At 38.1% G+C, this 55524-nt stretch overlaps 7 protein-coding genes across 8 annotated transcripts in view; 5 read left to right on the forward strand and 2 right to left on the reverse strand.

Annotated features, from left to right (window-relative positions):
* Window positions 1-1818: 1818 nt before the first annotated feature.
* racgap1 (Rac GTPase activating protein 1) lies at window positions 1819-10368 on the forward strand (the record flags this gene model as incomplete). Its single annotated transcript, XM_079239513.1, has 16 exons — window positions 1819-1903; window positions 2003-2205; window positions 2314-2456; window positions 3288-3357; window positions 3461-3514; window positions 3620-3697; window positions 4149-4266; window positions 6343-6485; window positions 6707-6871; window positions 6967-7062; window positions 7562-7760; window positions 7915-8020; window positions 8743-8875; window positions 9829-9955; window positions 10058-10157; window positions 10293-10368. 16 exons carry the CDS (start codon window positions 1819-1821, stop codon window positions 10366-10368), a joined length of 1896 nt encoding a protein of 631 aa, XP_079095639.1.
* Window positions 10369-12363: 1995 nt separating this feature from the next.
* LOC306755430 (uncharacterized protein) lies at window positions 12364-14967 on the reverse strand. The gene is made up of 5 exons (XM_079239809.1): window positions 14775-14967; window positions 13522-13627; window positions 13196-13302; window positions 12817-12989; window positions 12364-12715 (listed from the first exon to the last, which is right to left on the reverse strand). Exons 1-5 carry the CDS (start codon window positions 14929-14931, stop codon window positions 12437-12439), a joined length of 822 nt encoding a protein of 273 aa, XP_079095935.1. The 5' UTR covers window positions 14932-14967; the 3' UTR covers window positions 12364-12436.
* A 2687-nt stretch (window positions 14968-17654) lies between these two features.
* bin2a (bridging integrator 2a) lies at window positions 17655-20842 on the forward strand (the record flags this gene model as incomplete). The annotated part of the gene is made up of 11 exons (XM_079238580.1): window positions 17655-17738; window positions 17842-17922; window positions 18571-18625; window positions 18699-18793; window positions 18951-19046; window positions 19186-19293; window positions 19389-19474; window positions 19566-19641; window positions 19727-19809; window positions 20117-20690; window positions 20789-20842. The coding sequence occupies 11 exons, from the start codon at window positions 17655-17657 to the stop codon at window positions 20840-20842; spliced, it is 1392 nt and encodes a 463-aa protein (XP_079094706.1).
* Window positions 20843-23605: 2763 nt separating this feature from the next.
* On the forward strand, window positions 23606-27911 carry LOC306755261 (uncharacterized protein). Its single transcript, XM_079239585.1, has 5 exons — window positions 23606-23778; window positions 24097-24129; window positions 26859-26915; window positions 26988-27038; window positions 27119-27911. Exons 2-5 carry the CDS (start codon window positions 24123-24125, stop codon window positions 27289-27291), a joined length of 288 nt encoding a protein of 95 aa, XP_079095711.1. The 5' UTR covers window positions 23606-23778; window positions 24097-24122; the 3' UTR covers window positions 27292-27911.
* A 3690-nt stretch (window positions 27912-31601) lies between these two features.
* Window positions 31602-34858, reverse strand: dazap2 (DAZ associated protein 2). Its single transcript, XM_079239847.1, has 4 exons — window positions 34724-34858; window positions 32869-32987; window positions 32511-32759; window positions 31602-32399 (listed from the first exon to the last, which is right to left on the reverse strand). Exons 1-4 carry the CDS (start codon window positions 34734-34736, stop codon window positions 32271-32273), a joined length of 510 nt encoding a protein of 169 aa, XP_079095973.1. The 5' UTR covers window positions 34737-34858; the 3' UTR covers window positions 31602-32270.
* Window positions 34859-38256: 3398 nt separating this feature from the next.
* pou6f1 (POU class 6 homeobox 1) lies at window positions 38257-50311 on the forward strand. The gene is made up of 11 exons (XM_079239276.1): window positions 38257-38303; window positions 38774-38866; window positions 39795-39972; window positions 40080-40216; window positions 40304-40529; window positions 42625-42869; window positions 42989-43117; window positions 46869-47102; window positions 47335-47470; window positions 47555-47723; window positions 49913-50311. Exons 2-11 carry the CDS (start codon window positions 38813-38815, stop codon window positions 50253-50255), a joined length of 1851 nt encoding a protein of 616 aa, XP_079095402.1. The 5' UTR covers window positions 38257-38303; window positions 38774-38812; the 3' UTR covers window positions 50256-50311.
* Window positions 50312-55287: 4976 nt separating this feature from the next.
* Window positions 55288-55524, forward strand: part of tfcp2 (transcription factor CP2) — a gene marked incomplete at its 5' end in the record, with an annotated part of 15764 nt that continues 15527 nt past the window's right edge. For both annotated transcript variants that reach the window (XM_079239857.1, XM_079239858.1), the window contains one exon: window positions 55288-55409. In XM_079239857.1, the coding sequence (XP_079095983.1) occupies window positions 55288-55409 (122 nt within the window). The remainder of the gene's footprint in view (window positions 55410-55524) is intronic.

The following is a 55524-nucleotide window of genomic DNA, read 5'->3' on the forward strand; positions in this document are numbered from 1 at the left end:
GAAAAGCCCGGTTGTGTTATCAGCAGATTATGTCTAATGGTTTCACTGCACGTTTCTATAGAAACCCATTTCCATAGAAATGTGCAGAGATTTTGTCATGTAGAATGGGGAAGAAAGGGTGGCAAGGTTTGCTCCTGTCAGCTAGGAACAAGAAACTGAGGCTACAAGTAACACAGGCTCACCAAAAGACATTGCCTAATCTAATCGGTTCTCCTCCAGGGTCTGGATTTGATGTAAACAACATTAAATCATATATTCATTCTGCCTGGTGAAATGATGGAGGAATGTTTATTTGCAGACTTTTCTTAGTACCAGTTCAGTATGGTTTAAATCCCCCAGCTTCCTGAATATTGTTGCTGACCATGCCCCTTTTATATCACAGTGTACCCATTGTCTGATGACTAATTCCAACAAGATAATGCACCAATACACAAACTCAGACCATCTCCAACTGATTTGTTAAACATAACAACGATTTCACTGTATTCCAATGGCCTCCACAGTCACCGGATCTCTCTGTTTTCAGATGTGGTCAAGATTCATATCATGGATGTGCATTTTGAAAAGTCTGCAGGATCTATGTGAAGCTATCATGTTTATATGGAGCAAAATCTGGGAAGTTTTCAACACAGTTAAATATATGCTACACAGAATTAAGGCAATTCTCAATATCAAGTTGTAACACAAATCATCCATGGTGCACAACTTATTGTTGCCTTGCTGATACAAATGTTCACAAATGATATTAAATAAAATAGTTTTTACTTTACACTAACTCCTATCTGATCTTATTTGTGATACCGCCATTATGTTGGGAGAAATAATAATAATAATAATAATAATAATAATAATAATAATAATAATAATAATAATAATAAACAAATAAAAAGCATAAATACAGCCCTCTCCAGTAAAAAAAAATCTATACTTTTAAGCCTATAACTGAATGAATGATTAAATAAATAAATAAATAAATAAATAAATTCAAACCAATTCGTCTGACTCTTTATATACTTTATTATGAAAGACACCACCGGATGTCTATTTTTTCATTCATAATCTCCGTCTTTCCTTCTCTGTTTGATTAATCTTGACAAACAGTTACTATGTACACTTATATTTGTAAATTTCTGCTTATTTGTATTTATATTTCTTTCAAACAGTTTGTAAAATCACATACACGACGAGTGGTTATATTAACGAGATTTTATTTTGAAAAGAAACAGTCGGAAGTGGTTTCCATCGGTTGCCTTGACACCGGTGAAGTGTTCTTCACTCATTGGCTCGCGGCGAAATTTGAAATGCAACGCGCTCAGTAAAGTTGTGGCTGCCCGACGATGTGGGCGAAGTGGTTGACCGATACAAAAAGAAAAGGAAAACAATAGTCTGGATTTTGATCATCTACGGAAAATTTCGCTGTACTAAACTTCTCCAGGTACGTCGCAACCTTTCCGTAAACAATCTTTACTAATAGGAGAAATGTAGAAATGTTTACCTCACCGCCTTGTTCTGCTTGCAGTTAACGTTGAATGTGGTTAAGGTTACGTTTACGTTCTGGCGAGGACAAATGGTCGGGTTTTAGCAAACAAATTAGCTAGGAAATAATGTAAGGATAGAGATATGTGTATACTTTTAAGTACAACAGGTAATCTTGAAGTATAAGGTTGATGTAAAGTATTAAATGATGCGTTTAAGGCACACGCTCGCCTTCACAGATGTGAATTATATCCTACCACAAGCCTACTGAATTGCTTTACTTGTGAAATGAACTTGCTGTGTTTTTGTTCTCAGAGGGGTTGAATATTAGAAAAAAAAAACATGGAGACTGTGGTGCTGGACCTTCAGAGCTTATATGATAAGCTGAGGACACAAGTTGACCATCTCAACGAGAACATTGAACCCAGTAAGTAGCCTGGTCCTTGGTCTTATCTTTATTGCCTGTCATATGACACATGATTTAAGACCCTGTGTGTTGCAATAATGTGTGAATCCTTTCTCCCAGACTTTATACAGATGGCACAAAACTTTGATGACTGCCGTCGCAAATGGCTAAGGACTGAGCTGGAGCTGGGATCTTGCAAAGACACTCTGAAAAAAGCAGAGATGGAGAAGGGAGCCTTGGAGGTCCAACTCAAACATGCCCGCAACCAAGTAGATGTGGAGATCCGGCGTAGACAGAAGGCTGAAGCTGAATGTGAAACGCTGGTAGGTTTAATCTTTTGCCAACTGTTTGTTGTTGATTTTGGTAATGTTTTTCCCATCACTGTTTTTTTTTTTCTTCTACATTGCTGTTCTTTCATTTCTATAATCCAGGACCGTCAAATTCAGTTGATCCGGGACCTTTTGACAAGTGAGGGATCCACTAACAGCATCCAGCTGAGTGCAGAACAGCGTTCTGCTCTGGCCTTCCTCAATGCAAACAGTCAGCCAGCAGCCAACCTGAACGCCAGTCGAAGGTAAGAAACTCATGAATAATAGGGCTGTGACTATATGCTTTTGTCCCGATTCGATTCCGATTTTTTTGGGTGCCGATTCGGTTTAAATTGCGATTCTCACAATTCTTCGATATTGGTGATTTTTGTAGATTAAAAATATTTTTTTGGATTTCAATTAGGAAAAAACAACACAGTAGCTAGACCATCATTCTGCTGCTTTGATGTCCAAGAAGACAAATAAAAAGACCAATAAAAACAATAAATATGACAAAAAATTATGTTTTATTTTCATTTATTTGAAAAAAAAATTTTAAATTGTGAATCGTTTCCTCACATCAGCACCAAGTCAGAATTTTTATCATTTAATTAATGTTTTATTTGTTTTATTAACCGGTGTTCAGTTAAGGAGACAGTATTCAGGGAATGATGTATTTCAGGGTGTGGGGGTGTTTGCTCTATGTCCTTGTGTGTGTATGAGTGTGTGGAAAGAGCTTGTGTCTTTATTGTTTTTTAATGTTGTGTAATCTACTGTTTGTTTTAATCCTTATGACTGGATTTTATCTTGTAAAGCACTTTTGTGTTGCCCTGGCATGAAAAGTGCTCAAGAAATAAAGTTTGATTTGAAGCAAAAAAAAATCCCGATATTCAATTTCTGATTCTATTTTCCCCACCCCTAATAAAATATGTTTATTGCATACATTTTCTGTTTCTGACTTCAGCTCATGACCATTTTTCCTTTGTTTGCTATTACTTCCATGTGGGAATATGTTTCTCTACCAGTACTGGTGTTGTACCAACTAAACCTGCTGACTAAAATACATGTAACTTGCATGTCATTTCTGTTCCATACAGGCTGGTGACAATAGATGAGTCTGCATCGATATTGTCAGATATCAGCTATGACAAAACAGATGACTCTCTTGTAAGTACTTCCCCTTTTAGTAAAATCTATTTTTACAGCTGCATCGTTGTACTCTAAAATATCCTTTAGTTTAGAATCTGACTCTGGTGTGTTTGTTGGGCAGGACTGGGACTCCTCCGCTGTGCGGACAGTGCGACTCAAGAAACGAGAAAAAAGGGTACGGTAACCACTGGTCTCCCGTTTCTCTCTAAACATTTTGACATGAAAAATGTTTTTATGCTCAGTGGAAGTATTTGTCTTGTGACTTCTGTCTGCATTGCAGCGCTCTTCGAGAAATCATATTGATGGTCCTCCTGTTGCTTCTAAAAGGTCTCGATCAACAGGCAGAACCACGGACAAGGTTGGTACTGTTTCAGTCACGGTATTTTTTATCAGTTTTCCATAACTATTGTCTGTTAAGCAAATAAATATTACCACTAATTCAGTGTACTGTATGATAGATAAGAACCACAATTACAAGAGCCAGCTGTAGAGACAGAATACTGAAGTTATTTGTTGTTTTTTTGGCATAAATGTTCAGAGGAAGGGTTAGGTTATGTGGGTAACGTGCGTGTGTGAAACTATTGTTTATTTTTATGTTGTTAAGCACTTTGATATGCTTTTGTATGAAAAGGGCTGTACAAATAAAGTTTGATTTGAAATAAATGCTATTTAGATGTAAAAGCTATTTTGTTTGCAAAGTTAAGTTTAGCTTGTAACCAGGAATTAAAGCTCATCATATGGGTCTGGTGTAGTTTTGTAGTATTTCTGCTTTCTGACTTGATTTTATTGTTTTTATTGATATTTGACAGGGAAATGAGACCCTTGTGACGACAACAACAGTGACTGTTCCCTCAAATGGAGGCCCAGTTGAAGCGGTTTCTACCATTGAGACTGTTCCTTACTGGACTCGCAGTAGGAGAAAAACTGGTAAGTTGGTTTTTGTTTTTTTTTTGCTATATGTCACACATCCATGGTATCTCCCTCCTTCATAGTATTCATTTGATTTACTTTTGTCTACAAAAGTGCTTAGAAAAAACTGAAAGTACTTTGAACAAATGTCTGAAATATTATTTTGCTGTCACTATAATTAGGTTAGGTTCAGTTTTGTTCGTCAGACTCGTAAATGTGATATGTCTCAAGGGTGAAGTGGGTTTATACCAGATTATTAAGGGTTAAGATGTGACCTCATAAAATGTGTGTAATTTGGTAATGACTAAATGATTAATAATGATGAAATGATGATGATTTATGTCTAAGAGGTCAGCTTCCTTTAAAGTAAAGGTCATGTCTTCTATAATTAGACCTATAATATATTTAATGGCTCAGTGGATGTCTATTGTGGTGATAAGTCTGCGAGTTCCAGTCCTCAGAACCCACTGTCTTCATGTTTTGGAGGCAACCCTACTTTAACACACCTGATTCAGATTCATGAACGTCCTCATCAAGTTCTAATCAAGCCTGGTAACGGCTTTCATTTCAATTCATTTCTTTCAGGTGTGTGAAAGTAGAGATGGCTCTAAAACATGCAGGGAGGGGGGGGTCCTGAGGGTCAAAATTGAGAAGTATTGTTCAAAGGGACAATCAGTTTGACCACTTTTATTCTGTTTTCAGATGGTAAAAGTAGCGATGCTTTAAGAAACAGCAGTTTTTATGCTGCAGCAATCAAACCGACAACAGCAGATTAAGATTAAGAAGTATATCATGGCATCTCAGGGTACTTTTAACAAAAAATAAACAATTTTGAAAATAAATCGAATGAAATCTAATCATTGTCTCTTTAATTGTAATCCTGTTCGATCCAAATCAGTCCAGATTTTATGATGGGATTCATGTAATGCCGATTCAGACTCCCTGGTTCTGAGTACGACACTACAACCTGTCACTAATGCTGAGCCTAAAACTAATTAATAAATTGATTTTTATTTTAAGGCCCTGTTATGATTCAAAAGGTAAAACAGGACAGTTATCACCAATTTTTAATATTTATTCTATTAGGAGATAAAAACTTGTCTATTTTCTACTTACCAACATAAAAATGCTCAATCTTGGATTTCTGCTGGATCTACAGTCCTCAGGTGGGCACACATTGTCCCTTTGGTGACACACAATTCTTGAAATTGGACTAAAATGTCACCATGACACATACGCGGAAATAGTTATCATTTCTGTGACATATTGCCCACGCTCTGACTCAACAATGAGGGGTGCAGGCCGATCGTTGCTGGGATCAGTCAGTATAATGTGCCTCATATGTCTGAGCTGTTTCATTTTACTGACGCTTACCTCTGGCATGAAAAACACAGCGATCATGCTGTAATACGGTAAACCATGATGTAATATAGGAATCTTTCGATCAAAGTTTATTTATATAGCACTTTTCATACAAAAGTAGCACAAAGTGCTTCACAAAATAAAAAGCAAAAATAAAATAAGGTTGAAAACACGCTTTCGCATACAAAAACAGAATTTACCCAAAGTCTAAAACATACTCACTTTTCACACACACACACACATGAATAAAACACTCTCATCAAACCAATCTTAGGGATCCACATTGGGACACTAATCATGACTATAAAGGCCACTGCCTCAAAAAAAAAAAAAACCAAAACAAACCATAAAATTCAATAAGAAAGATTAATAACTTAGATGACAATCATAAAAGAAAAGTCTTAAAATAGAACTAATTAAAAGCCTGATTTAAAAAGATGGGTCTTGAGCTGACTTCTAAAAACCTCACCAGTATCCACCATCCTCAGGTGGATGATGGATGGTGGATGGATATAAATAAAAAGAAACCTAATGTGAATATGTTGCATGTAAACAGAGAGCCTTGCCAGATTTCAGGTAATCTCTTGTAATGAGAGCAAGTACCTAGACAGATGCCTAAAATAAAAGTTAGTATACTTTATCGGTGAATCAACAACACATTTTCCACATAACTACAGAAATATATGTGTTGTCTAAAGAGACAGGTGTTTATTTCCAACCTCTCCCGTTCAGCTGCCATGGAGTGGGACTCTGAATCTGTCAAATCTGAGGATGTTTTCAAGCCACCTGGCAATCCTGAGGGACCGATGAAGGCTGCGCCCAGCACTCCACAGAGCAACGGAGGTGTCCGTCTTCACGAGTTTGTTTCCAAAACCGTAAGTGTGCTGCAGCTACACTAGAAAAGCATTTCTTTTTTTAATCTGAGCTTGATCTGATCATTTTCTACTTGGGTTATTAATGTTTTTTTTTTTTTTTTTTTTATAATTAAGCAATTACTTTTGATAAATGCTTCTTGATCATTTTCAGCCCAAGTAAATGTTGTCATTTGGAAAAAGCATTTATCTCCATGTAGTCTATTAACATATGTCTTTTATAGGTCATTAAGCCAGAGTCCTGTGTGCCATGTGGGAAGAGGATCAAGTTTGGAAAGATTTCGCTGAAATGCCGCGACTGTAGGGTGGTGTCGCACCCAGAATGCCGTGAGAGGTGCCCCCTGCCGTGCATCCCCAACCTGGGAGGCACACCGGTCAAAATTGGGGAGGTAAATTGCTTTTGTACCAATTTATCTCCCAATATACAGACTCATGCATATATTCATATCCAATCAGGTGACATGATTTCTCACTTTGTTTTCAGGGTGTCCTTGCAGATTACGTCCCAGACACATCACCAATGATCCCCCCCCTCGTGGTCCACTGTGTGAGTGAGATTGAACAAAGAGGCATGCATGAGGTGAGTGGTGTTTTACTGTTCTAACACAATGCAGGAATATGAATACAGTAAAGCCTCACATCCCGGTAGTTATTAATAATATCTCCTTAAACTGAGAGAGAGCCGTGAGGAAGGTTTCACAATCTGTTCCTGCTTGGTTAGTCATAATGTAGTGATAGAAAAGCTCCAAATCTTTTGATTGCTGTGTTATTTCGCTGTTTGTTTTGCTCTTATCTCACTTTCCAACTCGACTTTTTATATGAAATATTAGCTTTTTCCAATTTTAAGCAAATTAGCAGCCTCATATTTTATCTATTTTAATAGATAACTATTCATTTAAGGTCCTTAGTTGTATTTAAACAGGTTGTAGAGTTTATTCTTACCATTCATGTGACAAAATTTGCCCTCATTTAGACATATTTGTGTCCTCTACTATTATTATTATTATTATTATTGTTATAAATTTCCAACATTATTGCAACTATATGGTTTCTAATTGTACTCTTCTGGTGTTCTTCAGGCCGGGCTGTACCGTCTGTCTGGTGCTGATCGTACAGTGAAGGAGCTGAAGGAGAAGTTTCTCCGTAGTAAGACCGTTCCTGTGCTCAGCAAGGTGGACGATATCAATGCCATCACTGGCCTTCTCAAGGACTTCCTGAGGAACCTGAAGGAGCCTCTGCTCACCTTCCGCCTCAACCGTCCCTTCATGGATGCAGCAGGTCTGTGTGTGTCTCTATATGTGACTGTTCTGATGTGGAGGGGCTCTAACTTTAACAACTGTAACAGTGAGACTTGTGGGTGGTCAGCACAAAGCGACTGCAGGCTTTTTAAGTGATCCTGCTTTGTTTAATGGTGGTGTCTGTTTTTCTGCAGAGGTTTCAGATGATGACAACAGCAAAGCTCTGATGTACCAAACTATTAGCAACCTGCCACAGGCCAACAGAGACACGCTGGCCTTCCTGATCCTACACCTTCAGAGGTGAGCAGCACCGACAGTTTTCTACACATAAGACTGAGGTTTGATGTCTGTAATATTACTGCTGCGTCCTGGTGCCATTTTTCCCTTCTATTTATTTCTTAAAATCTTAATCCCCCCCTACTACACGACACAATACTGCGTTTAACATGTTACCTATTAATGCATGTTAACTAGACATACAGCTGTGCTCATATTTATTCATACTCTTTCATTAAAGAAGGAAAAAAACAGCTGCCTGTAAAATAAGCTGAAATTAACTAAAGTAATAATAAATAAAAATTTCATGAAAATTATTACATTATTTTCTAATTCTGGTTCAATAGAAATATTTTATTTAAAAAGCAAACAAATAAGATAATTTATTACACATTACATCACTTATAAAGTAATATTTAGTTGAAGAATCCTTTAATGTTTCCGCTCCAGTCAGGTGTTTTCTGTTCCTCTCAGTCAGACTTCTGCACCTGTTGACAGGTATTTTGTCCCACTGTTCAACAGAAAAGTGCTCTAATTTGTCCAGGACCAATTTGTTTGTTTGTAACTTTTTTTTCTTTCTTCAACTCAATTAAATGACAAAATTATATATTTTTGCAAATTTCTAGTTATTGATCCTTTTTAAGTCTCCGGTTATTTGAGTGACTGTTGTAAATTCACTCTTCCTTAATGTAAGGGCATGAATACATGTGAGCACAACTGTAACTCAGTCTTGCTTCATCTTGCAGAGTTGCCGACAGCTTGGATACCAAGATGGACATCAGCAACCTGGCTCGTGTTTTTGGTCCAACCATTGTTGGCCATGCAGTCCCCAACCCAGATCCGATGACGATCCTCCAGGATACCAAACGACAGCCTAAGGTAGGTCTGGAGATTTATTTTCTTAGCTTGTACATGAATTCTGTTCATTGAACATTTGCTGAGCAGCTTCTCAAACATCTTCATGAATATTAAAGATCAGCAAGTGGTGCATATGTTTATGGATTCTGATTCATAACATGGTCAGTTCTCAGAAGCTTCCTTCTCATGTCAACTAGCGTGATGAAAGAAGCTGTTCTCATTTGGAGGTGTGCAGCTTGTCACTGGCACATCTTCATCTAAAAGCCTTTTTATGACTTATACTTTTGTAATACAAAGATCTGGCTCACAGACAGTCTTACACAAACACCCATGTCTCTGAAAAATAAAGTCGGCTCGTTTTTAATGTGTTTTTCTGCTGCAGGCATCAATAGAATACGTAATTTACCCAGAGGTGGCAGCCTTTTTGTAAGCATAACGTGCGATTCATTTATATGCAGTTTCATCACAGTGAAAGAACTCCTCTGTCTCAGTTTTGCCAAGCGAACACTTTAAATAAGCAGCTAATGAAAACACATTCAGTGTTAATGGGATAAAAACAGCTCTCCTGTGGATTCTTCCTGAGCAAGAAAACACTGTTTGAATTCAGCACAGGAATCCAAGACATGTGGATATACAATGGCCTTTTTAATTAGATTTCAACCAAAGCCCCAAGAATATAAATAAGGCTTTGATCCGACATTTGTTTAGGAAATTTTGATTTAGTATTCAAAAAGATAGTTCTTGTCATAATCCAAACCCTTGTTGTGATCAATCAGGATTGCTGTTTTGTAATACTGAGCTGATGTTACACACGAGGAGCTCATCGCAGTCCCATGCAGTGTTGTTCAGTAATTCCCTGCTGTCTCGCTCAAGGCGAGCCGAATCAGTCAAACAATGTTGAAACAGAGTGAGGCAACACTCTGAAATAATCTCATCGTTTGAATTTTGTTTTAATTAATCTGTTTTCTATTTAGGTAGTGGAGCGCCTGTTGGCTCTGCCGGCCGATTACTGGGGCCAGTTTGTGATGGCAGGGAGCGAGCAACCCAACTTGGACCATTTGATCATCGAGAATGCAAACTGCTACGCCACGCCGGAGAAAAGTACCCCTCCTCTTAGCGCTTTCGTTGCACGCACAGTTAGTCTCTTGACGTGTCGCGGGAACATGAGGTGATAACGTTGATTGTTTGTCTGACTTGTTGCAGTGAGCATCCTCGGACCTCTGACCACTCCGGAGTACCAACTAAACAAAACCCCCTCCTCCAGCTCATTATCTCAGCGCATGAAGTCCTCTCTGACACCAAGGTACACACACACACACACACACACACACAAACAGTCTGCTCCTGCCCAGCTTTAACACTTCTATAATTAGCTATCATCAGACTGTGGAGCAATGTCTGCTTTTACTCATCTTAAGATGTACACTTTTTGTTGCAGATTTGGAAGCAAGAGCAAATCGGCTGTCGGATTTTCTCACCAAGGGAAGTTCTTCTCATCGCCACTCCTCAAATAAAAAGCACAGCTATACCCATCCTGCAATACCAACACATTTTCATGTGCTGCACATACCAATTCATGCCTCCATAAATACACTTTTATGTCATAGCTGTTTTCCACATGTGTAAAAAGGTGAGTTTTGACTGTTCTACATGTCTAAAAGGGCTTTTTTCCCATAGTTTTCCCTATCTATGCACACCTGCGTGTCTTTAGAGTGGTTTTTATAAAATTAAAAACATGTCAGTCGCAGTTTGGTTTGTTAGATGTGGGGATGTGCTATGTTTGTAAGAGGTGTGCTCATAGGTTAAAACAGTACTGTATGCAAAGCTTTACTGCGACCCGCTTCTACATGTAATCATTTCTTCAGCAGGTTCTTCAGCTCATGTTTCACTCGGAAGCGGAAGAACTGATTGTTTGGCATTTCATTTTACAGTGTTAGTGATTGTGTGATGCTATTTGCTTGTTGTTTTTTTGTTTTTTTTTTGTTTTGATGTTTGTATTTAGCTTGTTATGGGTATGTGTTTGGGAATATCTTCATTAGCCAGTGATTTGTGATTTAAAAAAATGTTGAGAATCATAATATTCTTCATCTGTAGGTAGTTTTAAAATCCGAATGATGACCATCTTTATTGGCAGAATTATTTTAGCTATTTTTTTTATTATTTTTTAGACAATATCTTGAAGTGAAAGCTTCAAAGTTGCACTGCCAGAGATCCCCTACAAGCTCCAGTCTTTGCTTTATTTGGATATTCTGCTCCTCCATTGTTTTGTTGCTCTGTGCACTGTTGATACTATGGGACGCTGCATATGAGCAACCCCAGAAAAAAGGCAATTACTTTAATATTAGCCAGTTTATTAAGCCGTGGCATTACTCATTTATCTATTAACACGCTTTATACACAATATTTTTTCAGAAATTTGTGTAACTTATAAAATACATTTCTAACATTGACAGAAATGTCTCCTGTCCTTTTATTTCTTCTAGTATTGCTCCTGAAATGTGATGCATAGAAATGTGACCTAGAGAGGTCAGCGTCATTTATTCTTATAATTTGAAGTATTTTTCATGATGCTGGGTATCATTTAAATGTCCTCTTACAGAAATAAGGAGTTTTGTCCAACGAAACAGCCGATCTTTTGGTTTCTTTTGAATTTTCTCATGTGAAAGGCTCCTCAGGTGTGTATTTATAGTGTTCATGTCTGCAGTGGAGATGAGAATAATTTCCATGTCTTACATCATTAAGGTGATCATTTACAGACAAGTGTCTGTATTTACGTTTTCAGGTGATGTTAAATAAGTTCGAAAAACCTGTTCATGTGCTTGTCAGTGGGGTGCACAGCTCTGGCATGGCAGTGATGCTGGCCTGCAGTGGTTTTGCTTGGGGCAGGCTGGTCCCGACTGGGCTCTACCAGGGGATTACAGGCCGGTGAGGTGCCTGCTTGCCATCACCCCGTGCTACTCGGAGCCCCTAACTCGTGCCTTTGGCCTCCAGTGGCCTCCTCTGCTCTAGTTCGGGTGGGCCATTAGCTCTTTCTGCTTTACCTTTCCTGGGTTCAGTGCTCTGTGGGCCTGCTGGGCCCTTCTGATCTCAGGCTCCACCCTGGTGCTTCACGGTCCCCCTCGCAAGCACACGGTTCATCTTTATAGCATGGTTCACACATGCTTCCCTCCCGATCTCCTTCCTACTAAATGTTACTGATGTGTCGTTAAGTTTCTCCACAGGTATGTTTGATAACCATTGTGCTTATGCATATTATTATTCGACTTTGTTTAAAAAAAAAAAAAAAGTTGTAAAAACAAGAGATCCACATTTTATAAGCACATATCTTGAGCAATTTAGGTCACATGTGTGACTAGTAGATCTTCCTGGGTGGAAGTGGAAGTGGGTTTATGTATATTCACACACACTTATTTGTGACTAACATCTAAGAGGCTAAAAATATTGAGGCATAAATACACACCAGTAACTGTACGGTAAAAATTTGAAAAGTACAGAAAGCAAATTACAACTTTATACATAATTCACCCATTTACAGTTTTAATGTCTGTGATCGTTGATGACAGTAAATGTTTGATCATAATATCAAAATTTTGGCCATGGCCAGAGAAGAGGAGTGTTCTTGACATAGTCCTGGAAGGCTGGATCGGATCCCCACTTCTTCATGGCCTGCTTCTCCAGGATGGGGATACCGCTGACGTAGCGCAGCAGGAACCAGACGAACAGAGGCGAAACCACGCTCAGGTACTGAGGACCCTGCATCACCGATGAGGCTGAGAGCCAGAGGCCAGACCACTGCAAGATCTCTCCAAAATAGTTAGGATGTCTGCTGTAAGACCACAGTCCAGTCTGGATGAACTTCCCCTGGAGATCCAAACAGAAACTCAGCCGTCAGGTTATTACACTCACAGACTGCGGTGTCAACGGAGTTGGAGTGTACAGCATGAAAGCGGAGTCTAAATTACCACATTATCTGGGTCACGCTTGAAATTCCACTTCTGCTGGTCAGCAATCGCCTCAGTCGCGAAGCCAAGGCCCCAAATTGTCCAGCCGATGTAGTCCCTCGTCCCCAGAGGCACATTACGCCTCTCACTGTTCAGCATGAGGGTGGGCAGGAGAGTCATAAATACCCATGCGGCTGATAGAAATAGAAGGGGGAAAAAATCATTTTCAACCAACCTTGCTTTAATCCTCTGTGACATAAATGCACTTAAGCTAGTAACCAAAAGCTCCAACTCGCAATAAATGAATATAAAGAGCTCGAAACTAGACAGTGATTTATACGGGGCGTGTTTGGTACTGAGCTGGAAATGGAAAGAAGGGGTAAATATCACTTCCAAGTACCTTGAACAGTCCAGTATACAAAGAAAGTCCCTGGGCTGTCTCTAACATTGTTGAATCTGCGATCGTGACCGTCCTTCAAGATCCGCAGGAAGAGGAATGTCCCGAGCCTGCAGAGAGAACACAGTTAACATCTATTCATATTAACCAAGGCATTATTCATTAACTTTAGTGACCTATCTTTAAAGTTTAACATTTATTAGTTCCATGACCTCTCCAAGGACCCTCCATAGCTCAGCTTAACACACAACCCTGAGCATAAAAGATCTTCATTCCTCAGCTGGGCTTTAGTAAACCATTGCATTTAGGGTCAAAGCCTCCGAACTTACCTCAGTCCCCATGCTGTCACCAACCCAGTCTGCACCTTCTGACGGGTATGACTGGCTCCACCCCAGATATGACTCAGGTGCGCAAGTAGTATAAATGTGCCAGATCCTGCAAAAGGGAAAGATAGCGAGGGGCAAACTCAGGGCAGTTGGGACGTAGGCATGGCAAAAGACTCCACTTGCTGCACATTAAGGCGTGCCCAATAAATCTTTTACCCAGGATACTGCAGACAATTGGTTCCAAAGTTCAAGGGTAAAAATATACAGAAGCATAGAGCGGAGTGGACAACCAGAAGAGGACGAGCACAGAAGTGTCGAGCCGACACGTTACTAAAAAAAATTGATAGCAACAAAAATCTGTCAGTGGTGTCAACAGGTAAGCCGTGATATTCTACACGAGTTTAGGCTGCAAACGGATTGTTTTTTAGGTTTAAAAGAGTTTAATCCAGACAGGCTGGTTTGATTTTTTAACCTGTAACTTCCTCAATAGTTTTGTACTTAAGAAATGTGTTTTTAAGTTGCAAGAAATGTCCATTATTTTGTTTGGAACCAGTCTAAACTTGAATGAAGGCAATGGAAGCATCAATATACCTGTTTTCATATCATTCGTGGATAAATCTGACTACCTTTTGGGCAAGTTCTGCTCCAAACCTAGAGGTTATTGGTTAATTATATGATGAGACAGAAAATAACAACGGGGTCAAACATTTTTTAAGAGAAATAAAGGACAAAACTCAAATCAAAGGCAAAAAAAGAAGTAATCCTGTTGTAATCACATGAAATGTGTGTGTGCACGCTTTCAAGGCTGCAAAAAGCATTTTCATCGCACTGAGGGTTTGTTTGTATTATTTCTGATATCATGGTGGTAAAGGATGGAAATTCCTGATTGAGGCCCACAAAAAGCCCCTATTGATTAGTCTGTACGGCCCTGGAAGCGCGCGCGCTGATTGGATCTGCACGCTTCTTAAGCCGAAGGAGGAGCTCTTCCTCCTGACTTGTTTCACAACAAACCCCTTTCAAATAATACAGGTTTTATAACGACTACGTTTTAAACACTTATCTATGTAAACGGAGGAAAAACACATTTTCTGCATAAATCTCACAATTAAACCAAATTGATCGTCTTTTTTTTTTTCATTGTTTGATTTTGCTTTTCAGCCAAGTCGACTTTACGCATGATGAGTTACACAAAGCTACAAAAACCCAATCAGCACATGGCTAAAAATGATTGCCCAGGAAACATTGTTTTACTTTACCTGCTAAATCATAAAACTTCTCGGTTTTGAGCGCTGCAGCCAGAGCCCAGCCGGCCCACTGGATCCCCAGGTCGGCGGCGGCGCATTTGGCCATAGTGCTCCCCATGATCATGTCGCGCACGTCGGCGAGCAGCGCCGCGATCTGAGGGTTGGTCATGGAGCCACTCCTCCAAAACCAGAGAAATATAAACAATCGTGGGTAAAGTTCACAGCTGCGGTGCTGCAGGAAGTAGGCTCCCGCGGGGAACTCTGGGTATTGTAGTTCACAGAGGATCAGCGCGTCTGAAGGCGTGGCGGGAAATTGATGTAATCTGATTACAAAATCATTTAAGAGAAGGTCAAACTAAAATAAAGTCAAGGATTAGTCGATTGTATTTCACACTTTTAATTAAACTGTTAAAGAGGCTTGTTTCCAAGATAAATTGAAGGCTCATTATAAAACAAAATACTTTATTCTCAAAAATATTATCTTTTTTTAAAAGTTATATTTGTCTCTGGCAAAAAGAAAACTGTCGAAAAACAAACTGTAGAAATAGAGACTAATATTTAATCAATAAGTCCAGCATATTTCATGAATAATCTCTAATAAAACTAGGACCTCAGTAGCAAATTTCATGCCATCCTTTGTAAATATGTGCTGGTGGAACAAAGTTCCTTGAATCATTAAATGGTAGAAATAATATGAGAATTTGCTCAGCAGAACACAGCATCCAGACCATCATTCTGCTTGCCTAAATGCTGGACAAGACAAAAAAAAAAAAAAAGAAATAAAAAAAAAAAGAAATAATATGAGAAAAAGAACTACTTTCTGACACCTTAAATTTATTAAATCATGAGAATTTTCTGCTGTTTGTAGAGTAAGAGATTATTTAGCTGAAATAAAAAAGAACCATTTAGTTCTGCAACATAAGAGAAAAGAATAACAGGCAGTATTTATCTGTATGGTCAGAAACATCTAAGTATCTACACAAATGAAGCTACTCTAACAGTACAAAAACAACCTCAAACAGATGTTTTTTTTTAGTGTTTTTCATGCAGTTATTTATTAGTTTGCTTCATCAATCTCACTGCAGACAACATAAATCCAATAAATCTGTTTTGTTAGCATCTTTAATCCATTCATCCGTGTTCAAAGAAAAATTGAGACCATAGAAGCTATTATTTTGATTTTTTTTCCCATTTGAGAGTTTATTTGAACAAGAAAAGTGAAACAAGAAGCAAACAATACAAACACAAAATGTCTCCTGTTCAAAATGAGAAAGAGGAAGCCGAAACATGTTAAACCCCCTTTTCTCCAAATCCAAATGAATTATCAGGCTAATAATTATCGTTAAAGCTGTTATACATATCACAGGCACATAATAAATACTAGACAATGTTGTTTGTATTATAATGAAACTGAAATTTTACTCTGCTGTCATTCCTTCTCATGATGATGAAGATACCAAGCCCTAAGGAGCTTCAGGTGTTTTGTTTACATACTTTCTGCAAACATGTCTTGAAGCACACAACAAGTTGTCACGGCATCTTTGCCATTTGAAGGACTTGTTGTCTTTTCCAACTCACATTCACTCACTCTTCAGCCATGGCTCGGTAAAATGTGCATCTTTTTTGTTGAAAAATGCATGAAGGTCCCCAGAGAAGATGTTATCCTGCAGGAAGCACATGTTGCCCCAACATTTGAAACTGAGTTGTTGCCAGAGGCACCAATACACACCCATCACAGAGCCTGTCCTGGAATGCTGACTGGTCTGGCCATTATGCTTGTTTCCACTGTGTGAGGGTCTGTCCCAGACACCTTGTAGCACAGAAAAGCCACCTATACAGACGCATTTCACATATTATTTAAGTCCTAAGTTGCATCTGGACTTAAATGAAGCTGCATTGCAGTGCAGTAACTCCATCCCCCAGTAGAATATTAGCCGATGATGATTGATGGGTTTGAAGCTTTCATGCACTGAAGTTCCTCAGAGTTTGTTGAATTCTTCATGATACTGTATGCTGCATCATAGAATAAGAAATATAAAAATCATTTCCAATTTTCATTTGAGGAAATTTTTTATTGAAACATTTGAATGGTTTTATTACATTTCTTAAACTGGAGAGCTTTGTGAAAATAATCTGCAACTTCATCTGTCTGAGAACATTATTTTTTTTTAACCTTATTTCTAATCCCATATTGTCCCATTCAACTATAACCCTCCTTTTATATTTTAATATGTGTTTCAGCCCTAAAACTAGTTGAAGATTGACAAGTTAAATAAAGTTGATCAGAAAAACTGTTTGATAGCTTTTATTTTTTTGGCTGTTAAGTAAAATAAATGCAAAACATAAAGATAATACCCTTTCTATTTCAAATGTCGTGATCCTGGCTTTATCACATTGGAGCAAAAAGACTGATTATTATTGATTATGTACTAATTTAGTAATGTTTAATTGTTTTTTTTAACTGTGGCAACAATAGAAATATAATAACATTCCAGTGTGATCAGTAGGAATTGTTTTCTTTCTTTCTTTTGCAAAAGTTTGGGCTCCAGAGTCTTTTATTTGACCAGTAGCTTAGCATGAAGTGGGTCAGAGAAAAAGAGGAGGATCGCAAGCAGCCAAGGATGCCAAGTCGGGATTTGAACCTGGGCCAGCTGCAACCAGCTGAGATAAAACCTCCTTCAGCACCAGAACTGTTCTACAAATATCATTTTCAGACCAGTGCTCTGGAAGGTTAAAAAATAGAGTAATGCATCACTTTGACTAAGATGATTATTTGATCCCAAATGTTGTAATTTCTCTCAGGTACAATGTGTTTGCTTCTTTAATGACTGGAAGGTAATATTCCTACTTTTCCCGTTAAATCTCAGGAGGAAACTCAGAACAAGACCGAACATGGCAGACAGCACAAGTCCAAAAGGCTCCTCTGGTGAATTTGCAAAGAAAGTCCAAAGACAGCTGAGCAGAGGCAAAGAAAAGGTGAGCAACCTAAAGTTCCTGTTTTCTGACATGATAAAAAAAAAAAAAAATCAAGAAAAAGGGGAAAAATAGTTGACATTTGATATTTCTGCTTTTCTGACAGGTTCTGCAAAAGCTGGGGAAGACGATGGAGACCAGAGACGATGAGTTTGAGCACTGTCTCCTGCTGTTTAACGACCAACAGGTAATCATCCCTCTGCTGGATGAAAACAAGAAGTTACAAACAGAGATGTTGTTTATTATCAGCATACCGATATTATCAGTTGATATCAACAGTAAAATGCAAAATTGGAAATGATTGGTATCGTTTTTTTTAGTTTGATGACATAACTTTTACACAACGTGCACACATCATACATCAAACTCTTCAGCTACGTCTCCTCTGACTCAAAGTGACAAAATATGAGAACTATTATGTATAGTTTTCCAGATATTTTTGTTTGATTGACACAACTCTCTCCAAAAATATCGGTATTGGTTGATATATCGGGATTTAAGAGTTGTAAAAAAGTCAGTTTATTGGATATCTGTAGCCTTGCGGTGGACTGGCCACCTGTCCAGGATGTACCCTGCCTTTCTCCCAGAGACTCCTGGGATCGGCTCCAGCTTCCCTGCGACCCTTCATTGGACTTAGCGGTTTCAGAAAATGAATGAATGAATCAATATCTGTAAAAAAAAGTAAAAATAAACATAGTTACGAGTGAAAATTAACCTTCACCCTCAGGCTGATTTTATTATCCTTGTAAACCCTGGGAGGATTTCTCTCTTACAGCAGATCAAACACCATATAAGTAGTAAATCTAAATACTATAAATCTGTTTTCTATTTACAGACTGATGGGAACCGAATACACAAAGACTTTAGGAACTACATTAACGCAGTCAGAGGTAAGAAATCGCTTATTTTGAGCTGCATTTGTGACCTCTGCAGGTGTCAAACAGATCATTCTGCTTCTTATAGACATGCGTGAAGCTTCAAGACGTCTGTCCCAGTCTCTGTTTGATGCTTATGAGAGTGACTGGGCCGGGGAGGAAGACTTGGGAGCCATTGTAGAGGTCAGTGGTACCGAAAAGCCAAAAACATACAAACATTGTTCGGATCTTTACTGCAAAAACAGCTAAATCAGAGCATCACCAGGAGAACAGAAGCCTTTATTTCTCCATCTTATTATCCATAATTAATACTATATTTATGTTGGGTTTTTTAATGCAGGGGGAGGACCTATTGTGGAATGACTACGAAGTGAAGCTTTTAGACCAAGCCGTGCGCACCATGGAGTCCTATGTGGGCCAATTCCCTGATGTCAGGGTAAGGCAATGAGAATGCATGAAAGCAAACAGAAGTCAATATCCAGACAGAACCAAAAGCCTGAGAGCAAACGCAGACAATACACACACTCAGATTCACAGATCATACATAAAACTTTCCTTTTTATTTTTAACTGTAGGAGAAAGTTGCCAAGAGGGGAAGAAAGCTGGTGGACTATGACTCTTCTCTTCACCACCTGGAGGCACTGCAGACAGCAAAGAAGAGGGATGACATCAAGATAAATAAGGTCATTAATATCCACATCAATCCCAGCCTTAATTGGCTGAAACAGTCAAATTAAATTAACCTTTTTTTTCCCCCTTCTTTCATCTCTTCCTGCAGGCAAAACAAGAGATGAAAACTGCCCAAACCGTCTATGAGGGGATTAACAATGAACTGAAAGAAGAACTTCCTGCTCTCTATGACAGGTTTGACATCAGATCATCTTTGATTTTTAAAAAATTAATTGTCATTTACAGGGTTTTTGTTCATAAAAAGTTCATGTTTCTCCCTCCACAGTCGAATTGGATGCTACGTGACTGTTTTCTCTGCTCTGGCAAGTTTACGAGACATCTTCTACAAAGAAATGAGCTCGGTATGGTTTGATCTGTCTCCACACACCACTTCCATTGTTATAGATAGTTTAAGTTCTTTATTTCACTGTCTATCTTCACTTTTAGCTCAACGGAGATCTACAGCATGTAATAAAAGAGCTGCAAGCTCAGCATCCAGATAAAACGTTTGCTGTGAGGGGACTGCAGAAGTAAGTTTTCTACTTTTTTGGCCTTTGAGTTTTACATTTTGAGGTAATTTAGCAACTTTAAGGAGAAGTTTGTCCTTTAAATTGGCCAAACTTCACAGAACACAACTTGCTGTAGATTAACTTTTGTCCTTCAGCCTTAAAGAATACATGTAAACAAGCATTTATTTGTAGCTTAATCCTGTTTTGTGATTTAAAGAGCTTCCATAGCTTCTCCAGTTACTTGCAAACCTCCACAGCACAGATCCATGCTTATTTGATTAGTTAGTGTTTCTATTTGGAGGAGTCACAATCTTGCAAAATATTTCAGGTATGGCTCCTTGAAGAGACGGACTCTTATGTCCCCGAAGGCCTGGAAAGCCAGTTTTTCTGAGTTTCACAGGAGCTACAGCCCTGGAATCAGGCAGCAGCACAGTTTCAGGTCCTCAGACAAATTTCGCCATGGCACTCTGACAAGAGAGAGCAGCACAAGTGCAGTCTCCCCACAATCATCGTCTCTGGACGATACGTTATCTGAGTCCAGGGAGCTGGATGCGGCGTCTTCCCACACTGAGAATCACGAAGACGCCACTGTGGGTGCAACAGGCAGCGGGCTGAATCCTGGAGGAGACAGCACTCCGGCTGAGGAGAAGAAAGGATTGGAAGAGTCAGATAAGAAAGGAGATGGTGAAAAAGCTCCACCAAGTGAGAGCAGCTCTGAACTGAACAACTCCTTTGAATCAGAGAGCTTGGACCTGCAGCTGTCTGCAGGGGACAGCAGTCTGCTGCACATTGAAGAGGACGACTGTCCCGCAACCCTCGACAGTCCTAAAGCAAATGGACTGGAGAATGGTGACGTCAGTGGGTTGAACTCTGACTCCAAGGATCTGAGCATTCCTCACAAGGTTTGTCATTTGATCAGCACACAGCTGCAAACATTTATGCTGCATTTGGCAACGCTTTGTGCCATAACTCTTGCTGAACTGTCTTCTGTCCGATGTAGGATGCTCCTGCAGAAAAAACAGTACCCCAGGACTCAAAAAGCACCGTGGTTTAACACTTTTACAAAAGGTTTGTCCTTTTCCTTCATGCGTTGTCACATGTTAGCATCCCTTTTCTACCTCTGCTGGTTATTTCTGTGTTTTTCTTTCTTTATGAATCTCAGAATGCCAGAACAGAAAAGCGAAGACGACGCTGAAGACGACAGCTGCTCAAGAGCAGAAATATGTGATGACTGCCACGCTAATGAGTCCAACTGTGGTCACATGACTGACACACTTCTGCTGTTATCTTAAAATCAACTTTGGCGTTCCAAGAAAAGCAAAAAAACTCTCATTTTTTCATTTAGTATAATACAACCTAGATCTTTTTTAAATCATTACAAGCCTAATAGTAAATAGAAAAGCACTATTAGGGTTTACATTGTTAGAAACATACTGACTATAATAACTGTTCGCTGATGTGAAGGACGAAGTTTCAGGAGGAACCGATCGACACTCCACTCTCGTGCTACTGACCAAAACGCTCAAACTAAACAGTTGTGCTTGTTTCCATGTTTCACTTTTATTTTCTTTTTTAATTTCATTGTATTTTTTAAACTACTTTTGGAAACGAGGCTTAGAATAAATGTATAATAGACTGTATCACTCACAAATCTGTAAATGAGAAATCCAAAAATAATATCACACAATCCTGAAAAAAAAGAACAAAAACATATATTTTAAATCATGCTTGAGCTCAATTTATTGCAGTGGACTATTTATTTCTAATTATTGTACCAATGAATGCATTTACAGTTAAAATAAATGGGAATTATTAAGAAACATGTACATTTTAAGTAATAAAATGAAGTTAATTTCAAGTTGTGTGAGTGTAGTTGCCTCTCTGTCAATGGAAATTTAACATAACGGAGGAAAAACTAAATCCAGTGATCTCACTCGCACACATTTTGATGATCCTTAAACTTGTGGAAGAGACCCACCATCGATACAAAGAAGCAAATGTTTGCTACAAAGCATGCTTCATTAAAAAAAGGGTTTAATGATGTTGATGCTATCATTCCTGAGCAGAAATGTGAAATAAAATCATCCTGAACGATCTGATTGCCAGAGATTAAGAGACAGATCATGGGTGACAGAAGGTTTTGTTGTAAAAGATGAGATCAAACTTGCAACAGATGATCATTAAAACGATGAGCATGTCTGTCCACTGACTACACACACTTGAAATGAGAAATACATTTTGAAACTGATCATCTGAATAGTCTTCTCTTACACAATTTTCCCTGCTTAAGGGAATCTCTCCTAAATTCACAAACACAAAACAGAGTTCTGCCAAAAAAAACATGATATTATGACGCCTTTCGGGAACAGTATGCTGAATGTGACTGGTGTTGCTTTAACAAGAAACAGTCACTAAATCCTCAATTCTGAATGCAAATGCAAACACAAACTTCCTAAAAGTCCCACGCCAGCAGTTAATCCAGTAAAAACCTCTTTTAAACTATTAATATCATAGTGTTTATCATTCAATGTCACAAATGTCCTTAAAAGGAAACAATAAAGGGCATGACACTTTTTTTTTTAAATTAACATTTGCAATTTCTGTGAGAAACCAAACTATTTATCTTATTCAGCCAATAAAATGTTGAACCTTAGAGACACCTAGGTAATCTGCATATACAAGCAAGTTGAGAGCTACAAGTTGATTAATCTGTTTTCTGTGTGTCAGAAACACAGCTGGCTTTATTCTGGGGTGTTGTCCCTGTGAAGGTTATACCTTGTGTCATGGTGGTCCACCAAGTTAACGTATTTTTAATTAATCTCCATATTATTTTTTAAATTGGGGTTTTTACTTGGAGCAGACCTCCACCAACTAAGTTTGGTTTGGTTGTTTTATGAAGGTGAACAAAGTTGAATTCATTGTGGTAACTACTGTCTGTAATCCTGCTCTCAGCAGCTCCTGTTGGTCTTTAATGATCTAAATGTCAGTGTATATTTCTTGTGTGGGACTGTGAAAATTACGATAAAACATCAAGTTTGACAATTTCATTAAAAAACAAAATGTGGTGACAGTGAGCAGGGGAGCGAAGCAGCGTCTTCTGGTTTCCCAACAGCCGCCACAGATGCCCCCAGGCTGAAGGGTGCCACTTAACATGCTTGTTATACCATAGCTGATGACCCCTGTCGAACTTCTGGAAGCTTGCACCACCTATTTCCAAAGTATTCTCATAACAAATATAAAACAACTGTACAGCCCCACCCTGCAAGTAGTCAGTATTTGTTCTTTCAATGTTTTATATGGGACTTACAGATGTCTGACTTCACCAGATTTTTGTTGATACTCTGCAGATTCAAAGCAGAAATCCCCACCAGGAGTACTGCTGGCTTGTTTATTTATTTATTTATTCATTCATTTTTTACATTTTTTATTTATTTATCTATCACGATACCCTTACCCCTAAAAGAAGAAAACCAAATGTTACTAACAGATGAATGGAGTGAACTTCGTGAAACAACTCCATTAGTTTCTGTTTTCCCATTGAGAAACATCACGTTTGTATAATCGCTAGTAATTTAACGTATACCTAAAACATAATTAAATATTAATATAACATCGTAAACCTATTATTTAAACTGTTAAATAATAAATTAGAAAAAAAAGGAAGGCAGTTTTGACTTACTGCGAAAGACATTCGAAACATAAGAGACACGCATCATCACCGAAATAGACGATCTTTGAGATGGAAAAGGGAGGGGGAGGAAAACGGTGAGGAAAAGGAGGGGCGGAAACTGAGAGCGTGCGCGCCGCTCACGTGAACAGGGAGGAAAACTTGTCTGTACTTACTGTATTTCACAGACGTGGTATCAGACTCTCCAACACGGATTTCAAGGCGTTTTGAGTACAAACTTAAAATAGCAGCGCGTGCTAAGTTAGTTTAGGTTAGCAGTTGGTCACCTTTCGTCACTCGCTCGTGCTCCTCTGCGCCCGCAGGTAAGCCCACACAACAGCTGCAATGGACGCAAATGTGTTGATTGATTAGCTGCTGACTTGATCGATGTGGTAATTTCATGTTAAGGTGTGGTTTAAAAGTTGTTTTTTCCCAAAACTTTGCGTCAGACAGTTGAAGTGGGACGAAATACAGCAGCCAGGAAGTTTAGTTCTCTTTTAAAGGTCAGAAAAATTAAACTAATAAGACAAAGAGATTCAGTCAGATAGTGCATTGTTTGTTGAAACCAGCTTAACACGACAGGAAAGTTTGAACGGAAGTCCATTTTATAGTTGTTTTCACTGTTTCTACGTTTCTTTCAGGCATCCAAGCAGAACCAGCCTCAACAATGAATAGTAAGTCCGACTTTTAATCAGTTTACGCATTGACAACTGATCTTTTCTTGTTTATTTTGAGTAAAGTATGTTATTTGTTGTTCCACCATATAAGATTATTAATCATTATATTTACTTGAGTACTGCACAGTAACACTGACCCTATTTGCCCTCCTACATAAGAACTGCCACAATTAGTTTATCAGGCAATCATTTACTGGAAAATAAGTGGTTTACTTGAATGGAAATTTGTTGGTAGAGGAAAACAACAAAAACCTGCTATCTGATATCGGCCCTCCAGGACTGGAGTTTGACATCCCTGAATCAGGGATTGATTTTTTTTTTAATAAGTGGATTCTAATTTAAGCAAGGGAAGTTTATTTGTAAAGCATCTTTCATGTACAAGACAATTCAAAGTGCTTTACATGAAACCCTAAAAGCATTACAGACGGTGTAAAGAAGCATAAAAGACAACAATAAACAGCAAAATCACAATAAAATCATTCATCCTGAAGTGTTCATTGTTATTATAGGCATTGTTATTATAGGTTTCTAGTTCTTATAGAAACTCGAGATGCTGTAGTAATCAATAATTTCAACTTCCTTTTAATTTACTCCAATCCCAGGTCATTTGACATCATGTTTTGCAGTGGTTATTATTTTATAATGGTATGAACTGCTTCGACTGGTGTCATTCTGGCACCTCATTATTACTGCTGCTGTTAAAGTCTGCAGGTAAAAGTCTAAAAATACATAAAAATTCAGGTTAAAATTTTGCAGGATCGCAGGCCAAAGATTTATTCTGATTTCTAATTTTGTCTACTCAAGATAAAGTGTGTGTGTATTATATTATTATTAACATATGTATTAACCCATGTATCACTCAGTAATACTAATCCTTAATTTGTAAACAATCAGTGAATTATATTGTACATTTCTATATAGGGGTCTTGCAGCATCCAGTTTTCTTTACACTGCCTCAAAGGAGCCAAGTTTTATCTGTTTAAGTAGTCCAAGATTACTATTTCTTTAGGGTTTCTGAAGTATTTTTAAAGGTTTACTTTTAGACATTTGCAACTTAATTAAAAACAAAAAAATTGATTTATTTTCAGCCCAGTCCGTGTACCCGATCATTTTCAGAGGAACGTTTGTGCCATTCACTGTTTTGACCTGAAGCATAAAAATCACCAAACTGAAGGAATAAACTAGTGTTGTCTACATCAGGGATCCACGACCCTGGTCCTCCAGGACCGGTGTCCTGCAGGTTTTCCAGCTGTTCCTGCTGGAACACACCTGACTCAGACTGAGACGAGCTCTGTACATGTCTGCTAAATACACGTTGATTTTAATCTGATGTGTTGCAGCAGGAACATGTGGAAAACCTGCAGGACTCAGGTCCTTGAGGACCAGGATTGAGGATCTCCTGGTCTACATGTATTTACTGGACAACTTGAAATGTTATCTCAAAGTAACTTTAACTTTCTGACCTTTATTTTATTATATTTTTTTAAGCGTTTGAATCATTTTGAAGACATTTCTTATGTATTATTCCTGGAACAATCATTGCCCTGCAGCGTGCCAAAACCGAGAAACCACACTTCACAACTTCTTTTCCCAGCCCGCGGCATCACATGACAGTTTAATTTTCCTTTATGGCATCGTGTCACACAGTGGGTTCTTTGAATGTGCACCATGGCTGCTTCAGAAAGGAAATGCCAGACACTATCGAAGGAAACAAAAAGGAAAGAAGATTAAAGAAAAGAGTCGACATGAGACTGACTTTTACTGGTCAGAGGGAGCTCAGAAATGAGACAAGATGCAAGATGGGTGTTGAATTACCTCTTATTTTTTTATTTTACAAGCACTAAAGTGTGCCAAAGTTCAGTAATGTGGCTTTATAGGAGTTTGTTACTCACAACCTGTTGCAAAGACATCATTTGCTCCATTTTTTTTATAGTGGCTTCCAGTAAAAATGCCAATTGTAACACATTGAAACAAGTATAGAATTGTATTTTTGCATCAGCTAAGTGATTCTCAAAATGTACATGGAGAATGAGCAGAGGTATGACAAGAACTGGACTGAAATATGTGACCACAAGTCTTGTGGAATGATTAAACCTTCCAAGCACTCAGACCTTCACATGATTTGAAGTGTGGGATTGATTTTACACTGAACGAACAGCTAACATCTAAAGAAGAGCTTTGGGAAGTATTTAAAGAACCCTGAAGAGCTATTCTAGACTCAGAGAAATAAGAAGAACGCTTGTCGTACCAAACATTTGCTTTGAAGCTTGTTTGAATTGTGGATCTTTTGCCTTCTAGGCTCGATTTTCTGTTTCTAGTTGGACTTGTTTCAGAAAATCTCTGCTTTTAATGAATGTTTTTCCAAGTCATATATAAAGAAATAAGGAGGGGGTGGCTCAAGACTCGTGGATATTACTGTAAAATAGGACATTTAAATATTAGAGAACCTCCATTCAGATAATAAAGGCTGTTTTCATGACAATTAACTTTCACTCAACTGAATTATGAAGACAAATGTATTTTAGTAATCTGCGTGTTTTTTTTTTTCTGTTCTCTGATTTAAACCATTTCACCTCAAGGTGTTTAGAAATAAATAACAAAAGGACGAGGTCTTTTCAATCCTGCCCGTTAATAATCTGATTACTGTGTCACAAGCCTTTCTCTGCAGGCCGCGTGAGCGAGATAGTGCCTGGTGACCTTTTTACATACCTTTTTTCATCTTCCAGGTACAGATATGAAGAATTTGACGACACAGTCAAATATATACACAGCTGTGACAGAGTGTGAGTACATGTCTAAATGTATTTATCATCAATAAATAATCCAAATCATACTAATTCAGATTCCTTCCACAGTGGCTCCAACTACAGTACCTCCCTCGAGTTTGGACTCTGCAGTAGTTGCAGGTATCCGTAGTTTACGCAGACGTTCCTTCTAACGTCACAACGTTTTTATAAATGTCCTAAATTTGTTCAAATCTTCTTAGTGGTCGTAGTTCTCATCCTGCTGACGTTGGCCGTTTTGAGTTTCCTGCTTTACCGGTATCTCTGCCACAACAAAGGAGACTACAGGACGACGGGGGAGCTCGCGCCAGGAGAGGACCCCGAGGAGGAGCATAGCAACCAGGCTGCAAGTGAAAAGAAGGAATACTTCATCTAAATTGGGTGGAAGTTGCTGGACATGCATGAGGCTTAAAAGAGAGAGAGGGCCTGTGGAGGACTGCTTATTTCTCACGTTGGAAAGGCTGCTGCTGTCTGTCCAGTCGGCCCAGAACCGTGGTTGAGATATTGTCCTAAAAACACAAGTGAAACCAAAAATAGGAATGTAACTGTAATGCCGAGTGTTGACTGACACGGAGCAGATGATGAGTAACAGGTGTGAGCAGATCTGGGCATGAAACAGGTGGTGGGATTTTAACATGTCTGCAGTCAGAAAACGTGCAGCAGCAATCAGAGTGGAACATTTTTTAGTGACTTTTTTTTTTATCTGCCATGTTTTTGTTTTTTTTTAGTTTCTTTTCTCAGTATTTGAAATATTTGCTTCATATTGTGCTTTTCTAAAACATTATGTAAGAAGTGTTGCAGTGTTGGTGTGGGGCTGCTACTTTTCTATTGATTTTACAGCTTTTCTCTGCAGTTTTTATAAGCTTGTTTAAAAACTATGTCCTGTTCCTTGAATGTAAGAAGGTTGGATGTGATACGCCTTGTTCACTTTTTTTTGTATGTAGTTTTTGGATGATAAATATCAGAAGTTGTTACTGAGGACTTCCTTATTAAGGAAAGAAGGGCAATAAAGCTTGTTTTGGATGGTCATTAAAGTGTGCAGTGATTGTGTAAACAAAACGTACAATGGACGTTTACCTCAACTAGTTGAGCGTCCAGCTCCATGCATGGATGTTACAGCTCCTCAATGTCCCAACCCAATGCCATTTGCTGCACGTCAACCCCTGCTTTCTCCAACAACCTTCTTGTTTAAAGACAACTAAAGCCCAACAACCTGTTTGTGTGTAAAGCACAGAGGCCATTACACGTCTTGATTTACAGCTTTTACTGGGTCAAACGGCACATTGTTTCCAACATAAGATGCATTTGATGAGGTAATTTATTTCCTGCTAAATATCTCTCACATTTCAGAGTCCTATAAAACTTTTGGGGGTCTATAAAGTAAAAAACACAAAAGCATCTTGTTTAACTTTGCAATGTGATTTTGTCACTACACCTTTAAAGTCAGTTCAAAATCAACTACAGGTTGTAATGGTTCAGAAATATTTCATCAAGTTTTTGCTTTTATATATTGTTAAAGTTTCAATATTAACATTTAGTTGATGTTCATAGATCAGTGTGATCTGTCCAAAGTGTTCATCTTCAGTAATTTCAGATATTTTGCTAGACGTGCTTAAGACCAGCATGAATATTTGGGATTATTCTCTAAATGCAACATTGTGGACGTTCCACTGAGAAAAAGCTGCAGAGGCAGCATATTTACCCGACTCAGCCATGGGGCTTATACAAACACAAGATGGCTACAATGCGGCCAGAACCTGGTAAATAAAATCATGTCTGGCTGAACAAAAGCAGCAGATCATTTCTCTCATCACTTTTTCCTCTGTGTTCGGTCAGCATGTGAAATATTAAAGACCCAGCAAACATGAATCGCTCAGATGTTGTGTCGGACCAATGTTTAATGTTTTACCCTCCATTGAAGTGATGTCTGATATTATGAAGCCGAACAAGTTACACCACCACTTGGGGACTTTTCCTCCCAACTTTCACATAGCTGAGTTGTTTTACTAAAGCAGCATCCGTCTCACCTGAAGCAGTTTGCAGATTCCTGGTTTAAAATGTTTCACATCATAGAAGAATGGGGAAAAACACTGAAACTATACTTAACTACACTGCAGCAAATAATCTAGTGATGCATTTCTTAGTATGTTTCTTGTGACAGAGGGAGGAGGGGGGGGCTGACATTGCCGTCGATGAAAAGGGGTCCCTGCAGAAGTTTGCTGTAAGAGGAGAAGTAGTGCATGTGGGGATGGAACGAAGCAACACGGTAAACCAGATGCTCATGTGGAGCTTGGAAAGGCAAATTCGTGCTGCTTAGGCACATCTGCAGACCTTTAACAAGGCTTTCAGCCACTTCCTTCATTTTAAACTAATTGCTAATTAACCAGAGTGAATACAAGATGATTAGCTACCATCAAATTAAAAATATATGTTTACAAAACAAAAAAACAATAACTGGTTTAGTCTGTTTGTACTAAAGTCAATTTAATATGGAATTTAAGTAGCTTCCAAAATTACTGCATTCTGTTACACATCTTTTGTTTTTTAGACATACTGCCGAACTTTGATTGTACTATTATTTACCTGCGATGAAGCCGTGGAGAATTTAAAAATAACCAGAAAAAAAAAGCTAAATTTACAATAACCACAATCTCCAGTGTTATCTACTTCCAAAAGACAATGCTGTTGTAATAAAACACTAGACATGTGAAAAAAAGAACAAACTTTCCAAGTTTCAAATTTCCAAAATAACCTTTATTCTAAACTTACATTTTAAATTTTAAGTTTAGTATAAAAAAGTTAAGTGCACCTAAGTACTTTCCTCAAAGGATTCCATCTTTGACATGTCTCAGCAAACTGTAGTGACACTCATCTCCTTTAGTAATCTTAAAAGATAGAATGTGTACCAAAGTTTGTCACATCACTTTAGTACATACATCTATTTTACAAAATATTGTAAAGAGAATCCCTGAACTATAAATGTCCATAATCCTTCAACAAAGAGTGTTCCGTTTGCTGGCTGTGGTTGGCATAGCATCTACTGGTCAGCTGTAGTTTACAGGACTCCATATTGCTGAAACGAAGCCGCCGTTATGCTGCTTTACAATCAGAGCAGAGATGGAAAAAAAAAGCATTTTTGTGAATGACTTTTTTTTTTTTTTTAAGTTTTGAAAGCTGTGGCCTCTTTCCCAGAGAAGCTGTGTAGAAATAAACAAACACTGTGACATGTCGGTCACGTCTGGTGTGGCAGCTTTGTGTGAGGATTCACCATCGCATCGGATGGATGAAGCAGGTTTCCAGGCGAGTGTTTAGATCTTAATAACCCTAAACGTGGGCTGAACGTGTCTGCCTTGGTTGATCTGGTAGCCACAGCTGTTAAAACTTGATATGATATGTCGGATACCCAGTGACACATCGACGCTTGACACCACAATGTAGAATATTTACAAATATTAATTGATAGTATTCATACCGATGACTTACCAAGCTTCAGATGGTTTATTAAACTTTACTAGATACTGTAAAAAAAAAAAAAAGACCAAAGCATAAAAACTGACTTTGAAACAAACATGCTGACAGTCACGTGGCCTCTTTGCAAAAGGTTTGCATACACTTTCAGGCTAATAAACAAAACCAAAAGGCTGGATGTATTTCAAAATGTTGTTTGTAAATGTCACAGCTTTCTTTAATACACATGAAAAACAGAATTTTAAGAGTGTAGCCCCTTTCTCTGGAATATCTCAGTTTAGCTTAGCAGTGCATTTCCGATTAAAAAAAAAAAAAAAAAAAGTACATAGCAAAAAGCTGCAAAAGTATGCAGAAACGCAAAAATGCAAGTGATCCACGCAGAGTGACACAAACACGTTAGCAACTGCAGTCATGGCGGACTGAAGGCTTAGGAGACCAGCTGTGTCACAACTTGTTGAACAAGGATATATTTGCTGTTAAATTGTGACGTTTCAAATGCAAAGTCCCAACCAGACATCAATGCACTGTAGACCAAATCTTTGGTACAACCAGCTCATTGGTTATACTACCATATTTATTAGCCTAGCTACTTGTGTAAATCACTTGAAAGTGGACAGGAAATGAAAAAAGAAAGAAATCATGAGGTCTCCTCAACCGTTGTGACAATAAACCAATGTCATCTTAAAAAGGTGACATTTTCCAAGTTGACAAAGAACTTTTACATGTAATGATAGTAAATTACACAGTGTGAAAGAAATGATTTAAAAAAAAAAGAAAGAGTAGCTCTTGAAATCTGTTTAATAAAACATTTAGTGGATAAGCTCTGGGTATCCGACTGTGAAATAGAAACAGGATACATAAAAAGCTAAAATGTTACACCAACCACCCCTTATCATTCATCTTACTATTTGGATTTACTTTAAATTTCTTTCCTTTAAGTTTACTGAAGTTAATTTGCTTCAATTTAGGGCTATCCCCAGTGCTCTTTGGCACTTGACTATGTTCATCTACAAGTTGCCCAACAAGGTACAGTAAACCACTTAAGATATTCAATATTTTCTTGAACTTTTTGTTTTAAATTGAACGTATTTCATTTACATAAATTTGAATTGAACTCTCTTTCAGACAGTTCCTTGTGCAACAAATCTGATGTGGTATTTTTTTTCCATACTGTGCAAAAGACAAGACAATTCTACCTAAATGCATCCAGGATGCTGATTTTTTTTTTATTATTTTTTTTATTTATGTATAGCCGAGATGCAACATCTCATGATCATCATACTGGTATTTACACAAAAACTATTACATACCTATTAAGTGAACTACACTAAAGATTTTCAAGAGATAAATGGCTTTTTTTTTTTTTTTTTTTTTTTTTACTCCATTTGCATTTTTAAGTGGAACTTTGTAACTTTGCATTTCACTTTCACCATAAAGCAGCTAAACTATATAATGCAGGTCTGATATTTCAACATTTCATCTACGTAGTTTCACAGGAATACAAGAACACCTCAATTATATTTGTGACCATTTGATCATAGGAGAGTGGGTCTCTTAAACTGAAATGGATGCCTGAATAAAGCCCAATTGGTAACAAATGAAAAGATTGGATCCAATGAGGAGTTTTGGCAGAAATTTTACAACATTAAAAATTGGTTTTCGTCCTCACTCGGCAGTGACGTGAATCATTTGATCACTAGGTCAGAAGTGGAGTACTGTACCTTTTACAAGGGCTCTAAAATATTACATTCCGTTAGGTGATATCAGTATTGTGGCATGGCCAAGCAGCCTGAAGAGGGAGGCATATGATTGGGGATAAGAACTGGGGTATCATCTGGGATGGGGGGTCACGGTTTAGGCATGACGAAGGATGGGGAATAGCTGCTGTTACCAGATGGTATAGCCTCCACTGGATCCACCCAGGAAGAAGTTATTCTTGCGCTGTGTCATAACAACATTGGCACCCTGCATGGCAGCCAGCTGAGCTGCGTTGGGGGGATGTCCAGGAGGTGGGGGCTAGCGAGAGTGAGAAACAAAGTAAGAGTTAATCAAATTCATATAAAAAAAGAAAAAAGAAAAAAAAGCCAACATGGCTTTGTTAAATCATTTAGCTAAGTTGGTACTCACTGGGAGGGAAACACTGCTGCCAGTTGAGAAGCGAGCACCAGCATCGAAGCCACCTTCCACCATCACTGTTGATCCATGAGGATAAACGGCTCCCATGGGATAGTAAGCCATGGGGACATTCTGGCCCACGGGTCCAACTGGCATGGGTGCCTGCATGGGCATATACACCTGAGCACCAGGGTAGGGGGAGGACATCTGAGGCACCTGACCAGGCACCTGAGGTGGAAGCACATATCTGGGCTGGTATATCTGTAAACATACAAAACAAACAAACAAAAAAAAAAAAGATTTAATACAGCTGAGAATCATTAACGAGTTTTAACTAATCTATAGTTTAACCTCTAAATGCAACAATTACCTCAGAATATGCAGGTGGTGTATCTGTGTAAGGAGGTGCCTGAGGAGACATTTGCATAGCAGGAGGGTATACAGGTGCAGTGCTCTGCTGAGGATACACAGCCTGCTGTGGATATGAACCTGGAAACGTTTTAAACATCATGTTATAGCAAACATTTCACGGTCCAAACAGTAACAGGCACAAAAATCTGTGGTCAAATGTCAGTCTGTCCACAACAACAGCGAAGGTTACAAGAGTTTCTGTAGAAATAATAAAATATAGACAGTAAAGGAATTCAGCACAACATAGTTCAAGGGTGAAAGTTCATGCCTGTCCTGGTGACCTGAAATTAGGTCAATAAAAGATTTCAGGTACTATGTACTGTCTGTATTTTTTAAGTATTGCACAAATGATTAAATTATACATGACAAGTTCTTGTCATGCAACTTTTCCTTTGAAGTTCTTTTGAAGAAAAAAATTAGTTTAACATTTTGAGATGTTAAGTTGGTGCCACTAAATGAAAATACAGAAAAAATAAAATAAAATAAAACAGAACAAGCATTAAAAATGAACATTTTTGGTAGCGTTATTTGGAAGTAAAGGAGTATGATTTTCTAATATTACAAAGAGTTAAAAAAAAAAAAATTCCCATTAGGATGTTTTGTAAGGAAGGACAAGCCTATTTTAATATTTATATGGAAACATTGTGTGAAAACAGTTTGAATTTTTCAGGAAACCACAAAATCTTCTGCAGTTATGGCGGGACCTGAATATAAAGCTGAAAATATCCACACAAAAATAAAAGGAAAGGTTGAAATTACTAGGGGTGGGAAATTCAAATTTTAAAAAAAAATCGAAAATCTGGGGTTTTTTGCTTCACAATTTTAAAATAAATTTTTTGTTAAAAAAATTAGATTTTTTTTTTCCAAATAAATACAAATAATCCATTGTAAACTTTGTCATTTTTATTGTTTTTATTGATCTTTTTACTTGTCTTCCTGGGCATTTTAGCACCAAAATTATGGTCTGGCTACTGTTTTGTTTTTTCCTAATTGAAATCAAGAAAAATGACCTGCAAAAAAAATAAAAAAATAAATAATAATAATAATAATAATAATTTTTTTTAACATTTATTTTGTTTTTAATCTACAAAAATCAGCAATTTTGAGAGAATTGTAATTTAAATCAAATCGGCACCCAAAAAAAAAAAAAATCGGAATCGAATCGGGACAAAAGAATATCATCACAGTCTTAGAAATGACTATTAGTAGTTAATTAACAGAAAATATACAACACTTGAGTTGCACATTAATCATTTAACAAAAAAATTTAAAAAATGATCTGGTTCCAGCATTTTTAAAAAAAAAAAAAAAGAAAATTGTTTTCTTTGTCTTCCCATCAAGACAAAACAACTACAAAAATGAGAGAAATAAAATTATTTTTAAAAACTAGGAATAAAACCAATGTAAAATACCAAATAGGAACTGAAACGAACAAATCCCACCAGCATTATTGACAGACAGGAGCCAACATGGTTACAAAACGGAAGAACACTAAACCAACACATGAAGTCATGTCAGGTTTGCCTTTAAACAGAAGCTAGCTGGATGGGAAACACAGTAAAAAAAAAAAAAAAAAACTGTTCTGTAATCCCAAAAGAATCCAACGTGACGGTACATTTAGATGTCCATTGTTAACATCTAGTAACAGATAGTGTCTCGGTTCAGCGTGAGAGGCGTCAGGTTATTGTTATGTACGTAGCTAAACGTGAAGTCCGCCTCAAACAGCCATAATGACAGCTCTTCATCTTTTTGCTTTTAAAACGCCGTAAAGCGGACAGATGGCCGACTAACTAAAACACGATGCGAACAGATACCTTTGTTATTCATTGTTGTGAACTGTTCCGGGGGCTGTGGAATATCAGGTTGAGCGGAGCTCTGCGTTTCTTGTCACGGCCTTATTTCAGGTTACGGCTTTGACACAAACGTCCACTTCCTTGTTTCTCGGCTTCTTGTTGTTGTGGAAGTGGTTACGTCACCCGTTCTTTATCTGCGTCTGGCTGGACGCACGTACAGCTTCACTTGCGCGCCTGCGCCCCCTACTGGTGGAAAACTGAAGCAAATCCAGTATGAAATGAAAAATTAAATGAAAAATACTTTATCAATCCCCAAAGGGAAATTCAGTATTGTAGTAGATACTAATAATTAACTTGAGGAGGTCTTGTTCCGGGGGTTGCTGGCAGGAATGATCTTTTATATCTATCAGTCTTTCAGAATCAGAAAGACTTTTATTGCCATTGTCTTTGAACAATTCAGACTAAGAATTTGTTTCGGTGATAAGGTGTTGAATGATAAAAAATAATAATAAAAACACTGAATAATCATATATAAATAGAAATACAGCTATTTTATTTAAAAAAATTATAACAATAAAGCGTGTTCAGTGAGAGGCTTCTTCAGGTCCGATGTAAGACTGAAAGATACAGAAGATCATTCCTGCCAGCAGCCATCAGCCATCAGAACAAGACCTCCTCGAGTTAATTATATAATACAATATTATATTTCCCTTTGGGGATTACTAAAGTATTTTTCATTTAATTTATTTACAACTATTTTACAAATAAGGTAAGGCCATGCAGAGAAATTAACATATATACATACATTTATATTTTATTTTTTTGTTAGAAATATATAATAATAGTAAAGGTAAAAGTAATTTCGAATGTAGAAGAAGCCTGTCACTGAACACACTTTGCTGTTTCATCACTGTGTTGTGGAGAGGGTGTGAAGAATCCTCCATCATCTTCATCAGCTTGTGCAGCATTCTTCTTTGGACAATCAGCTCCAGCGGCTCCAGAGTTACTCCAAGCACAGAACCAGCTTTCTTGATCAGTTTGTTGATTCTCTTCAAGTCTCTGGTTCTGATGCTACTACCCCAGCAGATGGCTGCAAAGAAGTGTAAAAGAAAGGGCAATTTTGCAAAAGTGACACTATTTAAATCAGTGTTTTTCAACCTATTTTGAGTCAAAGCACCCTTTTTTTTTTCACTGAAAACTTACAAGGCATACCACAAACCAAAATGTTTCTTCTTTTTTTTTTGTTAAAGCCCATATCATTAATATAAAGTCATTAGATTCAGTTCAATTCAACTTTATTTAGATAGTGTCAAATCACGGCAATGCCATCTCAAGACGCTTTACAGACAGGAAAAAAAAAAACCAAAACATAATGAAAGCCATTTTATAATAGCCTATATAAGGAAACCAACAGATTGAGTTGGTTGTCTTGTCATCATCTTGTCAAAGTGTCTTGAATAGAAACAAGATAAACACAAGAAAAAGGAATTTTATTATTTTTCACTTGGGCCTCTTTGGCTGAGCACAGAGCTGCTTTTTAGACTAATCAGGTGAAATTGGATAATTTCTGAGGGCACACCTGATGATCTAGTGTGCCACGGCACAGTGGTTGAAAAACACTGATTTAAATTGTATTAAGCAGCAACTAAACTTAACAAGATAATAGTGTAATTAAATGCTCGATATACATAAAGCAGCTTCATCATGAAGTTAATACTTAAATATTTGTACTGGTGTTGAAACTAACATTGAAAACGTTAAACTAACATATTACCTATTCACGCAAACTCGATGAAAAGTAATATTTTGTCATTGGATATTGTGCAATGTTGATAATACTGATATGAGAGATGCCAAGTTTTTGACAAGGGCTTGTTCAGTCATTGAATAGTCCAAGGTGGAAAAGCTTTGTGTACATGAATATTTATACATTAAAGTGCCCCAAGTACTCTCAAGCAGCTAAATGGGTATTTGGATTTTGACAAGTAAAATGCTAGAAATGATTTAATACAAATATAAATGAATGATTTTTCATTTTGTCAACAACACAACACAGCACCATAATTTCACGCTGCCTAAAAAGTGTTTTTAATGTCCACCCTGATATAAAATAATCAAATTTCTAACTTTTTGCTCCATCAATATAAAAGCAACATTGACAATTATATTGTAAATTTGAAATACAACCAAGTTTGTTTTTTTGTTTTTTTTTTCAAAATTAGTGCAACCCCAAGTTTCTTTATTGGACAAAAATCAAGACATAAAGAAGAAATGAAAATAACAAATAAGTAAGTGTATGGAAATAATAATGATCGTCACGTTCTGCTGATTTTTCATTTTGTCAACAACACAACACACCACCATAATTTCAACCTGCCAAAAAAAAGTTTTTAATGACCACATCAATATAAAATAATCAAATTTCTAACTTTTTGCTCCATCAATATAAAGACAATACTTTTAATTATATTTTAAATTTGAAAAACAACAAAGTTTTTTTTTTTTTTTTTTAAAGTAATGCAACCCCAAATTTCAAATAAAGAAGAAATGAAAATAACAAATAGGGAAGTGTATTGTAAAAATAATTATCCTCACGTTCTGTTCAGAAACGTGCAGACCTAAAAAAGCAACCCCCCCCCCCCCCCCCCTTTTTTTTTTTTTTAACCAAAACACTTGTAAACTTTCTTCTAGCATCATTGCATTTACTTTGCAAAATTCCAATTTTATATATTTATTATATAATCCTTAGAGGAGACTGTCTTGTATTAAATGCACCACAACAATGCCAGGAAACTGTCAGTGAAGGGGTCTCTGCATATGTTTCCCTCCTGCTCAGCCTCTCTGCGAGCTGCGTCCCCTTTAAGAGAACCATGGCACCGCTCGAGCCGAGGCAGACATTTTTCAATGCAAGATTTTTTTCTTGCATAAATTATGTTCATGACGTAGTGCAAAAGGACAATTTTCAGGCAATTTTACCCGACTTTACAGCTGAAACAGGACTCTGTGAGACACCTCAAGGATTTTTGACTGTGTGAACAGTTGCAGAAAGGGCATCGTCATTAAATATTAAGAGAGAGGAGATCCTAACGTTGCAGCCCTCCTTATCAATGCAAATAGCTCTTTTGTGTGCGGTCACAGCGCCTGTCTGGGAGCTGAGATGAATTTCTAATTATGTGTGACTGACACAAACTGTGACAAGGAGCCTTTTAAAGCACGGAGATTAAGAGAAATAAGCTGCATTTCTGCGGTAAGTTGCAGATGATAAGAGGACCGTGTGCTCGCTCGCTCCTCGCGCGGAGCAGCGAAATGGCGAGAGGAAATGACTTTTGGTTAATATGCAATGCTCGTAATTAGCATAATTTATATATTTATGATAAAGAGAAGGAAATACATAATATTCGGTCTCTCGGCACGGGTTGCGGTGGTTTCAGTCGGCTGTGCTGGGTGTTTGTACTGAAAAGTGGCCGACGAGGAGAGACTTTTATTGGGCAGGATGGGGGTGGGGTGCCCATCAACACCCGCTGAAGTTTTGACAGATCCTCGGTTCTCACGAGGCCTGGCTGCAGGAAATGCATCATCTGGAGTCTCTTTGGTGTCTCTGGTGAATTTGTAACCACTTGGTTTACACGTGCGGAGTGTTTTATTATTATTTTTTGTTTATTTATTTATTGTTTTTTTTCAGCTTAAGTGCAGCATTGTACGGCCTGTTTAAAGGCCCCCTTCAAATAGTCTGACCTTAGCATGACAAAAATAGCCCTGAATAAAAATAAATCTCTTCCATGTTGCTCTGTTTGAGCAAAAGTTGTCCCTAAATTGTAAATACTTTGACATAACATGAAGAAACTTGGCACTTTAAAAAAATAAATAAATAAATGTTTTATGGCTGTAACACAAATTATTCGTGGGATAGGGGTTCATTAATAGTGCTTGTTTTCCCAGAATGCAAAAGTTGTTCCTAAAATGTAAATACTATGAAATAACATGAAGAAACTTGACACTTTTTATGTTTTATGGCTGTAACACAAATTATTCGTGGGATAGGGGTTCATTAATAGTGCTTGTTTTACCCAGAATGCCAGGAAGACAGCCAGAGTGGAGGTGCAGCGAGCCATGAACTCCCAGGATCTACCTGCCAAAGATGCCCCGCTTACAGTCAATGAGCAGGTAACCTTCAACTTCACACCAGAGAGCTCTGAAAGGCCTTCTCCAATATAACAGTGAGCCAAGCCTGACACTGACAACTTGTACCGTCCCAATCTTCATTTCCATCTCACCCCTCATGTCCCAGTTGCAATGCAGAAGATGAACTGGTGTGCAGCAGTCCGTTGAGATCTGGACACTTCTGTGCTTTACTGCTGAATAATGCCTGCTGCTCTGTGCATGGGAGAGTTTCCCATCTTTAAACAGCAATGCTTAATAATTAATTGGGATTTTTCTCTCTAGTAAATTCCTGTGTAGAGACAGTCAGTAAACCTAAACAATGTTCTCGTGGATGCACTGAGCTGAGCTTGGACATGGCGTTGCTTGAGCTGCTTGTTGGCTGATGTACTCTCATCATTGTTTGGTGTACTCCTGCGCTTTTCAAGTGTTTTTTGTGTGTGTGTGTGTGTGTGTGTGTGTGTGTGTGTGTGTGTGTGTGTGTGTGTGTGTGTGTCATCGGTCCTAACATGTGCTTGGCTTCTCTGTTCTCCTTAGCCATTCACTGTCTGACAGCAGAAGTCTTTTTTCAGCCATTTAAACCCTGCACTTTGAAATTCCCTGCCAGAGACCACAGGTATGCATCATCCTCTATTCCTGCACTGTGTCTCTGCACCCTGCCCTCCAGCCCAGGTTGTCATGCTGCCTCTCTGCTAGGTCTTTCATTATTCCATAACGTGAATCATAAACTTAGTATCAGATCAACTGCATGCTATTAAAGGGTGGGGAAAAATAAAAAAGCAGACCCTCTGGTCATCGGTCATGTGAGACACATAGTACATTGTTTCACAAGGTTTTAATTAGCCAATAAAACAAACATGTTTATAATTTATCACATCTTTGGCAGATTATTTTGCATTTAAGCCATCTCAGAATTTGCTCCTGATCACCACAGGTTATTGTCATGTCTGGCCATGAGACTATTCGGGTACTAGAAGTAGAAGTCGATGCATCGGTAGCGGATGGAAAGCGTGAAGGGAAAGCTGAGGAGGGGGTGGTTGAGGCTACGGAGCAATCCGAAGCCAGCAGCACCCAGAACAGCCCCACGGTACCCCAGAGCGCTGGGAAAACAGGTAAATCATAAGAAGATACATTCTGTGCAGGGTGGACTCGTTGTCAAATGTTAATAAGAAAAGAAAAACTTGGTCAGTAACAGTCAGCGTTTGCTGTCCCCCTGCAGTGGTGCTTGAGCAGCAGGTGTTGCCTGTAGAAGCTCAGGCTCCGGCTGTCGAAACGCTGACTCCCGCTGCTCCCATCAGCGTGGCCCTAACCCAGCCACAGGCTGCCTTGCCCCTCGCTGTACAAGGCTGTCCACAGGTACTGACTTTACACACTGCCTACGCTTTCCTTACTCATCTCTATCCATTAACTGAGGAAATTCTCTGCTGTACTGTGCTACACTAGGTGCTGACGCAGGAAAGTCTGGCCTCTCTGATGACTGGTATGATGGCCCAGACAGGGTCACTAGGCCAGCCTCTTCTCATCCCTCTCAATATGGCAGGCTCCATTGGTGGCCAGGGTGGTTTAGCTGTTCTCACTTTGCCTACCACCAGCGTAGCAACTCTCCCTGGTCTGGCAGCAGCTAACCCAGCTGGAAACCTCCTCAAACTGCCCTTTGCTGGCCTTCAAGGTAAAACACAACATGGATAGATCTGATTTTATTTCGATAGTTTTAATTTTTTTTTTATTAAATGGTTTTAGATGTCTGAATTTTTTTTTTTTTTTTTTTAAAGTTTTCCTAATGTATGTTATTTATTCTGTTCCTTTTTAACCCCCCACAATGTGGCACTTTGGTCAACATTATTGTTTTTTAAAGTGCCTTATAAATAAAGTTGTATAATAATAATAATACTACATTCTATTTGTTGGGCGACACTAATGGGGTCACCTTACATCACACATGATAAAAATGCATTAAAACAAGTTGAAAAGTTATTAACTTTCCCTCCTTATGATAAGCAGGCTCTTCAGATAGGCATGGTGACAGCTAAAAAACTAATTTTTATTGAACTGGAAGTCTCCAACCCCCCCATGTTTTAATGAGATGGTATCTGTCTCCAGGAGGGAACAGATTCGTTTTAGCAGGCGACATTAACAAATTTACTATCAGAAGGTGTGGAAGCCTTTTTTAGCTTTACTAGATGAGACCGGAACATCTACATCTGATAAGGTTTACATGTAAAGTTATCCAGGGTCTTTTTTTTTTTTTTAAACTGTATATGAACATCAAAACAATCCTCTCAGGGTTTTTTGTTTTTTTTGTTAGTGTGTGTGTGTGTGTGTGCTTGGTTGTTTTGATTATGTGTGTTATTGTTGTACTTTTTCTTGCTTTAATATCAGATTTTCCATACCCCTGATATTTATGTTTCGCTTTCTAACGTAGGTAATGTCAAATGGGGCATGATTATAATGTATGATGTAACTATGTTCACTGTAAAAAAATAAAATAAAAAAAACAAGTTGAAAACAACAAGCATTAAAACAGACATTAAAAGACAGTGCAGTTATAGGTGAAGTGAGCGGGCTTGTCTAAACAGATGAGTTTTGAGTCTGGATTTGAAGTCTGTGAGTGAGTCTGCTCTAAGGAGCAGAACGGCTGAATGCTCTGCTACCTATAGCGATGAGTCAGGAAGGAGGGAGAGAGAGGAGAGAGGAGGAAGAGCGGAGGGAGCGGACAGGTGAGCTGATTTGAATAAGGTCAGTCAGGTATGGAGGGGTGAGGCTGTGGAAGGCTTTGAATGTGAGGAACAGGATTTTGTAGAGGATGCGGTGTGAGATGGAGAGGGGAGCGGTTGGAGGACCGGTGTGATGTGGTTTTATGGAGGTGTGTGTGTGTGATGATAATGCGGGCAGCAGAGTTTTGGACCAGTTGTAGTTTATGTAGTTTAAAGGGAGTTGCAGTCGTCAAGGCGAGCGGAGACGAGGCTGTGGACCAGAACAGAGGTGGAGTGAGGAGTGAGAGAGGAACGGAGGCCGTGGATGTTACGGAGGTGAAAATAGGCGGAGCGGATGATGTTGTCAATGCGCGAGGTGAAGGAGAGAGAACTGTGGAGGATGACACCCAGACTCTTTACCTGAGGGGAGGGGGAGACGGAGGCACCGGCGATGGAAATGGAAAATAGTTTGATTTTGTTGAGGGTGGATTTGGTGCCAACGAGTAGGAGTGGATGTCGTCTTTTCTGCTTGATAAAGACTTTTAAAGATTTTTTTTCTTCATTCATATGAGTACATTAGTGACCGTGTTCATTGTGGAAGCACAATGTGAGTTTAAAAGTTATTAACTTCATCACATATAGCAGTGGTTCCCCCTTTCATCAATGACAACAATGTCAAGCCCCCCCCCCCCCCCCCCCCCCCCCCCCCATTTATTTGTATACAGAATGAAAAGTCCCCAAGTGGTATTGTAATTTGTTTGGCTTCGTACTTCATAATATTAGAATAAAAATATTAATACATGCTAAAGACTGTGGTCTCTTCATCATCTATCATTGATTATTACTATAACTTGACTGTTACTGGTCAAGCAGGAGCAGATATGCTGCATCATATTTTCTTCTCTTTTGTTGGTACTTGAAGTCTCTCTTGTTGAGTTATCATCAATCCTCATTGGTAATTTTACAAACTTGTCCAATGCCAAAACTCCCAAGTTTCATTTAGCCTTGCTGCGCCCCCCCCCAGTTGTGATTTGGGAACCACTGAGTCATGTTGCATTTTGTCTTCCTCAGCTGCAACAGTCCTGAACTCGGTCCAGACACAGCTGCAGACAAACGCGCAGACAATGTTCCAGCCTCAAACAGCCTCCATCCAGCCGGTGCAGACTGCTGTGCAGCAGGTGACACCTCAGCCAGCACAGGTCACCAACGCTCAGGTAGCAACAGCGCAAGCGACCTTGGCCGCCTCCGCCATCTCTCAGCCCAGCATATCTGTGGCAGCGCTCCAGACAGCGGGACTGTCCATCAACCCTGCCATTGTAAGACCTCTCAGATCCTCCTCTGTTCATGCATCTCTTTGCTACTGACAGTTTTTCCTGCAGGTAATGATTTTATTTTCCTTTTGCTTTGCAAACATTGCTGCTGTCTTCCTCTCAAGATTAATGCGGCTTCTTTGGGAGCGCAACCCCAGTTCCTCAGTTCTCTCACATCGACTCCCATCCTCAGCAGCGCCATGTCCGGCATGGCTGGCATCACCAGCCAGATCATCACAAATGCCCAGGGACAGGTAGGTCCCATAAAATGCTAAATAATGGAAATATGATGTAATTTGTTATCTATTTCTCCCTTTCCTATCTGCCTCCTGTTAACTTTACACAAAGACCTAAAGCAAGATTAGAAGACGACGTCAAATTCCTTTCCAACAACAGCGTTGCCTCTTTAGCAATCATCAAAAAAGTAAATAAGAGCATTGATATCATCGAAAACATCGAAATTGACTTGTGTTGATTAGTCATTGCTCTTATTCTAAGGACAAGCCAGTTTTTTTGTTTGGTTAAAAACAGGCTGCAGCTTCTAAATAACATTTTCTTTTCTTCTTTAAACCAAGTTTCCTGTCCAGCATCATAGCAAGCAGAAAGGAGGCCTTGTTACTGTGTTGTGACAAACAAAAGAAGCTTTATGGATATAAGCCCCTCTTGATAATTAAGTATTATATAAGTATTATATAAAATGAAGTGTTCTTTATTTTTAAATGTGCATATTAATGCTAGACCTGACAATGGGGATGAGAGGAAAACAAGGAAGAGAGTAAACAGAAGCTAAAAATAGAGTGAAGATAAATGGAGACAAGGATGCACTGATAACATTTTTAAATGAACAAGTCTCAGACAGTTTCTTTAAAAAGTCTCCTCTCATGGCTGCATTATGTGGTCTTCCCACAAATACAGCTCAGTGATGCTTTGCTGCTGCTTGTATTTTCATTATAATGCTGTAAGAATTAGCTGCAACAAATAAAACACCTACTAGATGTTGTTCTTTTTGTGAAAGCAGAGCTGTTCTGATATGTCTGAGTATGCAAACAGGACCTCTGTTGCAACATGTTGAAACGATTAATCACTGGTTTTAAGATATTCCTAACAGCTTTTCTCATAAACTACATGATATTTTTACAGGTCAAAACGGTAATTACAAACATTCACAAAAACGTTTTCATATCTTATAAATATTATTTGTTTATATATAAATGTAAAATCACGTGTAAGGTATGTAAAAATGATTAAAGTTTTAGGTAGGTAGGTGCAATTTGCAGTCTGTCAGCCGAAGTTCCTGGTAATTGTGATTTTTGTTGATGAGTTTTGTGGAAATCTGCAAAAATAAATTTAGTTTCACATAGCTGTGATGTAATTATAAGGCTGTCAATTTTAGATATCCAAAGTGAAAACCAATCTGGTAATTTGTAGTCTGACTTTGCAAATGAAATATTAGTTAATCAGAAACATGGTTAAATAGGAGATTTTTTAGGCCAAAGGGTTGCTGCCCATTGAGAACAGCCACACCTGAGAAAGGGAGCTAAACTGGCCCATATACTGCAGAATATCTGGGATACAGCCATGGTACCAGAAATACTACTGTCATCTCTCACACTCAGGGATCCCATGCAGCCCTGAGTCTTAAAATAATGCATGAAATTTTTATTTGAATCATTTCAGAAAACCAAAGTTTTTATTCTTTTCCCTTCAGCTCTCTTGTAGGTGCTCCTGATGTTTCTCTGCTCTGTTTGCCTCTAAAGGCCGTAGGACACTCTGTTGGGATTCTGTGCAGGTGGTTGTCTGGTGAATCTGTTTGGATTAAATGACCCATTGCCTCATATGTGGTGTATCTTTATCTCCTCTTTCTTTTCTCTAGTTTTATTGCTCTTCTAGTCAGGTCCAACGAAAGTATGTCAATTCTGAAATATTATTCTATAACCAGCCAGCAGATGCTTTTTTCCAAAGCAACTTATGAGACGAGTTATCAGTTAAGTATAGAAATGGCTTAACATGCAGGTTTTGTGGGTGGGAAGAAGCTGGACGCACACCGTCCCTGTGTATGCGTCAAACCAACGCATACACAGGGAGAACATCCAGACTCCACACAGAAAGACCACCGTTTGAACCTTCCTGTAGATGAGGCTCCAACCAGCGACCTTCTTGCTGTAAGGCCACTGTGCTAACCACTTAGCCACCATAGAATTTATTTATTCTAAATAAATAAGGATAATAATAAAAACTGTGATTATAAAGAGGAATCATACCCATAAAGCTCCCCGTTTGTGTGGCACAACAAGCTGCCAGCCTTCATTCTGCCTGCTGCGATGCAGGACAGGACAAAACCAAAACCAACAAAAAAGAGGGATAAAAAAAAAGAACAACATGAATAAAAATCTGAATTTCTCAGAATGGATTGATCAAACAAGCAGAGTTCTTTTCATAAAGATATTATAAGTGTGTGTACTCTGAGCACACACATGGTGGTTGTACCTCAGATAACAGAATAGGATGCCCTCTGAATACAAGCTTCGTGGTTCACATCACAACCTTTTCGTTCACCAAGGTGTTTTAGAAAAACCTCCCAGTTACATCTCCCATGTTTCACAAAACTATCAGCCAATAGGCGAAATGTGCACTGTGGTCATTTAACTATTTAATCTTTTATGACTGATTCATCAGAGACGAAAAAATATGGTGAAAACAAAATGTAATGTTTATTAAATGAGTTGAGGGAATGTAATAAGAGTATTTTTTTTACACAAATTAGTTTATTTCCTCTTTGGGGACAGATATTTTTTCCTTTCAGCAGTTCTTATTGCTTTACATTTATATTTATTCAGCTGTAAGTGATTTCTATCTGCTACAGTGCCTGGAAGTAGGATATTTTGGCACAAATTTGACAGGACTACATTGTGCTAAGTTGGATTCATTGGCATTTAAATGTAAATACCAATAAATAAATAAACTTCTAAATGATTGTCAAAGAAATCTGTAGAGTCTGGAAAAGTATGACATTTTAAAATGGAAATGTGTAGAAATCCTTCACATCCTTTAGGTTGGACCTGTTTATGCCAGGTCAGGAGAAACTAATCGAGTCAAAGCAGACATTAGATACAAAATATAAAATCCTGAAAAAGAGGAATGCTGGAGTGGAAAAGGTCAGATTAAAAAAAAAAACAAAAAACTCTGAGATGCTGTGAAATGTTGTAATCTAAAAAATGATGACAAAGTCCATCACTTTTGTTTTGGGGAAAATAAAACCAAAAACATTGGTTTAACATGTGAATCCTCAGACCTGGACCCTGACACTGGTCCCAGTGTCCTGCAGCTGGAAGAGACATCCTTACTGCAACACACTGGACTCAAATCAGGAGGTTCTTAGCAGACTTGTGCACAAGTCTGAGTCAGGTCTGTTGCAGCAGGGAAACTTGTAAAACCTGCAGGACACTGACCCCTGGAAGACCCGGATTGTGGGTCCCTGCTTCACAGGAGTGTTAAACTCAGTTACATCCACTTTCTCTATAATGTTGACTAAAATAAAGAGATTCTGTTGGGATTCTTGTGGGAAGATTATACCTAAAGGTGAATCTCTGTGGTTTATGTGCCCCATCACAACAAAACAGAACCGCCTATGTTTGCTGAATAAACCCAACCAGCCAGTAATCTATGGGTTTTGTCTTGCTTATACAAAACACCATCACAGTATGTAACCATGTGCAAACTGGCAAATATCTGGGCTTGTTCAGACAGAAGCTGACAGTCCAACGCCGCAGAATAATGTTTGTAATTCTGAAGTGTTTGCAGTGCTTTTCCAGGATAACAATGAAACTGAGATTTACCAGAACACAGAGTTTCCTTACAGCCCGTTTGGCTTGCAAGACTGAGCTTGCATGGAAGGATCTCTGCCGGCTACATCCAACAGATGCTCTGTCAGACTGGCGGCGTCTGCTCTGGGTTTAAAATAGATTTTTTTGTGTGTATTTGCTTTTCTTTGAACAATACTTGTAGGTCATAGGGACCCTGCCGTTGTTTGTGAACCCAGCCTCTCTGGCCGGAGGGGCTGCAGCTTCCACCCTCCCTCTTCAGGGTCTGCAGGTCCAGACGGTTGCCCCACAGCTGCTGCTCAACACCCAGGGTCAAATCATTGCCACTGTGGGAAACGGACCTGCTGCTGTTGCCACTTCTGCCGCGGTGTTGCCTAAAATGACTGCTCCTCCGACTCTTAACAAATCCAGCACACCGGTAGGAGGACAAGAACTCAGTTCAACATTACTGTGATGTTAAATAAAAAATAAAAAATAAAAACACTTATTACTGCATCTATACTTGAAATAAACCACACAAAAATTCTCAGGTAACTTATAAACTGCAAGCTTTTCTTGAACATGTTTATCGGTTATGCACATCATTTTGGCATTTGGACAACATTTGGTCGTTACATTTAAGTTTTTTTTTGTTTTTTTTTTCTTGCCAGGCTTCGGTAACAAGTGTCACCCAGTCACCAGTTGTCATTGCACCGCAGCCGTCTTTACTGAAGGCTGCGACCACGCTATCCTCCACAACGCCTGTCACCTGTGGAGACATGGCAAAAGTGGGGCAGCTTGTCAACAGTAAGTTCTCCTGCTTCTCCTCCCTACAGCATAGATATATTTAAAGTTGGTTGATATTTTTAACAGGAATCTACACAATTGCAGAACCCCAGCAGACGGTGAGTAGCGAGGAAGGCATTAATCTGGAGGAAATTCGCGAGTTTGCCAAGAATTTCAAGATCCGCCGGCTGTCCCTGGGACTTACTCAGACACAAGTAGGGCAGGCCCTTACTGCGACTGAGGGTCCGGCCTACAGCCAGTCGGCTATTTGCAGGTAAACCACTCTGCTAGTCCTTCTGCCTTCCATTTTGAACTCTTTTTCTTTCTTTCTTCTTTTTCCTGTAAAAAGACATGAAAATACAAGTTCATTTTGTAAAACAGCGGCGATGCATCTGGCAGATCTTCTTCATATATTGACGTATTGTAGCAGGGAAAGGTACAGATGGAACGTGACTGATGGCTCTGGTCCATAGAGAGGTGAACTTCTCCTGTGAGACAGCATGAATAACACCCAGCATGGGCTTTTCCAACTTCACCACTTCAAACATTGTTTTCCTCTGAAAAAGGTCAAGAACCTCAATGCTAATCATTTTAAATCCTGATGCATATGCTGCAAGACTTTTATATGACCTGCCATCATGCTCAGACATACTGGGATATTAAATATGAACATTTTTATGCAGGTAATTATTGGAGTTATGAACACATAAACATAACCCCACACAGATGCTTAAATAGCTACAGACAACGTAGTTATAATGAATTTAATGGAGTTTAAGGTGCCATCTGAATATAAAACCAATGGACTTTTCACCTTCTTGAGATAAACTTAAGACATTTATTCATTTTTAAGACATTTATTTATTTCTCACATGGTCATACAAAAGGTTAAAACAATACTTTACAGCACAGAAACAAGACAATACAGAGCACCATGCTCGAAAAGGAGCAGGAAAATGAAAAGAGATAAACTAATTGGAGGAAAAAAAGGAGATTATTCCTCGGGGCATCGTGGGCTCAATATGAAGTCAGAAAGATTTAGCAGTTTTCAATAAAGGTTTCCAAATAAAATCAGAGTTTACATTTGTAAATCAATGTTTTTGTTCATCTTGCAAAAAGAATGACTAATGTCCACCTTCAGCGGTGCAGAGCTTCCTGCTCTCTGATTGAACAGTTTGATTATTTATCATCCAATCAGGTAGATAAAGACACGGACAGCATTTTTCACAAATGCAAGTCTTTTTTTTTTTTTTCTTTTTTTAGTCTTACAGATCCTTTTTGCACATTTATTAACTATTATTAGCAGATTTTTTCCCCCTTTTTTCAGAAACCCAAATTATTTGCAAATAATGTACCGCTGCATTTTTTTAATTTTTAATTTTATATTGAGCTCAGAGGCCATCCCTGATATTTCAGATGTGTAAAGGGTCTGTTCAGAAGTGTATGGTCTGCAAATCCCACAGATCAATATTTCTTTCATAATATACCACAGGAGACTTGGCAAATGAAGGGAAACATTTGACGGTTTCATAAAAAATACTGGCTCATCTATATTTCTACATGTCTTCTCTGATGTATGTTGTGTTTCACGAAGCACCAAAGGTTTTTTAGAAGGTAGCGGTCCAGCACCCAGACTCTTCTAACCCACAGCCATGCTCTTGTAATAGATGTTGTCTTCGATTTGGCATTTTCTTCCTGTAATATGAATGGCCTACAGGATTCATGATGTGTTTCCAGATGTGCAGGTTGCTCGTTCTATAGGCTTCAATGCACCCATGTATTATCAGAGATGTAGGTGTTGAACTGATGGCCGGTAAAAAGATAGATGTTCATTTACACAATTTATATGAAAATAATCCATTTTTATTTCACAGTTTATAGAAACGTTTTTTTTTTTTCTTTGCTTCTGAGAGACTCTGCCTCTGTGGAGTGCTCTTTTTATACCCAAACACATTCTCAAGCTCTTTCCAGGTATTTAAATCAGTGTTTCTTAATCCTGGTCCTCGAGGCGCACTGCCCTGCACGTGTCATAGGTAACCCTACTTTAACACACCTGACTCAAATCAATGGCTCGTTTTCAGCAGTTAAGTTAATCTGCATCTGTTGTACTGGAATTGGTAGGAACTAAAACATGTAAGGCATCCGTGGACCAGGATGAAGAAACACTGGTTTAAATGGTTAAATAGTTCCTGCATGTTTTTTAAAAAATATGTTTTAGTAACAGATTTTTTTCCAATATTTTGTTGGAAATTAAAGATGGTTAAATCATATTTTTCATAAGTAGTAAAATATCTCATTTGCAATATATTGCATGTCTTCAATGTGTTTTTATGAATAAAATATGGGTTTATGAGCGTTTTACAGAGTGCTAACTTTGCCAAACTTGTAATTCTTAATTATTAGGTTTAGCTATGATGTATATTGTGTCTGAATGGAAAAGTTGACACATTTTTAATGTTGCAGATTTGAAAAGCTGGATATTACCCCTAAGAGTGCTCAGAAGCTGAAGCCGGTGTTGGAAAAGTGGCTGGCCGAAGCTGAACATTGGAACCAGAAGGGCCAGCAGAATCTCATGGAGTTTGTCGGTGGTGAACCTTCCAAAAAACGCAAGCGGCGCACGAGTTTCACACCGCAGGCAATAGAAGTTCTTAACTCTTACTTTGAGAAGAACGCTCTGCCCACAGGCCAGGAGATCACAGAGATTGCCCGTGAACTAAACTACGACAGAGAGGTTGTGCGGGTATGGTTCTGCAACCGGCGGCAGACACTTAAGAACACAAGCAAGATCAATGTCTTCCAGGTTTAGTAGCGACCTAATTTCGGGAGAGTTCTCCCCTCCTCTTTTGTCCTTTTGGGAATTTGAACGTCTAACGCAACGGCATACACGTGGATTGTGCTCTGAATTTATCCTCATTAAGGTTGAAGGAAAATACAGTTTTGAGGAAAATGAAGGTAATAATGTGTTATGAAAGAGTTTAAAAGATTTATGAGGCTGCGTCTGTGAATACTACTTCTGTTTGGTGCATACTAAGTCAAACTGCATGGTCCTTTTATCTCATATAGTTATGATAAAATGTCATGTTTAAGACATTAATGAACTTTTATATAAGTGGTTTTATAAGCTAACTCTTTTTGACTTATTTTAAGTGGCTGTGCATTAAGTCACATTGATTTTTGGTCACACGTATGCCATTCTGTGTCAGTGACTGACATGCTGATATTTGACAAATAAGCTTTTGGCCATAATGGTAAATGGCTCCTTTATGCTGTATCTACATGGTATCCGTCATGGAGAGCAGCTTTACAAACATAAATACATTTCTATAAAACAGTAACTTTAATCTTAATGATTTGGTTTAAGATGTCCAGCTGTTATTTTTGTTTTTAATTGACCCCAATACTGGCCCCAGTGTTTTGGGACAATCATTACTTTGGTATTTCTTAATGGATAATCACTAAAATTAACTTAAAATCGTACTTTTCCAGGTGTGTAAATTTGGTCACACCAAATGTAGGTTAGGAAGGTCATAGTTTATGCTGCATGGATAACAAGTTCCCCTTTAACTAAAACTATAAGTCACGCTGTTGTCTAAGGTGCCACATTTATTCATTTTAAATTTAGATGAAGTTTGGTTTATTTGTGAGTAACTTGTACAAATATTGATAATGTCACACATGGTTGACACATAATTTGCGTGAATTCACCAGTTTATCTTGTTTTCATCCTTTCTCTTACATGTGCTTGTGATACTCTGAGATTTTTTTTTTTTTTTCATTATTATTATTATTATTTTGTTTGCTGCATTGGCTGTTTTTCTTAATAACTGAACTATATTTTTGCTACATTTTCCATATTGAGTTTGTTTTTAAATAGGTGCTGAATTGGCCTGTCATGTAGTTGATCTTTTATGTATTCTCATTTCTTTTTAAATATTAGTGCCAGATTGTTTATACATTCTTATTAATACCTAAATCTAATAAGCCAATTTAATGAATCCTCAGATATATTTAATTGTTCTGCATAGGAAAGAAGTTTGTGAATTATTGTCCTTTTACTTTCAGTGGGGCTGAGTTAGCGGACAGTCTGCGTATGCACAATGAAGTTATTTTCTGTAGGAAAAACTTTGGCAAATTTCTGTCCTTTTGCCACTATTTCAAGATCTGTTTGCACTTTAGTGACAGCAGGGAAAGTGGAAAGTTTGAGTGGTTTGGGTACAGTCCAGGTTTCAGTTTTGTTTCATGACAGAGATTTAAATATTTGTTGTGCAAAGAGAATCAAATGTTTGAATTTTATTCCTCTCAATTGGTAAGAAGCTTTGAGAAATGTAGCAGTACTGGCAAAATGGCAATTTTCCTATTAAGATTTGTTTACATTTTATGCAAATGAAATGTAAATTACTACATATTGTAAAAATGAATATGCATTAATTACTAAACACCTGAGTTTGTGTAAATCATATGTTGAATGATGCATTTTATCCTGCACTTCATATTTGCCTTTTAAATGATTTGTCAACCTACATGGCAGTATACCAACCACATAAATTTTTACAAATGTCATGTTTCTTTAAAATACTAAGTATTCAAATAGAGAAAAAGGTTAGTTTAACTCAGAAATAAAAGCTAATATTTCATTCTGAAAAATAAAAAAGTTCAGATCTTAATAAAGAAAGGAAAAACAATTATTGGATGCTTTTCTTCATTTCCTGTCAGATAAATAAACCCTTCATTACTCCCTCTGTTTGTGTGTTGATACTGCATATTTTCAGTTTTTTATATATATATAAAATTTATATATATATATATATATATATATATATATATATATATATATATATATATATATATATATATATAATATATATATACACTATTCACAAAAAGTTAGGGATATTCAGCTTTTGGGTGAAATTTCACAACAAGCCTAAAATGCATTCAAACCTGTACAGGTGAACTTAATGTGATCTTCTCTAAGCTTTTAAATGCACATGTCCAACTGTTAAATGTTTCAATAAATTTTGCACAAGTTGCTGTTCTCTAACAAGGAGCTTAACGGCAAAAACCACGGCAGGTGTCCTTGAATTGACCAATAAATGTCCTGGTTCAATTAGAGCTGGTGTTTAAACAGTTGTCCTCATCATGCTGTTCACATTTTGACATCATGAGACCAAGACGACACCTAACAATGGAACAAAGAGTCCCTTGCCATTGCGATGCTTCAAACAGGACGTTCTCAGACAGAAGTGGCCACTGAGCTTGGAGCATCACAGAGTGTCATCAGCAGGTTGCAACAGAGATATGGAGAGACTGGAAGAGTCACAGAAAGGCCTAGAAGTGGACGTCCTTTGGCCACATCCTGTGCTGATGACCGCTACATTGTGAACACTGCCCTGAGAAACCGGATGATGAATGCCACTCAACTCCAGGCACGTTTAAGAGAGGTGAGAGGCACCCAAGTGTCATGTCAGACCATTCAAAACTGTTTCCATCAGCGTGGTCTGCGTGCTAGACGACCTGCACGGGTACCTGACCACACCACCAGGCACAGGCATCATCGTCTTGCATGGGCCAGGGAGCATTTACGCTGGACGAGGAACCAGTGGGCCTCAGTGCTGTTCTCTGATGAAAGTCGATTCACACTGAGCAGAAATGATGGCCGGCAACGATGTTGGAGACGTCAGGGAGAGCGCTATGCATCAGCCACTGTTGTCACCAGGCCAGCTTTTGGTGGTGGCGGTGTTACAGTGTGGGCAGGGGTGTCCACTTGGTACAGAACTGCCCTACACTTTGTGAATGGTACAGTGACAAGCCCATACTACCTGAATAACATCATTAATCCAGTGATTGTGCCCCTACATGAACAGCACAGGCCTAATTTCATCTTCATGGACGACAATGCTGCTGCTCATCGAGGCCGCATCATCAGGGAACGGCTGTTGGAGACTGGTGTACCTCAAATGGAACGGCCTGCACTCTCTCCAGACCTGAATCCCATTGAAAACCTGTGGGATCAGCTGAGCCGTCGTGTAGAGGCTCGAGACCCTGCACCCCAGAACCTCAATGACCTGAGGGCTGCCCTTCAAGAAGAGTGGGATGCCATGCCTCAGCAGGCAATAAGTTGCCTTGTGAACAGCATGAGACGTCGTTGTCAAGCTGTAATTGATGCTCAAGGGCACATGACGAGATATTGAGACGTTCAAATTTTTTGTTGTGGCGTAACTACCGTGGTTGTTACCTTTTGTGTTGAATGAATTTTTTGAGATGAGGAAATCAGTAGTGCATCCTTCTACTTAAATGTCTTACTTTTATGATATTATATCACTGTAGCATAAACATATTGCATTTTCCATAAATTTCACCTGAAAGCCAAATATCCCTAACTTTTTGTGAGTAGTGTATATATATAATACATATATATAATATATATTTTATATATATATATATATATATATATATATATATATATATATATATATATATATATATATATATATGTTATACATATAAAAAACTGAAAATATGCAGTATATATATATATATATATATATATATATATAATGTATATTATATATAATATATATATATATTTTATATATATTATATATATATTATATATATATATATATATATATATATATATATATATATATATATATATATATATATATATATATTATACATATAAAAAACTGAAAATATGCTGTATATATATATATATATATATTTTATATATATATATATATATATAAATAAATAGTGAATGTCTCAGAAATGGAGTCTGGAGGAACACAAGATGGAAGAACCATCATGGGAGGAAAAGGCTCTGCATGAGATGTATCGCTTTCATTCTGTATGTATACCTTCGTTCATGATAGTATATAGAACCCATACACCAATATGATTATACCATTGCAGTTTCATAAAAAAAAGTGAAAATGTTTGCCTACTAAATTCAATAACAGTTTGTTGGATTTCATTAAACATTTACAAACATAAAATAATGTCTACAATCACGTTTCACGGTGTACATATCAAATAAATAATATATTCACTTATAACACTACATCGCGTTTACAACGCTGTCATGGACTTGCATCACTGTTAGGAGGCGGTAGTGAGCCGTGACGGTCAATATTTTTCATAAAGCCACGAAGAAGAGAGCAAATCGGAAATTACGGTGACTTCTTCTTCCGACGAAGCTAGATAAACAAACAAAAGCAATGCATTATTTTCCAAAATATTAAGTACTTTGACATTGATTTAGCGTCCTTTTACATATAAATATGATTATTTGTATCGAGCTGGTGAGGTAAATACCAAAAATAGCATTTAAAGAAAGGGCTAGCATTGTGCTAGCCTGGGCGACATGACGGCATGACACTGCTGCGGTGTTCACAAACATCCTCACTTTTCATCTTCAGGTAAGATTTATGTACATGTTTACATCCCGATGCTATATGGATGCTCATTTTAATTAAATTAGCTTTGAAAATATTTTTGTTCTTTTAAAAAAAAAATATATATATATAATTTGTGGGTTACTACAAGTTAGTTAAAATGTAATTGTGCTTTAGTACACGCGACTGCTACAGTTCAGCGCCGTTAGAAAAGCAAACCTGTTTCTGACACTTTAGTCTCCTATTTGATCACTGATTCCTTGTGGTGTGTAGTTATTCTCAGTTAGAAAGTGTTGCCGTATGGCACAGACATATTTTAGCATTGTTGTCATGCTTCTTGATAAGCTCTTTCTCACTTTATTGTCTTATATTTAGAAGGTTGTGAGAAAGAGGTGAAACTTGCCTTCAGATCTACCCTTCATAAATCCACACATCGTCACCATGGCGTGGGCTCTGAAATTGCCTCTCACGGATGAAGTGATTGAGTCCGGACTGGTTCAAGACTTCGATGCCAGCCTCTCCGGCATAGGACAGGAGCTTGGTGCTGGGGCTTACAGCATGAGGTTAGTATGACTTTTGGGCGAACTGTGTCCTGTACTTGGTGTACTGTTTAACTGAATTATGCTATTGCTACAATATAATAGTTTATTTACTTTGTTTGATTGTGAAGTTGTTTAT

The sequence above is a fragment of the Telmatherina bonti genome, assembly GCF_933228915.1.
Source record: "Telmatherina bonti genome assembly, chromosome: 4".
NCBI lineage: Eukaryota > Metazoa > Chordata > Actinopteri > Atheriniformes > Telmatherinidae > Telmatherina > Telmatherina bonti.

Bases quoted from the DNA above. Each gene is read 5' to 3' on its own strand.
- LOC306755430 (XM_079239809.1), bottom strand. From the start codon at position 14,931: ATGACCAACCCTCAGATCGCGGCGCTGCTCGCCGACGTGCGCGACATG. The intron at 13,628-14,774 runs GTAAAGTAAAAC...TCCCTTTTGCAG, and splicing joins GAAGTTTTATGATTTAGCAG to GATCTGGCACATTTATACTA. The intron at 12,716-12,816 runs GTAATTTAGACT...TTGGATCTCCAG, and splicing joins AGCGTGACCCAGATAATGTG to GGGAAGTTCATCCAGACTGG.
- LOC306755261 (XM_079239585.1), top strand. The intron at 26,916-26,987 runs GTGAGTACATGT...TTCCTTCCACAG, and splicing joins ATACACAGCTGTGACAGAGT to TGGCTCCAACTACAGTACCT. The intron at 27,039-27,118 runs GTATCCGTAGTT...AAATCTTCTTAG, and splicing joins GGACTCTGCAGTAGTTGCAG to TGGTCGTAGTTCTCATCCTG.
- pou6f1 (XM_079239276.1), top strand. From the start codon at position 38,813: ATGAACTCCCAGGATCTACCTGCCAAAGATGCCCCGCTTACAGTCAAT. The intron at 38,867-39,794 runs GTAACCTTCAAC...TGATCACCACAG, and splicing joins CGCTTACAGTCAATGAGCAG to GTTATTGTCATGTCTGGCCA. The intron at 40,530-42,624 runs GTAAAACACAAC...TGTCTTCCTCAG, and splicing joins GCCCTTTGCTGGCCTTCAAG to CTGCAACAGTCCTGAACTCG.
- dazap2 (XM_079239847.1), bottom strand. The intron at 32,760-32,868 runs GTAATTGTTGCA...GTATGTTTACAG, and splicing joins CACCACCTGCATATTCTGAG to ATATACCAGCCCAGATATGT. The intron at 32,400-32,510 runs GTGAGTACCAAC...CACTCTCGCTAG, and splicing joins GCAGCAGTGTTTCCCTCCCA to CCCCCACCTCCTGGACATCC.